This window comes from Citrus clementina, unplaced genomic scaffold (genome assembly GCF_000493195.1).
Source record: "Citrus clementina cultivar Clemenules unplaced genomic scaffold, Citrus_clementina_v1.0 scaffold_8, whole genome shotgun sequence".
Classification (NCBI taxonomy): Eukaryota; Viridiplantae; Streptophyta; class Magnoliopsida; order Sapindales; family Rutaceae; genus Citrus; species Citrus x clementina.
Window position 1 is genome coordinate 2,706,979 of NW_006262022.1, and position 71,112 is coordinate 2,778,090.

Genomic DNA, 71,112 nt, shown 5'->3' on the forward strand with positions numbered 1-71,112 from the left:
AACATTATTGAAAGTTGGGATTATAACATTAACATTTTTGGTGATTTTTCTCTTCTTTTTTTTTTATTTTCGGTCAAAAAGAACCATTGATTGCATATGCCCATTGCCCAAGCGCTAAAGATGGCAGAAACCATAAAAGTAAATATTGTATGTTTAACTAGTGAGAGTCCTATGAATGTTGTCACCATTTTCTCAAAATAAAACAAACACTTAGCTGCAGGCAGGCTATAGAGAGTATAGAAGGAGCCCCACCACACCACCTCATTCGGTCCTCTCTTCTTTTGTTTTTGTCTTTAAAACTTTACAGCTGTGAAGCAAGAAAAAGAGCAGAAGAAATTACAGAGAGACTTTTTTCCTTTTTTTTTTTTGGGGGGGGGGGGGGGGGTGGGGTTCCAAATTCCTGTAATTTAATAATGGAAAAAATGAAAAGACCAGGTCAAAAGAAAGTGTTTTTTTAGATCAACAAGCAAAGGCCAACCCCTCAAGCCGTGATCATATTATTCTACAATTATTGGTGTGGGGACAGACTAAAATTAAAACCCCTTCATTTATTTTCCCTTAATCTTTTTGGCCTTTTGGTCCTTGGGAGCAAGCTGTTTCCCTTTGAAAAACAACTACAAAATCTCCCTCTCCCTCTCTCTCATGAATCATAATCATTCATCATGAGCATTATAAGCATGCATCTGGTTACCAACTCTGTAAGTAGAGAGATTAAAAAAATAAAATAGAGGACCCGATTGAGACAACTCTCACAATATCAAAGATTTTGTCTCCCAAATTCAAATTCCACTTTTTCTTGTTTAGCTTTATAGATTGAGTGATTGCCCATCAAACTACAACCATAAGCCAACTACAAATTTCTCATTTTCCTAATTAAGTGCAATTTTCTATTGTTTGATTATTTCCCATTTCTTATAATTGGTGTTTTCGATACTTACTGTTTTATATAGATTGCCCAAAAAAAAATGTAATTTTAGATTTTTTCTCTCTTCTACCTATTAAACAAATCTTTGATTTAGTGCGGAATAATGTGTGCCTATAATTTTTTTTTCTTTTTAAAGGTAGGAGGTGTATAAAGTTCAATTAATTTTTTAACCCCTACTTCTTCATAATTCAAACTCAGACAGTTATCCAAATAAAATTATTCAAAAACATTGAAGTGGAATTTGAATTTGAGACATAAAATTTGCTTAAAATAAAACTTCGAATAAAGTAAAAAATTAAAATTTCAAATAAATCTAATTGAAAATCACTTGATGGAGCAACTATATATCAAGCATTCAAGATAAATCTCAAATATGCACATGAAGGATAAAAGTGTTTGCTTATTCAATTAATAATGAATATAGAGGTTTGAATTATACCTTATTGCACTTTGTAATTGAGATTCCTTCTTATTTTACAAATAGATCTTTATGAATCTGACTAGAGCGTATCGGTGAAGGCACTCCAACGCACTTATCAGTGTTTGTTTGAACTTTTGATAAATCTCGAATTGGTTTTTCTCTTAGCAAGTGAGAAAATAGCCAAAGATACTTTCTTAATCATTTTGACTTTTTTTTATAGACCGAAAATTGCGGACTTGACAAGAAATTCAATTTTAAATCTAAATTTCCACGGTCTATACTTTTGTTTCATTTTTAGCAACCAAATTCATAACTAATTTTGTCTATTTGAGCTTTTGACACGTGATTTTTTTAATGATCATGTACCGCTTATTGTTCTCTCTGAATTAGAACAACAACCTTTTTCCAACCTTATATAAGTTACCATGTGATCCTTTACATTACCGCATGCTGAATTCATTATAGTCCAAATTTAAAATAATGTTATTTATTTTGATATGTATTTTGTACGATTTTCTGAACACATGGTGTCATGTAAATGGCTATATATTTTGGCACTTACAGTACAATTGCATCCTCCATTGGTCAAAACCCTAAGGGCGTATAAAAATTGGAAAATAATGGAGTTGTTTTGAGCAGGCATTATTGAAGGGCAATTATTTCTCCAATAAAGGTCGCAATAGAGCATGCACTTTGAAGATTCAACGACTTGAAATATATATATGTACAACACGTGAAAAAAGCATGAAAAATACTATACCCAAAAATGGGGAAAAAATTTCGAAAGAGGAGAGGCATGCTTTACTATTATAATTAAAAATCTCACTGAGGATTTTAGTAAAAAAAAAGAAAAGTGTGAGCTATTAGCATACGTACTTAAAACCTTTACATTGCAAAGGCAAATGGGTATCACCATTCCCTACTTTAGATTAAAAAGATTAAAGGGTTGTTAATCAGAGTTAGTCTAATCCAACTAGTTTTCGTGAAAGGAGATATTTGATCAATTTAATTATGTATAAAGCTAGTAGAAACATTCCAATTGTTAAAGTTTGGGTAATAAAGCAATTGAGAATTCTTTTGGGTGTCGTGGTGCTGTTGCTGCTATAAAATTAGAGAGTACAAGGGAATGGAGGCGCGTGTGCTACAATGGAAGAAGATGCATGGGAGCGAAGCATCTGATTTGGATAAGCAGAGGAAGAAGATGCATGGGAGCAAACCATTGGATTTGGATAAGCAGATTGTACAAATGTAAATACAATCTCTCTATATATTAATTTTCATGTACATTTTTTTTGGCATTAATTGATAGTGATTTTTATACTTACATGCGATTGAAGATTTCAGATCACATCAATTTAGACACAATAGGATGAATGATAGTATGGTTTCGGGGTTTATTGAATCATAATTAAGAATTATGTGCTAATAAAGGTGAGATATATCATACAATAATAGCATAATTATGGGATTTACTAGAATAATATATTAAAAAAAAACTGCTAAATAAAGGCAAGAATCACTCTTTCTTATTTTTATTTTTGAGTTACATTCTTCTAATGACGATTACATTGATGGTGATATTCTCTTCTCCCCAACATTCAGTATTAAATCATCAATTTAATGATGGAGTATTCAAGAATAAGAAGATGGAAAAATAAACACGTCCAAGTTTAAATCCTCTTTTAAAACCTCGAGTTCTAATCAATTACACTAATAAGTTATACAACTTTTCACTTCCCCATCAGCAGGTAAACCCTTCAAATTTTCAAAACCAAGACCGCGAGAAGAAGTCAAGAATAAGACATGGCCCTACGGCCCTACCCTACACAAATCCATGCGACTGCATTCAGTTGCTTTTGTCCACACTCCTGGTCGGGCGAGTGAAATAGAAAATCTCAAAGTAGGGCCAAAAGAAAAGGGCCAATCGGGTGAAAGTTGGAAAATCTAAGAGCAATAGATAGTGTCTGTTTAGGTGGGATTTAGGTTAATATATAATATATTAAGATAATCACTTAATTACAACCAACAATATACACTGCCCCGCAACAAAGGGAACTGAAGCTAAGCTAGGGTAGCAACTATAGGCTCCACCATCGAGGTCAAAGCTCTTCTTCATCTTATTCTCTTCCCCAATCAAAAACATATACCAAACCCCATAAAGCCAGAGAGCTACTGGCCGACAAAATGTTTCTCTCTCCCTTCACATGCAAACAAAAGCCTCTTACAAAATTTAATTTTATCAATGGTTAATGAATAATTTGCATTTTCGGCTCATTCTAGCTCTACCATTATGGTAATGACCAATGGGAAGTGAACCAATCCATTCATAAGATATCTTACTATTATAAATAAACCAAAATTTTTTTTATTATAATTTTTTTTTATATAATAAAATATGTCTATGCTCTTAAAGATGATACTTGTAGAAGTAAATAAAAAGATGCCTCCATACATTCTTTTGTCCCCCTCTGTCTTCTTGTAAATGCCACCAATCTCCGCAAACTCTTCTGGTTTTGCCCGGTAGTGGGGCTTTATTGGAAATATTTGTAGAGATTGAAGACAATTTAACTCGAATCAAAAGAGACCTTGACAAAGAATGAGAAAAGAGTTTAATTCAACTTGGACTGCCCACAATGACCCTATTGAGATTGAGAGATGGCATTGGCAAAGTCATTTGTGGGTCTTGGACTCTGCTCTTTTTGAAGAGAGGCTCTGGTGACGCTGGTGATGATAGGACTGATGATGATGCCACTGACCATGAATCGTTTGAGCTTTCATCACAGCTAAACACAGTAGCATCAATCACGCCACCAGGGCTTCCAGGGATTGCTTCAAACTTGCGCTTGTGAGGATTACTATTGGCATTGGTTTTTGCATTAGCCAGCTCAAGAATCAACTTGTAACAGTCACTTACTTTTTCCTGTTACAATAAAATTAAAAATGTGACATTATTGCCATGTCCATGTGCAAATAATTGTGTATTAATGACAATGGTGAACTTAATTAATTAGATCTGAGATAATATAAGCAATCAAATTACCTTGCTTATTTTAAGCACACCTAGAAGCTGGTTTTGATAATCAACGGGATTCACAGGCTCAACTTGGTCTATTATGTGCATCATTGTGGCAGTGGCCAACACTGAAGGAAGGTAACTTACAGATCTTGAATCTAATAGGAAAAAAACAAAAGAAACAAATCATCAACAAAACAAAACAAAAAAAACTTGAAAAAAATGATTACCAGCTAGCTCTAATGAAACAAAACAAAAGGGTATCTTTTTTATTATTTATTAATATATTTCTTACCAGAGACCAAAGTGAGAAGCAGACGCTCACATCTCTTGAGAAACTCCCAGTGAAGAGATGTCTTCAATCCAAGCCTTCTTATGATGTGGTCAAGAAATGAAATTGGAGTCACTGGATGCATCTTCCATTCAAGTGTTGAGAGCACCAAAAGCTCCATTCTTTGTATGGCTTTGGTCTCAAAAACATATTTTGCCCCCTCAACCTGAAAACAAAAACATATTTTGAGTGTTAGAATCAATAACGGAACGCGTAAAAGGTACAAGAATATGGACGTGATAAGGTTCTGTTTTATCATACTTGGAGGTCTAAGAGAAGGGGCACTTGGGTTTCTTCAACTTTAGCAGCCAGGGAGAGACAAGTGACAGCCAAAAGCTGAATCATCCAAGGCTTATCTATTTGAAAATGGAAGCTACGGAGGAACCTATCCAGATAGTTAATAGCCAGTATTGCAGTGAGAGTAGAGAACCCATAATGAGCATTAACTTTGAGCACCCACTCAACAGCCTCACTCCTAGCAACAACAAGAACATCGGAATCTTTATAATGGGTTTGTGTTTCTTGCTTTAAAAGCTGTTGCTCTTCTTTGGAGAAGAGAGACAAGAGCTCTTCATCTTCCCAGAACAAGTCTTGTTCTAACAAAAGAAGTGAAAACAAACAAGCTGGGTTTTTGTTTTGGCTACATTCATCGTCTTCTTGGTCAATAACCTCATCTTCTAACTCTTCTTCTTCACAATAGAGTGCATCAAGCAAGAATGAAGAAGGGTATTGTTCATCTCCAAATGCCATCTTCTTGTTCTTCTTCTTCAATGAAGAAATAATTTCTTTTTCTTTTTTTTTTTTGGGTGGGGGTTTCAATGCCGCATTACACAAAAGAAAAGCTCATATTCTCATTTCTCTTTCTCTTTCTTTGTGTGAGTGTGCAGGGCTTTGGAAGAAGAGAAGGAGAAATGAGAAGAGAGAAAAAGGAGGCGATTGATTTTATCAGAGTGAGGAGGATTCACGCTGGTACTTTTGTTTGTGCGTAATTTATTTATATATATATATATTATTTGGTGGGGGGTTTCGAAAAGAAAGAAAAATCTTTGTGCTTTCGGTGAGTTGTGTTCCGTTGGCGGGCAGAAAATTGTAAATGGCACACACACCAAGCCGGACCCATGAAAACAACCACCCTCAAATAAAAATAAATTTTACCAAAGCTGTATACAGTGAGAGAATAATAAGAGGAGAAAAATTAGGTAGCCGGAGATAATTGGAAATTTCCTTCCCAAGCGCATTGGGTTTCAAAGAATTTATTTTGTTATTGAATTAATAGATGATGTTGCTCATGCGGACCGTTTAGTTAATTCACAAGTTCAACGTCATTCATAATATGTCATGAAATTTTGTCACATGTAGAATCTTTCGATAAATTCAAATGAGTTATTTACAAAAATTTGTATGTTTTGTGTTGCCAAACAATTAAGGTTTCTTCAATTATGTTGATAGATAGACCATCAATTCATTCGAATTCGTCATCCATTTCTAGAATGACATCATTTTTCTTAACTCTAATGATAACTAAATCTTCTCTCCACTCATGTGAAAATATTCAAACCCCCTATTATTTTCATTCAAAGAGATTTTACAAACTCATCTAATAAGGGAGGGTACAAATCCCTATATGGGAACTCATATCATCCCTTGTATTATATATGTAAGTGTAGGGTGGAAATTAATGTTATTTCATTCTTTCATATATTAATGCAATTATTTGGTGTATATTTTCAAGCTATGCACGGGTTAGAATAGATACAATCTATCTTGGCATGGATTTTAAGGTTTTGATGGAGGTTATTTATAATTACATAGACTTGAACTCTCCAATTTCAATCTCTTAATATGAAAGTGATCGTTCAACTTCTTTATTAGTCTAACTTTTATATTGAGGCTGATCCACATCCTTATATTTTAATGAAATTAAAAAAAGTAGATAATAACTATATATTAATTGATTACAAAAATATTTGATAAATCCTAAGTTCGGGTTTGAAATTTGAATGTCATATATATACATATAAATAATAAAAAAATTCCATAGAAAGCATAATTAATTTTATGGTTAATAAATTAAATTATGGTATTTACCAACCGGACCCATAAAGATCTCAACGAGATAAAACGGGCAAAAAGACAATCCACTCACTCCGTAAGAGAAAACAAGACACACGCAAAAAAGGCAGATATCGTCCACGCGACGTTGCTTTTGACGCGCACCCACTACACACTCCGCGCCAAAACGGGGCGTTCGGACTTTAGACAGCGATAATTCGTGGAGCGTGTGGTTAATTGACGTGGATTGAAGGTGGGATAGGGATTGAAAAGACGAAGCTGACTCTTCGAGTCTTTTGTTTACTGGAATCGAAAAAGTCAAAGAAATGATGCCGTTTTGTCTGCGGCAAGGACTGCCTCAGCACCCAACTCTAATAAGCCGTAGTCGTACGCTGTCCTATCCTTTCCTTTCCTTTCCCTCGCTTGCTTTTTTTTTTTTTTTTTTAATTTTTTTACATCCATTTCATTTGTAATATTTTTCAACTCCCTCGAGTCAATCGTTAACCTTTATTTTTATCTTATAATATGGTAAAAAAAATTATTTTTATTTTTTTTACTGATAATACAATCAACCTACTGATATTATATCACATATTAAACTATAATTACTTACAACTGCTGTTTCAACAGACAATTACATATTAGACTATAATCACTATTTCAATAGATAATTACATACTAAGACTACAACTTTACATATATTAAATTTTACGAAACATTTGTCTAGATTGTATATTCTTACGAAGACAGCAACTGACTCCACTCGTTATGTTTAATTAAAAGAGAAATGAGTCCGTAAATACTTAAACCGCTACTTTCACAAACGGTCCACCACTCGGCCATAAGGGCAAGTTATAATTTTCATCCTTAACTGACTTTAATTTAGTTTTCTTCATTTAACAGATAAATGATAATCTCTTTAACTTTATCTCTTACTTATTTTTCAACGTTGAGTTTGAGATTTTAGCAAAGCCAGCTTAAAACAAATTCATCGGAGGTCGAATCCGAAACTCTATTATACACAGAGATTAACTCTATTAATTACAAACTTGATGATTTCTTCATGAATTTCAAAGAGAGTAATTTTTGTTGCTAACATACATGCATTGGACTATATTATTTCATTGGGCTAGCTGGTCTACATGCATGATTAGTGGGGATTGTGCTGCACACAAAATTACAAATTAGCAAAATAAGAATTATAAAATTTTAACACATTGAGGGTAACAGTCAAGGGTGGACTTCAATTATTTATTATTTTATCAAAATAAAATATTGTTTACCTTTTACCTTATAAACCAAAAAAAAAAAAAAACACACACACAAACAACCCTATAACCACTTACACTTGAGACTTCGATGCACCACTAGCTGGCAATGGAATTGACCACCGTTTACATCATTAGAAATTTAAAGTAAACTCATTTCTTTCATATGCTGTGAATTCTTATCAATGATGAGAGTTTAAAATTTTAATTTTATTTATCACGACTTATTTGTTCAATATCATGGTTTATGTATATATATATATATATTTGAAACGCTAGCTAGTGTTGACAATAATACAATATATAACATAACTCTTGAGATCAAAAGATTACTGTGCGATTTAAATCGATCACCATTTCAACATATGAATTCAATTAATTGATCAGTGCTTTTCGAAACCAGTGCTTCTTCGTGCAGTCGGAACTCTAGTCTAATTAACTCGATGCATGTTTCATCCCCGTACAATTTTCTTGGTTCAAATGTTCAATCATTGTTACGCGATCATGATTATTGCCAGAATTCTAATGCTGGTGGGTAAGAACAGATTGTTAGATTAATCTCATGATCATGTTCCATTAATGCTAATCAACTTCGATATCTCTATCAATGACATCTCCAACTACCCAACTTTTGTTTGCCGATCTGCGTTCAACAGAAGCAACTTTCATGCAAAAAAAAAAAAATGCAACTGCAGTTGCAATTTGCAATCAGTCACTGTAACAGGAATCGATTTCAACTTCATCAATTATAATACCTCCACATGGGTTTGACCTAATTTAAGAAAAAGAATTGCCCATCATAACTCGTATATAAAGTAATAAACACAGCCGAGCTTGACTAGACATTTTTGACTCATGCACAAAAACTTGCCTCAACCACTAAGAAAAAAAGAAGAGATTGTAAGTGGAGCTAGCATTTAATCCATTATGGCTCCCACCTAAAAGTAAAATTGTAAAAAAAAAAAAAAAAGAAAATCAATAGCAAAATCTGAATGCAACCCTCGTTTTTCTTTTTTCCCCCCTAAAATGTTCATCAAATTTATGTTATGATCGTGTTGTTAACATACACATATCACATATGTCTTAATTTTCTCATGCAAAAAAAAAAAAAAAGAAAAATCGGTTCAGGCTTTGTGTTGGGCCTAAGTGAGGCCTGTCTTGGAAGCCGTAGTCAGGTCCACTTTGAACGATAAAGTATTATAAAAAAATTTGGTTAGGGCAACGAATAAAAAGATCATTCTATTTCGGTGGTAATTAGTAATTACCCAATACCTCTGTATCCGAATAGTTTTGCACGAGGAGAAGGAAAAATAAAAAAAAAAAAAATTCATGAACCATTAAAATCCTCCAGCTTTGTTGATACAAGTTTAAAGCGTCTCAGCTAATTAACTTGGCATGCTTTTACTTTCGGCCCATAACAAGTACCGAATTAGAGTTTCATCTTCATCTTGATCATCTTATTCATCAAGCTGGTGGCTGCGGATGGCACCCTGTTAAAAAATTAACATCATTCAAACACCTGTTACATTTTTTTTTTTTACACAAAACTAGTCAGGTAGTTTGTATATATTAGATGGAAATTAATTAAAAGTGAGTGTTTACCAATTATTTAAGCTGTTTGTGCCTTCAAAATTAAACAGAGACGAAACAGTTACCAACATATACACAGTAGCTAGAAGCAAAAAAGAATAATGCAAACTAATTATAACGCAAAATATAATCACTACCATGCCCATGTTGAGGTGCCCCATAGCCATAAGACGGTGGACCGGGTGGTGCCCCATATGGATGTGCTCCGGGCGGTGGCCCGTAAGGATGTTGATTTGGTGGTGCCCCATAAGGATATGGACCGGGGGCAGGGTGTGGTGCCCCATAAGGTTGCGGACCTGGGGGAGGAGCATAAGCTGAAGGTTGTGGATACCCAGATGGCGGAGGCTGCGGTGGATAACCACCATAACCGGCCGGTGGATGATAGGGAGGTGGGTCAGAAGACGGATAGGACACCGCCGGCCCGTGTTCGTATGCCGGGGAAGTCATTCCCGTGTTCTTTAAAACATAATGATAAGAAAATAAATAGCTTCCGTTAAATTTGGTACTCTATGTAGAAGTTATACAAGGATGAAAGAAGATAGATAAAGAACCAAAATGTTCCATACGTTGGCACAACGCAGTATGATATTCACTTCTCCTGCATGTCTGCATTGGTTAAAAAAAAAAAAAAAGATTATATTTTAGAATTGGCACATGTCTTATCTATGGATAAAGATTCTCTCAAAATGTTTTTTTTTCCCTATTCTCTCTTAGTAAAATAAATGGCTAATATTAAATTTTAAATTTTGATATGGACAATTAAACCAGCTTTATTTATCTTATTTATAATGAAATTAATTTGGCTAATATTAAATTTTAAATTTTAATGTTGACAATTAATTAAGCTTTATTTATCTTATTTATAATGAAACTAATTTTTTTCAATAAATTTGAAAGACTAGAAGAGAATTCTAATAAGTATCTATCAACTATGTACTCAAAGCTAAACATCAATTTTAAGTGCACTAATTAACAAAATGTGAAGGATAAATTATTTATATTAGGACACTAAAATCAAATATATATACGCATCTATATCAATACTCGAAAAGAAAATAATATATATATTGTAAGTTCTACTTACTTTCCCGATCGGGTCCAAAGTGGCCAAGGGTTATCATCATAACCTTGTGTAATAGCCTTAGTCAATCGAACCCTACACAAAGCAAAATAAAATGCGGACATCAACATTTTAAAAATAATAATTTAAAAAAATTCAAAAGGGTTATCAAACTAAATTTTGACAAATAACAAAAAAATGAAAAGACCATCAAATTTGTTCAGGCGCTAAAACATACCTAGCCTTATCAATTATCATGAAGAAGAAAAGTCCCCATTTCGGGAACTTAATGCCTCTCTTATAAACATTATTTATAAATGTAGTATAAGTTTCGAATTTATTAGACATAAATCTACGAGTTATGTTTAATTTACTCACGCACTATACTATAAATCTATGAATTTCTATAGAGATGATAACATAAAAACAGAAGTGAAGTAAAGGATAATTAATCACTTTCCACTGCCGATGAAATCGTCTCCGGTGATGGTATTGCTATTCCAAACAACAAGATTCATCTCATTAACCCCATGAATTAAAGGGAACATAAACTTTTCTTGAAAAGTTGGGTTCTTGCCACCATCTAAACCGAAGGAGGAAAAAAAAAAAAAAACAAATAGAATCAATATAAGCTTTCTCACTACATCCAACTTTGGAACTATAAATTTACAGAAGCATTTAATCCCTCACCTGTACAAGTTCTGGTACGGTATTTGGTGCTACCATACTCAATACAAACGTAGGGATCTTGTTTTGAGAGCCATTCTGTGTCTTTCAATCCCTTGCATGCGATGACTACATATAAAAAAGTATATATTAAAAAAAATCAAATGGGTCAATTTATTTATGCATCACAATTATTATAAAAGAAAAGAAAAATTGATCCCTTTGTTTTTTTTTGGTAATATATCATCATACCAGTGACCTCAAGAGGCTGCCCTTGAACATTAGCTGCCTCCATGGGAGGATGAAATGGATAACGATAGTGATGCATTCAAGTTATGATTTATATAGGAAAATAAAATTTTATAATCCTAAAATAGGAAATGACATGAGCCATTAGAATCGGATGATTCTAATTTAAGAATTGCGTGTTTGGTTCTTACAAGTTAGACAACAATCTTCCTTATATTTATATTAGTCAAACTTTTTTCTCCGGATTTTGATCATTTCATATATGTGTATGTACGCATTTCTTCTGTTTCTCGTCGTTGTATTTGACAAGACAGTAATCCTCTCTGAAAAAAAAAAATATAACGGTTATTTCCACCCTTCCCTAAATATTTTGACATTTTTCAACGTACACCCAAATATTTCGACAATACACCATTTCCGTTAATTTAACAGTTATTTTTAATGAAGTTGTTTGAAATTTAGTTAAATGTTAGAAATGCCCCTTATCTCGAATTGAAAAAGAATTAAATGACATAAAATGCTAATCCAATAATTGATATTTGCATTAAAAAAACTCTTAATTAAAGATAATTGCACAATAATCCCGTCAATTAACTTATCAAATAAATTTAATTTATTATCATCAAATAATATTTAGCGTATGAACTTCTGAATTTGTCCTTTGACCGTTGGAATAAATGATCAAATTAACAGATTTAGGTGCATGGCATAACAAGTCAAAACATTAAGAAGCACAGTGGAAAATATCCAAACATTTGGAGGCATGATGAAATTAACCCAAAAAATAAATATTTTATTCAGATATTTATATTTAGATGCATTCAAATTTTAAATAAAAAAAAATCGACATGAAGTGTTATTATATTTGGGAGAAAATCCCAAATTTGAATGTATGAAGTGCGCTATTATATTTGGGAGAAAATCCCATGTACATTAGAACTGCATGCACACATATGGCGCCTGTTACAGAGTTGTCAGTACACTGACGTGATATATACCTCAAGTCCTCAATGCACGAAAGATTTTACCTGGTTCCATGACTTTCTGACATCGCATCAGGTGGTTAGCAAACCAATAATACGCTGTCGTATATTTTTTCAAGTGAAAAGTTAACCAAACATATTGAAGACTATACAGTGGTTACATTGCAAAGGTGTAGCTGAAACAGATAATGTAAACATGTATGGAAGGTCTCGTTTCATTACAAATAACAGAACAAATTTATAAATTCCAACCACATTTGAGTAAAACAATTATTTCAATTATTTTTCGCCCTCCAGCCAACTTTTGATTTACAGAAACAATAAGCTAGAAACAAGACTTGATGATACAAATTAACGAATAGATTGAGCTTCATAATCGTCCCACGGTGCTCTTATACTTTGTAAGGCGATTTATGTACAGATTCTCTAAATCAAAGCAACCGACTGTTCTGCCTGAGTTCAGTCACTTTCGTAGTCGTCTTCATCTCCGAACGAGAACACAGATGCATCAGCAGCCATTGCCTTGAATTCACTTTCCCTGTTGCTAGTGTCGAGGCCGGAGGTAGGTCCCGCAACAGCACCCCCCTTTGTCTCACCAGCAGCATGTGTAGGTTGGGAGACTGCGTTTCCCAAAGAAACATCTTTGGTCGCACACGCTAAATTTGCAACTTGATCCGACTCGGTCTTTGTTTCTGATCTGGGAGCGGCAGAGACAGTTCCTCCAGCCGCAGAGGCTGCTGGAGCTTTCTTGCTTTTTGATCCAGCTTCTTCGGACTCATTGTCTGAGAACACATCATCTTTATCGTTATTTCCCGAGTCCTTACTTTCTTTTGAAGCATCTAGACCCTGGCCAACTGAGGCTGGAGCAGAACCTGACGTTTCATCTGGCTTCTTGGCAACAGTTTCAGAGTTGGCTGCAGCTCGAACAGGGCCATTATAATCTGCCAATACAACTTCCACCTGGAATCCTGGTGAAGGCAGTTTCCTCTGCACACAAACCATGTCACATGGGTTAGAGGAATAAGGAAGTTACATGCATGTGAAAAGAATCGAGATGGCACAACAATCAGTCTTGATATTATTGTAAGCCATGACATGTTTCACATGTACCTTATCAAATCCATCAAGATCGCCAGTGTTTAGAACTTTTCTGTTCTCCATCATGGTTGTGTTTAACCAGCTGGAAAAGCAGAAGAAAACAAAAAAACTGACATTTTAACTTAAGTTTAACAAATGATTAGTTCAATCATGGGTGAGGGTACAGTACAAACCAGTAGAAATCTCCTTGACGGTCATGAAAATGGATTTTGAAGTCCCCAGCCAACTCTGCCAAACCTGGCTCTCCAGGCAGGGCAAAGACCATAACTCCTTTCTTAGGCGCACTAAACCAAAAGTCTTCTGGCTGTGGCATATTAGCAAAAATACTCAAATAGCCAATCAAAATGTCTAACTAATTTTCATCAAAAGCTACGACAACCTACCGACAAATCCTTGGTTCTAGGATGCTTCTTTGAGGAGAAGAGTACACCTGCACATTAAAAGAGCATTAAAGAAAACCTTTCAGATTTACCACTTCAGTCCAATACCGGACAATACCTGATAATATGGCAAATATGTACATAAATCTGGCTTGAAAATAGTAGTCCACCGAGATCATAATCGGACACTAAATAGTTACAGGCCAACACCAATAATATAATCCCCCTAGGTTTCCTCTTTGCAAGTGTTAAATTTCACTTGGAATAGGACCAATACTTCAACTAGTTGAGATTGCAGAAATATAAATAGGACCATATCTCAGAAGTTTATTAGACTATTAGCTATGAAGATTCATGAATGGCATCCAACCCCTAAAGTGGTCTCATCATTGTCAGTTGACCACAAAAGTAGTATGTTAAAGGAAAATTGGTAAAACCATGCAAATGCCATCAACTTTGGCGGAAAAAAAAATTGACAGGAATGATTGACGATTTTGTAGTTATGACAAGCCTAACAAGAAGCTGTATAGGGAAATAACAGACTCTGGTAATTACGTGGACCGATAAGGGATATCAAAGATTAAGCAATTGCAGGAAAATTAATTAGGCGCAGCAAGAATGTAGTAACACACCATTATGATCAGAGACTGTTATGTGGGGCCTAATCCAGTAAGGACACCTATGAAGCCGGAAACCCCTTAGCATGCACCTGCACACAACAGGTGTTAACAGTTGTCAGCACAAAGCTACAGTTAAATTTTTTTGTTGAAGCAAAATCCATATGAGAAGTATACCGACGCCCGGGCTGATTCTCTCCATTGAAGTATGTTAAGATCCTTTCAAAGTATTTGACATACCTCTGGAACACCAATAAAAAGATAAGCACATGAATAAGTAACTCTCAAAAAATTAGCACCTGTTACACATAGACTCACAATTTGACTTGGCAGGACAAGGCCTTTCCCATCCACACATCTTTTCTGGTTGTAGTAGTCAATAGATTCCTCAGCAGTGGGGAAGAACTGCAAAGAAACCGCAAAATTTTCTATAAAGTTTAAAAACAAAGCAGTGATGGCATATGAAAACTTCAAGGAACTTGTTGAAGCATCTTTCAGTTACATGCTACAAGTGTCTAACCTTCAAGTACAGTAGAAGGCTAGAAATCATTAACCCTGTCCTTGCCATTCCAGCCTTACAGTGCACAACAACAACATTCTCAATATCTTCCTTCAACCACGAATATGCACTATGACAAAATGATGTTATTAGTTGAATTGGGGGGCAGTTGTGATCATCAAAAGGGAAACTAGCCACCTGAAACAAGCAATCAATAAATTAGGTATCAAAAACTGCTAATGAACTTCTCAACAATGAAATCCAAAATATGAACAGCCTGAACAAGTCTCAACTGCGTCAATACCAAATTGAAACAGGATAATCATAAAATTGAAATTCTAATAATTTAATATGTTTTTTACTCTCTGAAGTAATTTACTACAAATCCCTCTTCAGCCGTCATCAGACAATAAGTTGAATATTGACAGTCATACTTCTTGATTGTCATTTAAAATACAAAGTACTTAACATATAGGAGGACCTACTAGAAAATAGAAAACACAACCATTTTCCAAAGCTGAACAACACCCAGGCCACATGTGAGGGCAGCCTACCACAGTTCAGATTTTTGTTACTGATGATGCAAGAAACAGACCTAGTTTATTCTATTTATTTTATTCAAGTAACACACCTTCCCCTCAAATAACGATGCATCATAAAGCCTCTCTGAACAAAGATTGTACACTTTGTACTTGTCCTGCACATAAAAAGTAGTAGAAAATAAGGCATAGAATCCCATATGTAGCAATAAGAGAAAAATAAATACACCAGGTCAATAAAAATGTAGAATGCAAACAAGTAGTGGCAGAATCTCCATATATTTTATTAAAACTCAAAGAAATGTCCTAAAAAAAAAAAATCACCTTGTGATAGGTTTCAAAGAATTTAATCACTTCTTCCATGTGGTTTCGGTAGAATCCCTGCATCACATGTCTAAATCCTATCACTGAAATTTAAGTGAAAAACTCAACTGCAAATGAAGGTTAACTTTCTTACCTCAACATATCCGAAAAACCCTGAGCTCATGTCACCAGCAGGGAATCCCATTGCAATTATATTCTCAGTGATATATGTCATATCCAAATCAAATCCTCCATCCTGAAGAAAATGCACATGGTAACAAAAAGATCATTACAAAATGATTGCGATATCCGCATATGAATGAAGATGTATCTTTATAGTCATGGTGGTTATATTTTAGGCACAAAGACAAATGGTGTTGTTCGCAGAAATGCACCACTGTGTCTAAGTCACATAACATTAATTTTTTATGGCCTAAATCATACACCACGGAAAGTGTAGGACAACATAAAACCTAAAAATATATATTTAAATCACACCAAAAAAAAAAGGGACAGAAAGCAAAAGCATTGTGATTCATGACACTGTTATTTGAATGGAGTAAGAAAAAAAATTGAATAAAATCACAACATCAAGAACCACACCTGGTATCTTCGTTTATTTTGAGAGACAACATGGCGAGCCTTGACCTGTACAGCCTTCACTGCACTCTTAGACGAGTCAACCAAGCCCTTGGTAATTGATCCAATAAAACCAGGTTGTGCAGCTGTTGAAGTCCCCTCAGAACTATCATCTGACTGAGGAGATTTTGGAGATGAGCGCAGTCCTAAGCCACTAGTAAGACGTGCAAAAGTTGATTTTCCAGAATTTCCAGTTGGTGAATCCTCTTGTGAGCCAGAAAATGGCTGAGGAATTTTCAAACTTTTGGCCCATGATGATATCCCAGTAGCAGAAATCTTTGATCGTGCATCACTTGCAGAATTATCTGTTGCAGATTCTGTAGTAGGAGAAGGTTTTACTTCAGAAGCCTTCGTAAGAGGCGAAGCTGATGAATCAGCAGATCCAGAATCCATTCTGGCTCCTTAGAGGTCTCAATGGTGATTGATGATAAAATTCACGAACACTGCACATAAGATGTACTGTAATGTCTCACAATAGTAACTGTAAGCATATAAAAACAAAAAAATTAAAAAAAAAAAGGAAAGATAAGAGCAATCATCTTACATCTGAAGCACTACAAATAAGGAATTTGCTACCATGAACACAAATACATTGATAATAAAAATAAAATTTTATATGTGCCTAATAGTTAGGAGCTGTTATTGGATGAGAATAAAATACGCAACAGGCTGCAAAAGAACCATGTGATTGGTTCATTTCCCATTTCTACTTTAGTAATCTTTTTTCCTTCCTTATTTCTTCTAATCTATACAATATAAAATAAGAAATAAGGGAGACAGCAAAAATAACGCATGTCCAACGCAAAGAGGAAAAGTGAAAAGGAAGCTAAAGATTGCAAATTTTGTATTTCTGAAACATTCAAGCTTTGAATCACCCAAACACCAGCAATGCAGTAACTGACTTAATGAAGTTTCTACCATCTCAAATCAAGCGATACTGACCTCAAACCCAACAACAACTATCACTATTACCTTAGAATTAAAATTGACTTCAAAAGCGAAACTTCATCAAATTTTATAATTATTTCACCGTACATTATAACAACAGCTAATGCAAAAAGCAAGTTTCAATTCAAGCAAACTCATTGTATAAACCTAACCACATAACAATTCTGCAAATAATGGGTCATCAAAAGTCACTACAATTCGTTTACGCCACCCATGATTCACGAAGCTTGAAAATCATACCTTTAGCTGAAACAACGACACAATGCACTCTAAATTAACAAAATTCGCATCTTAAATAGAAAAAACAACCATCACCATCACCGTTACCTTAGTTTCGCTTTGGACACCAATTTAATATTCAATAACAATTCAAATTTAAAGATTCTTGCTTTCACAGTGATTGGTGCAAAAGAAATAATAATAATAATAATAAAATAAAAATAAAATAAAATGAAAACCATATACAAAACTATCAGCTAAAATGTTCAGTTACCATCACAATTTATCAAAAAAATTAACAAAATTATAGCTTTCACACCAACGATACCTCTTTACAAATTTAGAAATGGGAAAGAAATGATACTAAAAGCTGCTAAGTGAACGATTCCAGATCTACGGTGAGGATCTTGTCTTACCGGGATTGGAATTGGAGTCCAGTTGAGATAGTTGCAGAGGATTACACAAAAGATTATGGTGAAGCCAAGCTAGGGCTTGTTTTAGGCAGAGAGAGAGATGACGATGATGAGAGTTTCAATTTTGTGATTTGTGAAGGTTGCGGGGTCACGTGGTCAACGCGTGGGGTGCGTTGATTTTGCAGAAACTCTGTAGTGTGATCAGAGATGATGGGTGATTATCATCGGACGGTGAGTGACAGTTTTTAATTAAATGTTAACGGACCAGATCTCGTAAACAGAATAAAACAGTTCTTAGTAATTATTTTAGGTTTTACTGTCATTTCACCTATTATGAGTTCATTTCATTTTCGAATTTTTATTTATTTTTAAACACAAATAATTATCAGATTTTTCCTTAAATTTTTTTTATTTTAATTAAATAAATTGGAAAACTTGTTCAAAGAAATTTTAGAATACCAATAAATGCGAATGCATGGTTGTGATTACATCAGTCATACCGTAAGGTATGGGTACCACGGTTGAACCTTGAATGAATAATACATATTGGACTTTTGTTTTTAAATTAGCAATTTCATTAAAGTCGCAACATGCTCGAATAGACATACAACACATAAAATTAAGCCTCAATTAAGAGTTAGAACAAATCTATTCAATAAATAAAAGAAAAAACCACCGCTACCACAAAAAGTGGAATTAAATATTTCATAAATTTAGCCACATCAGCACCCTATCCAATAAATAAAGGGGTGGGGATTTAATTTTAAGCCCCTCAACAATATATTCCATAATTTGATGTTTGGATTTGCTTTAGCACAATGAAAGTTGTACTTCTTTGTGGATTTGACAATCCCATTAGTTTACCTTTAATATATGCATCAATCGATAATATTTGTAGTTATCAAGATTGATCACAGTTGATGTACTAGGGCATACCATGTATGTTTTAAATTCTAAGATTTTATAATCTGTATTTTTTAACGCAATTTCTTTTTGGAAATTGCATAATTTTAAGAACATCTCCAAAAGACTCTATTAATTTTAATTTTTAAATATCTATTTTCTTACTTATATGTTAAAAAAAGAGTGAGAAAATATATTATTTTTCAAAAGGCTCTTCAAATATAAATAAGTTAATATTATTTTAATCAAATAAATATTTTATAAAAAAATAAATGGTAATAAAGCACTTCTCTCTCTTTCTCTAATAAAAAATAATAAAATATAAATTGAAATAGATGCCACTGAAGCAAAAAAAGAAATAGTTAATACCATTAAATGAGTCTAAACATTCAATTAGACCTTCAATATATATTTGTGTTTAATTTAAGATTTTTCTTATTAGATTCTGTTTATTTCATTTTTTATTTCATTAGGTTGTTAATTTCGTTCTTTTGGAGGTTTAAATGCTGATGTAACTCTTTAAATAATTAATAAAATTTTATTTAAATTTTTTTTAGAGATACGCCAAGTAACCAATCTTTGATTGTACCCAATAAAAATGAGTTGTGTGAAGGGCACTTATTGATTTTTTAAAACAAACCCATAACCAAGGGAATATGAGAAAAATTAATATAAAATGAAATGGTGACCATATTAAATGAGAACAATTCTTGACATGTATATATACATGATTGAAACTAGGAATTTGTTGCTAGAATTGCAGTTTCTATTGGAGAATTTAGAAAACTTATGTACAATCACTATCAATTAACTTTATCAACTAAATTGTTTTTCAAAAGGGGTCATGCATCAGCTGATGACAGTTCAAGAGTGAGAGATCATGCTTCAATGGAAACCATGCTTAACTTGTTCTTCTTCCATTCCATGACCCAATATGACTTCTTAGCCTTCTTCTCAGTTGCTAGTAATCCCCTTATTGCCAAGAATGTGGTGAGCCCTAACACTTATAGCAGGAATTTGCTTCAATGATTTTACTGCCAATGGGTTATTGGCACTCTGCATATTAAAATAAAAAAAATCGTCAGGAAAAAAAAAACAATTAAACAAGTTGTAGAGCATTAGAACTAATTAATGTTGTGAATTTAATTAAATTACCATTTGGCAAGTTCCAGTTTCAAGGTCACATATGGGGAAGTCATGAGGGCAGCAGCTGTAATGGTCTTCACAGCAAGTAGCAGATTCAATAGGGCAGCAACCCCATCCGAAGCAGAAGTCACCATACTCATACATGCAGCAGCAAGTGCTCCCCGAGGGACAAGTGTAGTAGTCGTCGCAAACGGTGGGGGAGCTCGGAGGAGGGTTCACCGGAGAGGGAGGCGAGGGCCCGGGATTAGGCGGGTTCTGGCCTTTCTTGATCGGATATGACGGCTCAATGGCAATGCCACACTTGCCGGTCTTAGTGTTCACATTACGTTCCATTCTGATGTATCCGCTTTCACCCCAGTCGGGTCCCCATGAGTTTCTCACAATCCAGTAGTCCAAGTGACCATCGGTACCATATCCAACAGCAATAACGCCATGGTCTAGTTCTGTTCCGCAGGTTCCAGTGAATACGCCCTAATGAATCAACCCAAAAAAATATACACCAAGTTTTATGTCACTGTTCATGTAATGTAATGTGACAAAAAGAAAATTGTTGCTTCTTAGGAGTTGAGTTGTTATACCGATTTGTAGAGCTGGAAGGCCATGCCACCGGCTTCAATGGCAACGCTAACTGGTTGGCTTGCGACAGCCTTTTGCAACGATTTCTCATCGTTTTGCGGAACATCTTCGTACCCATCAATGGTTACAACATGTGCATTTTTCTGCATAGGCGAAAAAAGTGATAGAAAATTAATTAGGAGAAATTTTGAAAGCGGATTAATCAAACATTTGATGCATTTATGTATATGCATGAGTGTCTATATGTACCCTGTTGGGATCACAACTTCCATCAGTAGCCTTGTAAGGGTAATCCTCTTCGGTGTCAATGCCGCCATTTTTTATGATGAATTTGAATGCATAGTCCATGAGACCTCCATTGCATCCCTGGTTATATTGCTTGTCACAATCAACCAGCTCCTGCTCCGACAAGGAGATTAGATCCCCTGTTACAATCTGGTTTATTCCCTCCACTGCACCAACTGTAGAGAATGCCCAGCAACTTCCTGTATTCACCAGATTTGTCCAAAATTTAAGGGTTTTTATATGTTATTTCAATCCCAACGATTTGAAGAAAGTTTTTAATTCAATTCAACCTTAACAAATATTAATTTTCCAAATACAAATATTAATTTTTTTATTTGGATAAATATGTATTGGAAAATAGTTTTAAAAATATTATAAGATTGTAACATCTAGTCACGTCCAACAACTATTTCTTAATCAATAAGCCACATCACAAACTTTTTTAATCGAAGTCACATGCAAGAGATTCCACAAAATCAAGCTATTTCAAACACAAGCAATTAGGCAAACTAGTTTTAAAAATATTATAAGATTGTAACATCTAGTCACCTCCAATAACTATTTCTTAATCAATAAGCCCATCACAAACTTTTTTAATCAAAGTCACATGCAAGAGATTCCACAAAATCAAGCTATTTCAAACACAAGCAATTAGGCAAACAAATATAATTGATCCCCACATGAAAAGTCAATCAAGGTGCATAATACGAATCAAATTGCAAATGACCTTAAAATATATCCAAAAACAAAAATCGTGACTTACCACATTGGCCTTGATCCTTGACAGGTCCAACGGCACCCTTAGCTCTCCAATCAACGGACTCCGGCAACGCGTCGCCGTGCTTATACACATACCTGTCGCTGCTCTTGGCGTTGCCATTACCGGCCCTAAGAGCCTTCTTCCTCTCCATCTTGGCACCCAAATACATGTTCCTGAACTCATCGTTAGTCAAATCGGCAAACTTGTTTAAACCCACTTTGTAGGTCCTGGCAACCGCGTTATGTTCGTTAACAAACTTCAAGTTATCCTTGAAAATCTCGAACCGCCTCTCTTTTTCACCCAACGCATTGTAGTTCTTGCCGTGCTTCACCAACCAATGTTCGTACATCATCCTCATGTGGGATTCCGACATGTTTCCCCCGCCGTTGCCATGCATGCGGTTGTAGTCGATGATTGACATGTCTAGGGCAAAAGTTGACGTAAACAAAAAGAAACACAAACACAAGAACGTAGTCACCAAGGTTAAAGAAGAAGAAGCCATTGTGAAAGGGGGAGAGTTTATTGAATATGGTGAGATTTGAAGAAATTATATAGATGGGATTCTGATTAAAGGAGAAGGAAGTTGCGTTGAAATAGGAGTGTTGTGTAACACGCTAGGTCATGGGGGCGCGGTGAATGTTTTTGCCTATATTTGGTTAATTTAACTGCATGTGTGATTGTGATTAATAGTGGTGATAAGATTTTGACCAAAACTATCGTTTTTAGGGAGATTTTGTAATTAATGAATGTTGGGTAGTTATGAGTTCAAAGTTTTGAGTCATCATCCTCCTGGCTAATAAGAGCAGGGCATGCATTGTGTTTATTTATTTTATTTCATGAAAGAATTGGTTTATTATTGAATTAGCCCTTGTGGTTTCGGAAAGTAACATTTGAGTCCATATGTTTGTTACTTATGTCTTATTAAAAAGTTCTTGGTGTTTGTCCACGAGTTTATTATTCATTTTTGTTAGCAAAAATTAAGTAATCAAAATTGCAGCGAAATTTTGAGTGCTCTCATTATTTATACTCTTGTTAATGTTTATTTGTATATTGTGTTCATATTTAATTGGTTGAGAGATACATTTAATAAGAATCTAATGAAAAATAATATATAAACTAAAATTATCTAAAACTTTCTCATAAATTAAAAAAATTCTTTAATTGTTTCTATCTTCATTTTTTTTTTCTTGTTTAACTTTGAGACCAATTTTGTAACACTTTGATTAAATATACAAGGATAAAGATTCGCACGTGAATTTTTGTGACGAAGTGTCCAATATGGATGGTATTTGATAGGGACTAATATGATACAGATGATAAGAATATGGAACTCAATGTTACCTTGTTAAATTATAGGGACTGATTTGATAATTACTTTTTTTTTTTTTTTGGCTAAAAAGTTTCTTTATTGGTTTGGATTTAATTAACGGATTTCGTGCCCATCAAAACTTGTAAGGTGACTTGTTTGAATAGAATTGGTTAGCTAAACTAACCTTGTATTGTTTTATTTTTTTTACTTGTTGACTATGATTATTGAGTTTTATTCGAAAGTGGACATGTGAAATTGAATCTGCGTAAACATAAAAATAATGTACGCATATCTTTTGTATTTAGTAATTTAATATTTTTAATCTTTAAATTGTTGGGTTCACTATTGTCTAAAATATTTTAGAGATAAGGGTTATGACACGATTTGTCTTCTTCATCAAACTATTTGCTGTCCCATGTGATCTTGATCTACTTCAGAGTGGGTGGGAGATGGGTAGGAGATTTCCATGGATTTTCTTGACTAGATAATGTAAGAATGCATTGTATTACTTTTATTATTCTTCAAATTTGACATCCCAAGAATTAGGATTATGAAGTGTGATAATAGTTGACAAATATTATTAAAGTCTCACTTCAATTATAAGTAACATTGAAATGTATCCAACTTGTGATAGAAAAATATATGGAAGTTTTTTTTTTTAGCCTAATCATATGGTTCGAATTAGATAGCACCCACTTGTATACAGGAGTACATAAAAAAAAAATATATAACTAATAATTGTCTTTAATCTCAATTTTCATTTCTTTGAAACTAATAACATAACAAACTTTTGAATACAATCACACAAAGAAAGCATGCAAATCAATGTACAACTACAACATTTTTTATCGTTAAAAATAAATAAACATAGAAATTTGTGTCGAAATTTAAGTCATATTTTTCCGAGTCACTAAATAAATCTTCTAATATAAAAGGGGATAAAACTATAGTGCAACTGTGGTATCATATTATAGCTGTACTTAATCATTGGATCTAATCCACAGTTGTCATTATAGTTAGATTCAGTGATTAGATGCAGCTGTGGTATGATACCACAGTTACACCATAACTGAACCCTATAAAAGAGCTGTTGATTTCTTGGGAGGAGAAAAAAAAAAAAAAGAGATGTGAAGTAAATCACAAGACTTTCGATTGTTTACACTTTAGAGGATTGCTAAGTTTTTGGTAATATCAACACGTAACTCTCTATTCCATAAACAATTGGATTAATATAATTAACAATTTTTAAGTAAAAAATTTTCGAGTCACGAAATAAATCATCCAATATACAACGGTTATTGATTTCTTGGGGGCCGAAAAAAAAAACACAAAACCACGAGACTTTCAATTGTTTAAACTTAAGAAGATTGCTAAGATTTTGGTAATATCAACAAGTAACTCTATGTCTCTATCCATAAATAATTGGATTAAGATAGTTTTTTTTTTTTGAAAATTTAAAATTACTTAGAGAGTTACAATATTTCACAATCTACGCATAATATTTTATATGATGAACAAAGAAGATAAATCTTTTATTGGTATGTTTTGAGAGAAATTTACACGAGATAAATTTACCACACCCCGGCATGACAATTTACCACATAACTCGAACAATTACCCATCATAAATTCTACTGGTTCTTTAAATATAAAATTTTGTTATCACACAATAAGATCTATCAATAATGTCACTTCAAGATTTATTACTTTATAATAAAGTAGACTTCGGTGACAAACCTATCGGTGACAAACCAATCTGATGCAAGTTTTTCTCGTATCTTTGCTAATCTACTTGGCAATGGCAATCATTGCACATTGGCTGCAGCTCTTCGACTAGCGTTGAGCCCAATAACCTGGCCCATAAATAACCCTTATTATTTAGCCCTTGTTTACATGGTTCATTGCATGTTTTAATGGATTGATGTATGACCCAATTCAGCATCGTTCATTGATAGATATTTTGAAAAAAAAAAAATTATGTTACAAATAATTATTGATTTATTTCCAAAAAATAAAATAAAATCTACCGAAATCTAACTAATCAATTATATGATGAGGTAGCTTGGATATCTTATTTTTAATAGACCATATCTATCTTTAAATATTTAAAAATATAAAAAATCTATCTCCACAAATATATACATGAACAACTTAAAACACTTTTTGATAGAAGTGATAAAAAGTCATTTATCACTGGGGTTTGGATGATTCCCATTCATATGAATAGAGATTAGTGGCAACCTTACACTAAAAGAAGAAGATAATAATCAATATTTTTATACTTACGAAATTGAATTACAAAACTTGTGTAGCAAACACCATATAATATGACATGACGTCATTATAAATTGTCATGTCTTATATGGTTACTTACTTTATCATTTTACTTTCATGTGATGATATATAATAAAAGGGTTATGACATAGGATGGTTGTGTACATTTCAAAGGCATAATTTGAACTACAAGCGTCTGTTTTTGGCATAAAATATACTATTTTGAAGTTTGTGACAAGACAAATAAAAAATTTCACTTCTTTCCTAATTGTTTTTCAGTTTTAAGATATTTTCTTATTTTTTCTAGGATTTTTATCTTTTTTTTAGAATTCAGATTTGAACATTGTTTGTTTTCCTTTTCTTATTTTGATTAGGAACATTTTATTATAAAATAATATTTTCAGTTTTCCTATTTTGATAAATTCATAATATTTAGAGTTATTATATAAAGAACTTAAAATCCTAACTTTGTCAATTTTATAACTATTCAATAAACTTTATTATTCAGAATCTTTGTTTCAACTATTTTCGAACTTTTACATTTATGTTTCATCAGGTTATGTGATGTCACATCAATTGATATCCAAATTCCATATCCTTACTTTACAAGAATATTCAATAAAAATTTAATCCTGGCCAAAATCAAGCTGCTGTCTGAAAGCTTTCTTAATTGATTCTAATCAATGAACAATCTAGTTAATATTAGCTTTTATGCCTTTGCCCTGTTACCTGATTTTGGTTTCTCATTTTTCATGGACTGCTTCTATATATCAACTAACCAAATAGTTTTACTTCCCCAGATACCTAGTGAGACTTAATAAGTACAGGGGGCCATTTTTTCACAAGAAAAGGAAAAGAAAATCCCTATCCAAGTGCATGTGTCATTGCTTTGTGTTGGATTTTTCATGCGGTCTTGTCTATTTTTCTTGATTGCCAAATGCCAAAGAAGGGAATGGAAAATTCTCAAATACATTCATGATCCAAGAGCATGTGAAAGACAATGTTTAAAATAGATGCTAAAAATATTATTGTTCAAAAACTTGAAAATTGTTGTTAATAAGAACAAGCAGAGGTATAAAGTTATGGATAAAACCTTGGCAATTGGGACTGCAACAACTTGATGATGAATTTTTCAGTTCTGCTATTTACCCCAGGTCAAACCCCAAAAGTAATTGAAGCGACGTCGTTTCCTCTTTTTTTTTTTTTTTGTTCTCCCTAAAACGACGCCGTTTGGTTTAGTTAGCATCAACCCCAATTGCTCTCTCTTCCTCTTCGTTTTAGAACCGATCACAAACACTGTAAAACCCTTTAAGCTAAACCCACATAGATGGACCAACATACTTCTAAAAAGAACGAAACACCCATTCATCTTGAGATTCTTCACTACTTTGACTCTTCTTGAATAATTCCAAAAGGGAAAAAATAAAAAAAGAATTAGGTTTATGTCACATTAGAGAGCAACTTTGTACTATACATTCTTCAAGCCGAGCTGAGGAAACTGAAGTTCAAAGTTATCAGGACAGATTTAGATCCATATACATTTATACACATACATGAATTACCAGCAACGTGTCATTGGATTTTCACATGCACACATGCATGTTATTTTTTGCAAAATGAAAAGTACTTAATTTCTCTAAGCAAAAGCACTTCTTAGTTCGTTCTCATATGCTTAGATTACAAGCTTAATTACTCTTGAATTATACCAAAAAAAAGAAAAAAAAGAAAGGAGAACTTGTTTCTAAATTTTACATTAAGTCTTGTTTCTGCCAGGCGTGATGGTTGTCGGTAGTGGTGGTGACGATGGTGTTAACATATATGTTTTCATAATATTGATTTTGATGATAACAAACAAGATTAAGAATGATTAATCTTTTAAACTCAAATTATTTTTATACATTTTAAATAAATCATTATTTTTACATTATAAAGGTTTTATATTTAATGGAAAAATGATTTTATGAAAATGATTGTTTTTATTCTTTTTAAATAAATCATTATTTTCACATTATAAAGGTTTCATATTTAATGGAAAAATGATGCTATGAAATCAAAGTGTTTTGGACTAAAATGAATGTATTTTAAAACCTTTGATATTGTTTTTGAATTTCGGATTTGGACTTATTTGAAACTATTTAAATATTTTGGGTCATTTTATAATTTCACATAGTTTGGGTGAAATCATAATTTCAGAAAGTTTTGGGATTGACAAAGTTATATTTAGAAATTCTGAAATTGGATCCATTTGTAAAGTTTCATAACATTTTAGGCCATAATACAGTTTTATAAAGTTTTGGGGTCAAACTATAATTTTGGAAAATAGTTCACTGTAGCAAGCGAAAATCCGGACTGTGACAAACGGAAGCCCGGATTTTAGGCAGAATCTATCCGAATTAAAAGCGGAATTCCGGATCCTGACAAACGGAAATCCGGTTGTTGGGCATTAAGCTACTGAGCGTAAGCGGAAATCCGGATGTGACAAAGCGGAAATCCGGATGTTCAGAAATTCAAATTTGTGGCTGTAACAGTAACATTAAGCGGAATTCCGGATGTCCATAACCGGTAATCCGGTTACGACCAAAATGTGCATAACGGCTAGTTTTTGAGCTCAAACTATATAAACTCAAAACCAATTCATTTTTGGTACTCGAAGCAAGCAAGAACAAGTGCACACAACATATATTGAGCTTCAACTTCGTGAATTATCATTCATTAAATCATCTTTATTCTTCAATTTGTATATCCACTCTTAAAGAGAGATTGATTGTTGTATTTTTCATTTCACATCAAATTGTGAGAGTACAAGTGTGAGAAACACTTGGGGTGAAGAGATTGGAGATATAATCTCTTGTTGTAAAGGTTCATTGACACCTTGAAGTCAATTGTAATCGTTTGAAGCCTTGGAAAGGCTTGGATAGTGAAATTCTCAAGCCCGGTGTGCTTGGAGGCGTGGACGTAGGCGGGGATTGCCGAACCACATAAAAATCATTGAGTTTGCTTTCTCTTCCCTTGCTCTTTAATTATTGTACTTTGATTGAACTTATTGCTTTCAATTTTTATTAAGACATTAGATTGCTTGTTGTGTGGATTTGCTAGGATAATTTTTAAAATTTCAATTCACCCCCCTCTTGGGTTGCACACTTATATTTCATTTAGTATCAGAGCGAGGTGCTCTTGTGTAGACTTAACCGTCTAGAGTTAAAGATCCATAGCAACCCAAATTAGTTCAACTTTCATGGAAGGCCAATCCACCACTAGACCTCTATTCTTTGATGGTAATGACTATCCTTATTGGAAAACTAGGATGAGAGTGTTTTTACAAGCCTTAGATTATGAACTATGGGAAATAGTTTGTGATGGTTCATTCATTCATAGGAAGAATGTTTTAAGTGAATTGGATAAAAAAAATATATCTTTAAATTCCAAGGCTATGAATGCTTTATTTTGTGCCTTAGATAAAAAGAAATTTCATAGAGTTTCAAATTATTCTAATGCTTATGAAATTTAGAGAAAATTTGAAATTGTGTATGAGGAGATTGCAAACGAGGAGGGATTTAATGAAATGTCGAATTTGGCACTTATGGCAATTGGAGATGAATCGGATGATGAACTTGATGAGGTAAATGATCTTCCTACTTATGATGAATTACATGATGCTTTTAAAGAATTGCATGATGAGTGGATGAAACTTGGTAAAAAGAATGCATGCCTTAAGAAGAAAATGCTAAAACTTACAAATGAAGAGGATACTATGCAAAAATGCATTGATTCATTGAATGAGAAGATAAAGGAATTAGAATTAGAGAATAAAACATTGCGTGATGAAGTTGCATTATCAAATGAGAAATTTAGCACTTCACACAAGCATCTAGAATCATATGTAGATGACTTGAAAAATGAAAATGATGCTTTACAAAAATGCAATGATTCATTAAATGAAAAGATTAAAGGACTATAGTTAGATAATAAAATGTTGCATGATAGAATTGCATCATTTAAATGCAAACAAAGTACTTCATATGAGCATGAGAAATCACATGTTGATGAATTAATGAAAGAAAATGAAGTGCTTAAGAAGAAGAACAATGAGCTAAATCAAATTGTGTTAAAATTCACAAATGGCCAAAAGATGTTGGATAATTTGCTTAATTCACAAAAATGTGTGTTTGATAAAGGAGGACTTGGGTATAAGCCTTACTTGAAACAAAAATATTATAAGAATTATTTTGTTAAGGCTACCTCCACAAATGATCAAATTGTATGTCATTATTGCAATCAAAATGGTCATATGAAGAATAGATGTCCAATTAAAAGAAATGTGTATTATGGAGTCAAATGTATTTGGGTTCCGAAATGAACTAAATCTAACACTCAAGGACCCAAGAGTATTTGGGTACCAAAGCACACAACTTGAATATTTTTTTGTAGGTACCACAAATAAGGAATGGTGGAGAGTTCCTTGATGAAGCTTGTGAGGATAATCATTTGAGTATGATCTAGGAGAAAAAGATGAGGCATGATGATTTAATTGTTTTGGTAATAATTCTTGCCATATTAATTTTGTTGAATAGATCATGATAAATGGATAATAGCTTGAATTTGTGAAAGTTTACTTGTATGTTTACATGATTGAATTGTGTTTAACATTGAGTGCTATATCATGATGCATGGTTATATATATAAGATGATAGCTTTGTTTGATTTTGATGATTATGTAATGCCTAAGCTTGATAAATGAGTGATATGCTTGAATTATTAATCTTTGAATGCTTATATGTTTCATGATTGTGTAAAATATACACATGATGAATGAATTATATGTGCGAATTCTTGTGCTGTCAATTATGTTATATCGTCATTCATTTATAAAATTGACATCATTGTTTGATACAATTTCATATGTTTGGTCTTGTATGCATATATGTTTCATGCACTAATTGGCTTATTGAAAAGTTAAATGATTTTTAAAATTGATCAATTTCTAAGCCAAAAATAAATTTGTGTTTATAATACAAGTCTAAGAGCTTACAAAATTTCAAAAATATTTTCCAAAGCTTAACTGGTATACCACTTCTAATAAACCGGAAAGCCGTTTTTCATTTTGGAGCTCTCGGGTTGAATTTCGGATAATCGGATTGGCAAAACCGGTAAGCCGTTTGAGAGAGTTTCATTTCTGGACAACAACCGGTTAGCCGGTTATGCTAAACAGTAAGCCGAATTAGCACATTCTAAAACCATTCATCTTCTTCTTCATTTCGGCAAACTGGATCTCATTCTCTCTTTAAAAATGGTTTCTTCCTTCATTCTTTTTCATTCCAAAATCCTTCTTTTTCATTCCAAAATCCATCATTCTCATTCGTTTTCAATCCAAATTGATTCATATAAATTATTCCCCATCCATTCTTGTGTCTAAAATCATTTTAATTGATTCAAACTTACTCATTTTACTCAATATCTTGAAAAATTTGAATTTATGCATTTTGAGTATTTCAAATTACCACTTCCATAGTGTGCTCTCCTTATGGATTTTACCATAGTTTTCTATTATATTATGCACTTACATTTTCATATGCATTGTTGCTTTCATTGTGGATTGATGATGATTATTGTTTGCTATTTGGATGTTTTATATTTGGATAATGTGGAACTAATGTGCTTATCTTGACTTTTTGATGATTAAGAGGGAGATATGAGATGTAAGAGAGAAATACATCTACTTTGAGATTATTAAGCATATGTTGATTTTGGTGATCTATATATTGCTATTATGTACTTATGCTTTACTTAAGTTTTGATGATAAAGAATGTGCTTTGATGATTCCATTGTATTAGATGAAAATTGATCTTATGGAATTTATGATTGGTGAATGGATACATTTTTTTTTTACTTTCTTGACGCATTGTTAAATATGCATTACTTGCTTTAAATGATATCAAAAGGGGGAGACAAAGTAATAAATCATTTTAATGATGTAAATTGGGGGAAATAACAGACATTTTGAGCATTCTTTTAATGGCTGATATATGATTATGGAATTCTCGGATTTAATTGTTACAATTGTTGGGGGAATTCATATTGATTTTGATGATTAATGATTATATGTGCATTGCTTGATGAATTGATAGAGTTATTGGTTTGTTATAATTGTTGAAGCTTATATCTTTTCAACCATGTTGTGTATTTGAGAATTTGTTCATTTTTAAGGGGAGACTTTACCGAAATTTTTGCTCGTACAAAATGGGTAATATCTTCATTGAATTATTTTTGATGATCTTGTTTCGTGCTTCTATCTATCTTTCCTTTTTAGGATAAAGGGGGAGATAAATATGATATGTTTTTGGATAAAATTATTTCGGTTAAAATTTTAAATTGGTCATATATTTAGGGGGAGCATATAATATGATTTTGGATAATATGCATTTTGAATTTTTTTGTTGTCCAAAGGGGGAGACAAAGTAATATATCATTTCAATGTTGTTAAAAGAAGGAGAATAATATGCACTTTGAATATTCTTTTGATGATTTTGATGATATGTGATTATGGTGAGTACTTGATGATTTTGAGATATGATGATAATTTATGAGTAATATTACTAAATTTGTATTTGAGGTGATGCTTGTTGTTAGGGGAGATTTTGTTGAAATTTTTATTCGGACAACATGGGTCACAAATTTGCTACTTTTATTCTTTTCCTTTATGTTTTCTTTTTGATGAAGGGGGAGAAGAATACATGTTTTCAAATTTATAAAAATTTGCTACTTTTGTTTTGCCAATTAAGTTTTTCTTTTTGATGATGAGAGGGAGAAAATTCCATGTATTTAAATATGTTAATTTAGCTAATTGGCAAATTGTAAAAGAAGATTATATTTAGGGGGAGCAATTTGTGGAATCATTCTTTAAATACATGAAATATTTGTCATCATCAAAAAGGGGGAGATTGTTAACATATATGTTTTCATAATATTGATTTTGATGATAACAAACAAGATTAAGAATGATTAATCTTTTAAACTCAAATTATTTTTATACATTTTAAATAAATCATTAATTTTCCATTATAAAGGTTTTATATTTAATGGAAAAATGATTTTATGAAATTGATTGTTTTTATTCTTTTTAAATAAATCATTATTTTCACATTATAAAGGTTTCATATTTAATGGAAAAATGATGCTATGAAATCAAAGTGTTTTGGGCTAAAATGAATGTATTTTAAAACCTTTAATATTGTTTTTGAATTTCGGATTTGGACTTATTTGAAACTATTTAAATATTTTGGGTCATTTTATAATTTCACATAGTTTGGGTGAAATCATAATTTCAGAAAGTTTTGGGATTGACAAAGTTATATTTAGAAATTCTGAAATTGGACCCATTTGCAAAGTTTCATAACATTTTAGGCCATAATACAGTTTTACAAAGTTTTGGGGTCAAACTATAATTTTGGAAAATAGTTCACTGTAGCAAGCGGAAATCCGGATTGTGACAAACGGAAGCCCGGATTTTAGGCAGAATCTATCCGAATTAAAAGCGGAATTCCGGATCCTGACAAACGGAAATCCGGTTGTTGGGCATTAAGCTACTGAGCGTAAGCGGAAATCCGGATGTGACAAAGCGGAAATCCGGATGTTCAGAAATTCAAATTTGTGGCTGTAACAGTAACATTAAGCGGAATTCCGGATGTCCATAACCGGTAATCCGGTTACGACCAAAATGTGCATAACGGCTAGTTTTTGAGCTCAAACTATATAAACTCAAAACCAATTCATTTTTGGTACTCTAAGCAAGCAAGAACAAGTGCACACAACATATATTGAGCTTCAACTTCGTGAATTATCATTCATTAAATCATCTTTATTCTTCAATTTGTATATCCACTCTTAAAGAGAGATTGATTGTTGTATTTTTCATTTCACATCAAATTGTGAGAGTACAAGTGTGAGAAACACTTGGGGTGAAGAGATTGGAGATATAATCTCTTGTTGTAAAGGTTCATTGACACCTTGAAGTCAATTGTAATCGTTTGAAGCCTTGGAAAGGCTTGGATAGTGAAATTCTCAAGCCCGGTGTGCTTGGAGGCGTGGACGTAGGCGGGGATTGCCGAACCACATAAAAATCATTGAGTTTGCTTTCTCTTCCCTTGCTCTTTAATTATTGTACTTTGATATAACTTATTGCTTTCAATTTTTATTAAGACATTAGATTGCTTGTTGCGTGGATTTGCTAGGATAATTTTTAAAATTCCAATTCACCCCCCTCTTGGGTTGCACACTTATATTTCAGATGGCTGGGTATGCGTGATGGTGGCTGTCAAGCGTGATGGCTATTGGTGTTGGTGGTGTCGATGGTTGGGTTTGTGTGATGGAACCCTACGTGATGGTGGCTGCCAGGCTGATGGCTGTCGGTGGTGGTGGTGACGATGGCTGGGTATGCGTGATGGTAGCTGGCAAGCGTGATGGCTGTCGGTGTTGGTGGTGTCGATGGTTGGGTTTGTGTGATAGAACCCTACGTGATGGTGGCTGCCATGCTGATGGCTGTCGGTGGTGGTGGGTGCCGATGGTTGGGTATGCGTGGTGGTGGGTGTCGATGGTTGTGGATCACGAATGGCTGTGAAATGAAGAGCAGTGGTTTTACAGAGAAAGCAATTTGGGGTTGTCGTGGTTTTGCCTTAACCAAGCTAAAACGACATCATTTAAGGGAAAATGAAAGGAAAAAAAAGGAACTAAAATGATGTCGTTTATTAGTTTCGAGGTTTGACGTGGGGTTTGACATGGGGTAAATAGCATTAGCCTTAATTTTTTTTTATCTTACTTCCAATTTTGACACTAGTTTGACATCTTCATAAGCAACCAATAGAACACTAATGACATTGAGTTCAGTTCAGAAGTTCATTTCGGGAACAAATTGATATCAGATCTTCTAATAGAGCATTCAAATCAGAAAAAGATGATCCACCTTCTTCAACAGCTTTCCTTGCCATCTTTCCTGGCCCCTTAGTTTTGTTTCTCATGTTATTTGCACTTTTGCTAACCATTAACTCAGTTAGTGCCTTTGTAATATCATCTTTCTCTTACGATAAATCTTTTCTCATCCATCCATCTAGCCCATATTCCAGAGCACCAACTCCAACTCCTATTCTTAGCGCATCAGTGACCAGCTTTTTATTAAGAAACTGCTCTTCATACAGCGGCCATGTCGCCATTGGCACCCCGGCAGCAACACTCTCCAAAATTGAGCTCCATTCATAGTTAGTCATAATTTTCACCATTAATATAAATCCAAAAGAAGTCTTGTATGTAGGCTTCAAGGCCCTCAGAAATCTGAAGTAGTTGAGTAGCTGAAAACCGTTACACACTTGCAAAACATACATAAAGATCAGAGTTGGGTTTCTTTGAGTCTAGCTATCTTAGGCACTCTTTACTCGCGGCTGTGTTTGTTTTTTGTGTTTTGTCCTTGGCATACCTGTTGGAGAGTGAAACTGGACCAAAATGCCATACCTTTCCTCCCATGACCTTTCTGTAATGTTCAGAATAAGTTGACTCTAGCCCATGGAAACTATTTACAATGACTCCATAGCTTTTCAGCTCCACTTGAAGAGCCCGATCCAGAATGTTTGCAATTTCATTTCCTTGTCTTTGGTAGTTGCAGTTTTGTCATCGTTATCTAGTCCGGAAGGCGACGTATGATGAATTGAATGGCTCTAAATCTGATCATGCAACATTTCTATGATGTACAGACATCTTAAGCTATCAAATGCACAAAAACGAAAAGAAACTGCTTTCATAAAACACTAGCCATGGAATTCCAAGCTTGCTTGCAATATCTGTAGACCAAGGAAACATCTGTCTTGACACACAAGAAACTTCTTGATAATGATGTAATGAATCATCTAGTAGATCTTGAAATTTTTGAACAAACTGCCATTTAGCAGTTCAACTAAATTTGTCCACCTCAAAATTGGTTATGTCAGAGAAGATAGATAAATATACTATATATAGAAATGATTTATTTAGTAACTTTGTCTATCGTATAGTGAGCATTTAATTTTGTGAACAAAGTTATAGTTGTGGATTAACCAAATAATTTTATTTCTCAGTATCTTTTATAATATCATTACTCGGTAGCACTTAGCAAGCCGACAATCAATCGTATATTAATTAAGCAGATAATTAATTAAGAGAATCAATCGTGTATTGATTAAAAAGACAATTAATCATGTATATGTTGAATTTTATTTATTTCCATATTTGTTTTGACTTTTTAAAAAGGGACCAAATGGCCATTGGGGCTTAGGGGCCAGGTTGTGGTGGTCTTTGTCTGGACATGGCTGTGGCAGTGGTGAAGCTGGCGGAGGAGCGCACGTGTTGATATTGAGCATGTGGAGGTTCACAGTCACCTCCAACTCCCCCTCCATCGATCTATGAATATTTCAGTTTCTCGCCTTCTTGTTTCAGCCACAAGGTCACCAGCTGCTACTTCATAATGCAAGCATGAGTGCAAAATGAAAGTGAACATTAAAAATGAAGCACAGAGGATATTAACATTGGTACCCATTTTGGCTTTCTTCTTCATCCACAAGATAATAAAAGAATTTCATTTATAGAAAGAGAGGAGATTAGTGAGTCACGGACTCATCTGTATACAAATATTAAAAAATACAAATAAAATTGTTCTTTTTTTTTTTTGTTTCTTTTGGTAGTTGCCCTATCATTTGGCATCATCTTGTTTTAAAAAACAAAAGGTACGTCTCACATGAAGGGACCGAATGACCAAATTATTCAACTTAGCAGCCATGAAAGGATACAAAAGCAAGTTCCAATTTTCACAAGAATAATAATAATCTGTGATGAAAGTGGGGTGACAATATGGGTAAGATTCGTTAATTCAATTTGATTTCATATGAATTATATAGGTTTGAGTTTGAAAAATTAATTCATTTAATAAATGAGTAAATTCGATCTAATTCGCTAAATAAACTAATAGAATCCATATTTAAGTACATTAATTTTTTTATTTAATAAATAAGTCAAAAATAAATCGAATGCGAATTATTTGTTTAAAAATTTATTAATTATCATTTAATTGAATTATCTTTTTATCCTTGCCGATGCCTTACCAGCGTTATTAAATCATAGCATTCAATCATAAGTGATGCTTCTTCTCTTTTGCCCTCTGTTATGTGATTTTAACTTTTTAATCCTTACTGTTGTGAAAGTCATCTTTTGATCTGTTTAATTTTTACTGTGTTGAAAGTTAAGAAACTTCTTGATGGTTGATAATGATGTAATGAATCTTGTACGCATGCATGCTTGAGGGATTCATTAGTTTTAGATCCTCCATGTAAATTGATGAATTTTTTTTTTGGTATGAACCACGAGATGGTTCTGAGTGGACCCCAACTGTGGGAGGCACCTTTAAGTCCGTACCACAATTCAGACTAATATCCGTTCGCACCGGGTCTGTCCATAAGGAATAAAGTACTGGCCAAAGTGAATTGATAAATTTCTTTTAGCAAATTGAGGATTCATTAGTTTCCGGAAAGTTAGGAGGTCCCATCATGTAAATATCCAAAAAATGAACGTTAAGAATTTCAAACATCATATGGCAAGCAATTGAACACGTAGTGTGATTCATTGAATTATTGCAAATAGTGTTAATATTGTGACAACATTAAATTGTCACATAAATAATATCGCCCACTAATGAAGAAATACATAGTTTTCAATTCTCTGTCTCCTCTTAAATATGATTGTAAACATAATAACAATTAAGACAAAATTTTACATTAAAATGATTTTGATGTCTAACTTCTGCCCTCTCAATAATCGACCTAGAATCAAGCCAAAAGTCTTGCTTTTTGTTTTTATGCAATCAAGTTGCTTCAACTACGGGTTCAATCAACTAGCAAATACGCTGACAGCTCGCAACGCGGTTCGAAGGTTTGTATTCGTTATCTGTTCCCAAAATTCAAAATTTCAACTAAAATTTTCTCCGTATGATTGATTCTCTTTCAATTGCCCACCACTTCACGTGGAGTGTAGACCACGGTTAACAAACAAACCCTTAATTCCATTTAAAGTGATGGGGAACATCGTATTGGAAACTTTAATGATGGGAAAGTCAGTCCTCTACGCCTCTGTTTTGTACAACTTTTCAAGTAAAATTTTTTTAAGTAAAATTTTTATTTAAAAAAATTAATTGTTTAGTTATTAATAAGAGTTTTTATTAAAAATTTATAAAATTATTTTAATAGACAAACGCTTTAAAATTATGTTATGAAAAGAATAAAATAAGATTGTTAAATAAATAGAGAATATTTTAAATATTTTAACATTTAAAATATCTTTTCAACCTCTATTTCCAAAAGCTCAAAATTTGAGCTTTTGCTAATAGAAGCAAAATAGCGTATTTAAGCTTCAAAAGCTCTATTAGAAAAATAACCAAACAATAACGAAAATTATGATTAGAACTTATAAGATTAAATAAGTACTTATAACAATTAAATAAGTCATATCAAATAAGCACTTCAATGAGATAATATAATTAAGCCCACACAATGTGACCTTCAATTAGAGTGATATTTGGTGACCAAAGACTGAATTAAGATTAACCAAATATCAAATTATTAGTGTGTAAGATCTAACATGCATTGACCAGTTAACATGAACCATATATTCAATGCTCCTTGTAGTTATAGCAAATGGAGTAGATTAATTTCTCCCAATATTAAGAGTAAACATAGCAAATTTATGCTACAAACTAATTCGCATGCCTAATGGAAAAAAAAAATTTGAGACATCGAACACTAAACTAAAAATATTAGTTATAATTCCTTTTTTTTTTCTTTTTTCAATCAGAATTTAACTATTCTTCACATAATCTTGAGCTATAAAATTTCATGACCTTCTATCAAGAATCGATGTGTATGCATGATTGTGGAATTGATTGAAATGGTTGTGGAAAGTAGAATTGAATTGTGTTTGAAATAGTTGAGAAATTACCGAATTAATTGAAATGGTAGTGGGTGGGACATGAGAATTGAATTGTGGATGGGAAATGGTTTCGGTAGGTCCGACCTGATGTTGGCCCGATTCGGGTTGGATCCGACCCGACCCTAACTATAAAAATGTAAGACTTTTTTAAGGTTGGACTTTAATTCTTTATTGATCGGGTCGAGTCGGATTTGGCCAAGCCCGAACCCGACCGGACGTTTTACCATCCCTAATCTTATATCAAGAATTGATGTGTATGCATGCTTCATTGCTTCTTGTGATATATACATCTCTGCGCTTAGTTTTCAAGTCTTTAATTGACTGTGACTTGACCCGCTACTACTTTTAAACCTACTTGATTATTAGCCACCACATACGGGAGGGTAAAAGCTTGTTTAGTCCCTATATTATGAGGTTAGTGTCCATTTAGTCCTTGTATTTTTAAAAACACCTCAAAACGTCCCTGCTACTAAATATTGACACTTATGCCATTATTTTTTATTATTTTTAACTTGTTTTTACAATATTACATTTTTACAATAATGTTTCTTTTTTGGATATTAATAAAAAATTAAATTATCAAATTAAACTCAAAAATAAAATAAAAACAAAAAAGGTATATATTAATTTTTTGTGGAAGCTCACGTATGTCTAAAAAATTAATATCGTAAAAAATTACATTATCAATTTTTTTAGAAAAATTAATATTTTAACTCAAGAGTGTGTTCCACAAAAATTAATATTATTTTATTTTATTTTATTTTTTGGTGTTAAACTGGTAATTTATTTTTTTCTTTTTAATAATGTCTAAAAAAATTATTATAATAGGGTTATTTTTTTCTTTTTAATAATGTCTAAAAAATTATTATAATAGGGCAATATTATAAAAATAAGTTAAAAGGAACAAAAGATAATGGCAAAAGTGTTAATAATTTAATGGTAGGGATGATTTGAGGTATTTTTAAAAATATAGGGACTAAACGGACACTAACTTCAAAATATATGGACTAAACGAGCTTTTACCACATACGGGAAATATCACAAAATTTTATGTACCAAATATTGCAACACATTTTACGTAACATTGAGGAGAAATTTACTCCTACTTTATATATTAATTATGAAAATGCGAACAAGAAAAATCCTGTGAAAACTCGAACTAATAGCTCAACGTAGCCAATGATACATACACCACACCTTTTACAATTCAAAAGTTGCATTATTGTTGTGAGTTGTGACACATGGCATTATGCATGTGAGGTGAACTTGGCAGGATTGATACTGAGCGCTCTTTGGGTTCTTATTTACTTTTAAATATTAATAATGGATTTGTTTGTGTCACTGCTGGTCCATTTAACAATTTTGGCACCGACAGTTTAAAAGCTTCAAGTTCTTGCCAAGGAAGTACGTATTTCATCGAATTGTTTCCTGGGAAAAATTGAAACTTGCATTTGTCCTTCCATGGCCACTAGACTGAATAATTGGTAAGTTGGACCCTTCGTGTGAGGCGCGCCCATATTTTTAAATCAAGAAGACCTGCATGTTTCAATCGTTGTCCTGTCTTCATGCAGAAAGTTCTTCTGTTGTTTTTTGGCTTCAGCAATAAAGTTGCAGCTAGCTAGCTTGGATTAATTTTGTAAGTGCTTCCCTTTGAACCTTAAAATTTTTAATTCCGTTTTTAATATGCATATAATAGTACATAAACGCTTCACGTTCTTCTTTCTTTCTTTTTTTAGATGTTTAGTCTAAAAATGAAGTTGAATATTTTTGCCTTCAGATATTTGAAAGAAATATTTATAAATCACATATGAGGGGACTTAAATCTATATTCTTACTTGAAAAGATGAGTGATTATCATCTAACTAATGGATGGTTACAACTCAAACTCCAAAAACTTAAGTTTTTATCAAATTTTTGATATAGAATCAGGAGGTTACGTAAAGTAAGTGGAGCCGAAGTCAGGAAGCCAAACCATTAATTTTTGGACCTACCAAAAAGTTTGAGCAAGCAAACATACAATCAAGGGATTCCAGTGACAAACAGTACTAGCCAGTAAATATGCGTTTCTCTTGCTGAAAATGATAGGCAAACTACCCCTTGATACACGTAATAACAGTGCACATCAGTATCTCTCTGTATGCATGTGAGTCCTTGACTGATGACAAGTCTCCGTTTTAGTCTCCGCTCTTTCTCTTCTTTATAATTATATATCACATTCTATTTTAATTTATCCCTGTAGACGATGAAGAAGAAAGCAAAAATGGGCACCAATATTATTGTCTATTTTCTCTGTGCTTTCACTCTTATTCTTCACTCAAGCTTGCATTATGAAGTAGCTGCTGGTGATGTTGTGGCTGAAACTAGAAGACAAGAACTTGAAATCATCATTGGTGGAGGTGGCTATGGTCCTGCTCCTGCTCCTGAATATTGCCCTCCTCCTCCTCCCCCTCCTGAACCCATATGTCCGCCTCCTCCGCCTCCTGAACCCATATGTCCAACTCCTCCGCCTCCGCCGCCTCCGCCGCCTCCTCCGCCTCCGCCGCCTCCTCCGCCTCCTCCGCCTCCTCCGCCTCCTCCGCCTCCTCCACCTCCTCCGCTTCCGCCTCCGCCAAAACCCCCTAGCCCATCTGTTCCCTTTGCCAGCGATCGAATCCAACTTGCATTCAAAGTAATTCAAAGATTCAAAAAGAGAATCACTTATGATCCACAAGGAATAGCAAAGACATGGGTGGGTCCTGATGTTTGCAACAAATACAAGGGCTTTGTATGTGACGTACGTCCTGACATAAAGAAGAAAGCGGTCGCCGGAGTAGACTTCAATGGCTACCGCTTCAACGGACCAGACTTTAGCCTCTCAGATTTCCTGGAAAAGCTTGAAGACTTGGCCATTTTCCATGCCAATTCCAACAACTTCACCAAATCAATCCCAAAGATGACATCAAAGCTGAAGTACTTATACGAGCTTGATGTGAGTAACAACAAGCTATTCGGCGGTTTTCCACTGGAAGCAGTTAATATCAAGAATTTAACTTTCTTGGACCTCAGGTTCAACTCATTCTCAGGGCCAGTCCCTGCCGAGATTTTCTACCTGGACCTGGATGTTCTCTTCCTCAACAACAACAAATTCTCTCAAAATCTTCCGGAAAATATCGGCTCCACAGGAGCCCTTTATGTCACTTTTGCCAACAACGAGTTCACAGGTCCCATTCCAAGCAGCATTGGCAGAGCTAAATACCTGTTAGAAGTGCTTTTCCTGAACAACTTCTTTACAGGTTGCTTGCCATATGAGATAGGCTTTCTGAGCAACTCTACAGTTTTTGATGTGGGCAACAACCGCTTGACTGGCCCGATACCGCACTCATTCGGATGCTTGTCCAGCATGCAATACCTGAACTTGGCTATGAACCAATTTTACGGGCCAGTGCCGGAGATTGTGTGCCAGCTGCCGAAGCTTGTCAACCTGTCTCTGTCTTACAATTATTTTACACAGGTTGGTCCTGAATGCAGGAAATTGATAAAGAGAAAGGTTCTTGATGTGAGAATGAACTGCATTTTGGATCTTCCGAATCAGAGATCGCGGGAGGAGTGCGGGAAATTCTTCTCCGAGTCAAAGAAGTGTCCGAACGAGAGGTCGTTGACTTTGGTTCCTTGTGCGAGGAATCGTTATACATTGAATTTAACCGAGACGTTTGATAAAAAATTAATGGCTCCAGCTCCATCACCTAGGACTTATGATGCTCTCAAAAAGCATTTCTGATGATACCTATCATCATATGTAGTGCAACCAAATCTGCATTCATCCAAGATGATTGATTGTTGCTATTTGTACGTAATTCTCCTACGTTTCTAAGTGATTTATATGTTCTCCGTAGAAGCCATGTAAACTAGTTATTTCCTATCCAATAAATCAATTTTTATTTAATTAGTCCTCCTTAATTTGAACAATATTGAAAGTACGTACTTTGATAGAATTAAAAACACCAGAGAATAACTATCGTACAATATTTTGTTGCCTAATTTTAATTTATGAGTTTTTCGTTGTTGATTCCTTAGAATTTTTGCTCTTATCACAGAACTTGGCATGTTATTAACCAAAAAAAAAACCGTAGGGTGTAACGAAAATAGGCCGTCCTCAACGAAGAGGCCTCAACGTTGCAGCAAATAGCACTGCATCTAAATTTCAATTTAATTGGTGTTGAATTATTCATACAACCCAAAAATCAAGTACTTTCCCCTTTTACAGAGGAGATTGAACGAATTAATGCATGAGGCCGTAAATAACGGTGTCCTGTTTCTTCGATAGTAGATTGAAGGGACCAAAGACTGACTCGCGACCATTATAATTTATTTTGGGTAATTTTTAAAAACCCCCCCTTAAGTTTGGGCTTGTTGCAAGTAGATGGTGAGAATTTGTTTATTTGTAAAAAATCCTCTACCGTCAGTTAACTTTAACATTGACCGTTAGTTGACTGTGCAAAGACAATATTACCCTTAGTAATAGTTTGTAGACGGAAATAACTAAAAAAAAATTAAAATTGTTGGCTATTTTACCCTCTTTAAATTATTGATATTTTCTTAAAGTTCCTACAAAAAAAATAAAATTAAAAATTTGAAAAATCCTCTTTAAATTATTGATATTTTCTTAAAGTTCATACAAAAAAGATAAAATTAAAAACTTGAAAATGAAATAGTACTAATCTTTACCTATGATATTATAAATCTTTGAAATTAACAAAGATAAAATTGTCAAAAAATAGGGTTTGTGCTTTTTGCGCCAACAATTTTAATTTTTTTTTTAGTTATTTCTGTCTACAAACTGTTGTTAAGGGTAATATTGTCTTTGCACAATCAACTAACGGTCAATGTTAAAGTTAACTGATGGTAGGAAATTTTTTACAAATAAATAAATTCTCGCCATCTACTTACAACAAGCCTGAACCTCAGAAATTTTTTTTTTAAAATTACCCTTTATTTTGCTGCTTTTCAAAAGTAGAAAGAGAAGTTAAGGAAATTAGGACCCTGCATGGGTCCTAATTTCCATTTATTTTGCTGACAGGAGCTATAAGTATCTTTATTTTTCTATGCCTGATATGGACAAGAAATCATTAGCTGGCCTTAGGAAATGTAAACATAAGGGACGTTCTCATTGGTGATGGCGCACTCAACAATATCCTTTTAACCTTTGATCATTGGTTTCCGAATTAATATCTTCTCACAACTTTAGAGTGAGAGAATAATAATTCTTTTTTTTTTTTTCCCGAAACGTTGCATGCAATATCCTTTTATTGTAATTAAGCAAATTACATTTTACTTTCCGAAAACTTACTATAATGTGTTCCTCCAACTTATGAAGAATGACTATACATAGTATGTTATGTTGTTTGGTGCGACACTGCTCCCTTGGTATTAAGTTTCAAGTTTTATATATTTTACCAAAGTCCAACAGCTAGTATAAATATTCAAACAAAGCCAAACCATTAAAATATAAAAAATCAAAATAAATATCTACAGTCACAGGAGAAACTCAAACTCTCAACTTTAAAATTAAGCGGAAAAGTTGCCGGTTAACCCGACTTAAAAGATTGTGATTATTTAATTATTTAATTATTAAATCCTCTAAATTTCAGTTTAAGCTTTGCGATATGTACCCAATCTGATTTTTTGTGTTGTGATTATTTTTGGATCACATAATTTGATTATTTTAATTCTTTAAAATTGTCAAAAACGCTGAAGTTTGGAGTTCTAATGGCTTTAGTCTTTACAATGGTGGGCTTTCAAACCGTTGTAAACTCACGTGGTTTCTGTAGTTTCTGTACTTACATTTTCGGTTGAAATATCATTATCAAGTAATTTTACGGAGGATTAACCAATTAATGCATTAGGCCATGAATAAGGGGTCATGTTTCTTGTAGCTGGAGCTGTGGAGCGAGTGGCCAAAACCCACCTAGTTCAGTCAATGAATAAGAAGAGTGGGGACCAATATTTTCCTGCTTTAACAAAAGCAGAAAGAAAAGTGAAAGAAATTGTGACTCTGCAGGGTTATAAGTGCCTTTGTTTTTATTTCTATGCCTCGACATGGACAAGAAATAGTTAGCTGGCATAGAGAAGCCTCCAAAATGTTATACTATTCCTTATTTATTGTTCACCATGCAAAGCACAGAAGAAGAAAAGGTAATGAGAACTTGTCTAATTTCCTCAATTGGGCTTGAGCCCACGAAGGCACATTTTCATGGGCTAATAGCCTAATAGAGAGTTACATGGGCCTTCATGGATCTTACTTGGAGGCCCAAAAGTGGACATCATTGACTTTCTCATGATTACGCAAGTGTTTCCCTCCACAGTTCCAATTTTCCCACAACTTTCTTATTCGTGCCTTAGTGAGCGCACTGAGAAAGTGAAAATCCTTTTTAACATTTGATCACTGCTTTTGGAAATGGCTTCTCAACTATGATCTAAGACAATAATTCAATATTGGACTTCATATAATCGAATGATTCAATGTATGAAATTGAATTTCACCAACTCATCGATTTTCTCTTTCAAAAATTTGAGGGAACGAATGAGTATAAATCTCATAGGACTCCACAAGTGACCATCATTTGTTGTGGCTGGTAATACATATAAGAAGTCTTATCATATATCTAGAAGATTAGCCAATTAAGATACCCACCCACCCACCACTACAGGCGCAAAATTAGCAGATTTTCTAAATTGATTATGACATCCATGATGAACTAACCAATCCACAAACATTACATTGAAAAATCTACAAATGAGACCATCAACAATACCTATACTTCTCATATATAAAATTCATATCAAAGTCATTTAATACCCATCTTAATTCTTTCCGCTTGTCTCCGATCTATATAGAAGCTTAAACACATAATGCCAATGGGAGTATAATTAATACATCATCTTCAAACAAAGAATATAAGCTACGAAAGTTTCAACATCTTCTATCTTCTTTAAATTGGATGGTACTGAAATTAAATAAAATCACCTAGAAGATTTCTAAAACTTTGCAAGCACATAAACAAAGGCAATTAACCCATATCCCAATAATTCAAACCTTCAAGAACACAATCACATCAGATCCCTTCAACATCACAAGCACATGGATTGGTTCAGATATATGCAAATACAAAGGCTTCTACTGCGGTCACCCTCCTGACAATCTCACAGCCATCGCCCTCGCCTCAATAGATTTCAACGGATTTGAGCTTGCTGCCCCGACCCTTGACGGCTTCATCGATCAACTCCCTGATCTTTCCCTCTTTCATGCAAACTCCAACAAATTTTCAGGCACCATCTCTCCCAGGCTTGCGCAACTTCCATATCTATACGAGCTAGACATAAGTAACAACAAATTTTCGGGTACTTTCCCCGTGGCGATTCTTGGAAAAAATGACCTATCGTTTCTAGACATCCGATTTAATTTCTTTACAGGATCAGTCCCTCCTCAAGTTTTCATGCAAACCCTAGACGTACTCTTTCTTAACAACAACAATTTCATGCAGAAACTCCCTCAAAATCTCGGTTCCACACCAGCGCTATATCTCACTTTCGCCAACAATAAATTCACCGGTTCAATCCCGAGAAGCATTGGCAAACTTTCCTCCACATTAATCGAAGTCTTGTTCTTGAATAATTTGCTCACAGGCTGTCTCCCTTATGAGCTGGGGTTTCTGCGAGAAGCTAGGGTTTTTGATGCAAGTAACAACCGGTTGACAGGCCCACTGCCGTGCTCGTTAGGGTGCTTGGAAAAGATCGAACGGCTGAACCTCTCTGGAAACTTACTGTACGGACAGGTACCGGAAGTGTTATGCGCGTTGGATAATTTGGTGAATTTATCATTGTCGAATAATTATTTCACTGGAGTAGGGCCTTTGTGTAGGAAGCTGATCAAGAATGGGGTTCTTGATGTCAATAGAAATTGCATCCATTATCTTCCTGACCAGAGATCGACGCATGAGTGCGCTCTATTCTTCTTGCAGCCTCGGTTTTGCTTCTATCCTTCATGGTATAATTTTATTCCTTGCAGTAAGGTCTCTCCATGGAGCCATCTTCATGCTCCATCAAGGACAAATTCTTCATCAGTTGCTTACAATGCTCTTGTGAGAAATCGATCGTTGTGAGGAATATTCTTGTTGGATTGTTAGATAAAAGAAACTGATCGAAAAATTATTTGTGAATGATATCATTATATTATACGGTTGACTCTTTTCCTCGCCTGAACACTCACGTAACTGTGAGTTAAATTATCAATGATTGATGGAAGGATTTTCTAACGACTGATTCCATTTTTAACATCATATACTTTTATTCTTTTAAGGTAAAACTGTTAATTTCACCTAAATTGTTTAGATGAATTTATTGACTTAATTTATGCAGGTTATAAGCGACAAGTTTATATTTTTCCTTGGCTTTGAAAGATCACGTGTATATTAATTGTTATTCTACAAATAATCAAATCTTTTTTATTATCTTTTATTTTATTAATAAATTCCTAGGACAAGAGAGAATCTTAGTTCGTAAGAAGCTTGATAAATTTATTTCGATATGGAGCTTCTTTCTTCTTTTTATATCCTCAACCTAATAAGTGATAGATTAGTTGATGATCGAGTGGCAAGTGAAGATTGGAAATAATACTCGAAAAATAAGCCATCTTGAATTTGTTTCTCCTTTTGCTTAATGCATGGAACTGGTGGTTGATCATGAACCAGAATCAAGCTTTCTTTGAAGGTTGATTTTGATTGCCTCGCCACTTAAAACGACCTGGTGGAAAACTGGCGAGTAGGAATAGGCGAGCAGGCGGTTGAAATTGGGGACAAACTCGATCATAACAACTTTTCCACCTATCCGAAAATCTAGGGATTTATTTTTATCCACAAAACCTATAACCACATGATCCCAGGGAGTAAGGGAAGTGGAATCCTATAAAAAAAAAGCCATAATCCTAGAATTTAGTGTTGGAAAATTGATGGGTGAAACAGACGTACAACTAAAGTGAAATTGAGAAATAATGAGACAACAGAATCACAGTGGAAAACTAAATTTTATGTGATTCGGCTTTTAGTCTACATCCATGAGGAAAGACAGAAGAAAAATATTTAACTAGTTATATAAAGATTACAAGAATTATAATATTTTGGCTCGCTACCCAGAACCTCAATATACCCAATCTCTCATTCACTAATTCTACTCTCAAAATGGATCTGAAGAAGAAGAAAAGAATAGGATACTGAGGAGGGAAATGAAGCCCTCTATTTATAGCTTAATTTCCTCTCCCTTTTTCAATTAAAATAAAAATATTATTATTATTTTATTATTTTTTCTTTTCCCTTTTCGGTGTGTCACTACTTTTTTTTTCTTTTGTTCCAGTCAAAGAAGGAAGTAGCACCTCCTTCTTCAAAATGGGCGGGCTCGCCTTCTAGAAGGGTGGTGCGCTCATGCCATTTTTATCATTCTGGTGCCCTCATGCCATTTTTATCATTCTCCTACTTGGAAATTAGATTGTGAACCAATTAATCTCCACATCATCCTTTCTGTTTCGTCATTGTCATATTGCTTACATTTCTACAAGGCCACAAGAGGATTTACTCCATACAAACTTATCAACATTGATCAGCTTAGTCAAAATATCTGTTAGATTCTCCTTGGTATAAATTTTCTACAAATCCACACTTCCATCTTCCATTACTTCACGAACGAAGTGATGCTGTACCCCTATGTGTTTTGCCCTAGAATGAAATGTTGGATTCCTTGCAATATGCAATGCACTCTGACTGTCACAAAACACTATAACCTTTGCATCCAAATAACTTCCTTGCAAACTTGTGTATCTGCCATGTATTCTGCTTCTATTGTAAATAGAGCCACAACGGTCTGCAATTTTAAAACCTGGTTTACAGCTCCTCCTGCAAGTGTAAACATATAGCCAGTAATGGATTTCATTTTATCAAGTTCTCTTGTAAAATTTGAATCCACATAACCCCTGACAGTAAATTCTAATCCTCTATAATATAACGCAATATCTGAGGTTCCTTTGATGTATCTCATAATCCTCTTCAAAAATTTTCAATGTTCTCCATCAGGATTCGTCATGTATCGACTGACTTCTCCCACTGCTTGTGTAATGTCTGGTCTAGTACATATCATAACGAACATTAAACTTCCCACTGCTGATGCAAACGGTACTCAAGACATCTTATTCCTCTCTGTTTCATTGTTAGTACACATATTTGAGGATAACTTGAAATTAACAGAAAGTGGTGCAGAAATTGGTTTACAATCTTGCATATTGTAGCAACGCAAGATTTTCTTCAAGCAGCTTTTCTGAGAAAACCAAATCTTCATGTTATCTTTGCCTCTGTAAATTTACATCCCTAGAATCTTGTTTCCTAGTCCTAAGTCCTTCATTTCAAACTCCTTAGTCAATTGTGCCTTCAGTTCTTGGACTCACTCTTTGTTGATACCTGTTACCAACACGTCATCCACGTACAAAAAAAAAATGATGAAATCATTATCTTCAAACTTCTTGTAATATGCATAATGGTCTGAACTGAGTCTGCTGTATCCAAGGCTCATGATAAAGGAATCAAATCTCTTATACCAACACCTTGGTGTCTGTTTGAGACTGTATAGAGATTTGTTCAACCTGCAAACCAAGTTCTCTTTACCCTTTTTAGCAAAACTTTCTGGTTGGAGCATATACATTTCTTATTCAAGTTCTCCATGAAGAAACACAGTTTTCATATCTAACTGCTCTAGATGTAGGTCAAATGTAGCATACATTACCAAGACTGCTCTGACTGTTGAAGTCGAACCACCAGAAAAAAATATCTCATTGAAGTCAATGCATTTTTTTAGAGCATATCTTTTCACCACCAATTTTGCACGATACCGCTATACTTGGTAATTACCATCACGCTTGATCTCGTAGACCAATTTATTTCCAATGACTTTTCTTCCACATGGTAATTGTATAAGTTCTTATATCTTATTCTTGTGTAGAGCTTTAATTTCTTTCTTCATTGCTGTCATCCACAAAGCAACATCTAGACTGTTTAAAGCTTCATAGAAAGTTGATGGCTCTCAATCCTTTATTAGAAGACAGTATGCAACATTGATCTCTGTGACATGATCCGAGTGCCACACTGGTGGTCGTCTCTCACAAGTTGACCGTTGAACTTCTGGGACCTTAGACTCGACTGGTTCTTATTCCTCGTGCTTTGGTACTGTTTTAGAAGAATTTAAATCTTTTGAATTATTTTCCACATATACCGGTACAGTCTCTAAATTTTCATTCAGAGTGTTATCACCTTCATCTTTTCTTTGTAATTGATATTCTACAAAGATAACATCTTCTCTGATGACGCTCTTGTAGACAGTGGGGTCCCACAAATGATACCCTTTTACTCAATCAGCATACCCCAAGAAGATACACATTCTAAATTTTGGATCTAACTTTGATCTTTCCTAGGTATTGTACATCACATAAACCTTAAACGATAGTGCTTTTGATCTCCCTCTCCTCACCGATAGTGCTTTTGATTGGTGCGAACTTGCTTGTATGTCTTCTTTATTTTTATGTCCACTTTTCTCATTTAATATGGAGGCTGCAACATCGTCGAAGACTAGTCTGTCCACTTGATTGTTGTTCGTCAAATTAATGATGAGATGATCATACGAATCAGGTAGACTCTGAAATAGAAGCTCTGCATGTTCATTTTCCTCTATTTGATGACCCAACGTTGTGAGTTGCGAAAATAGAGTCTTCAAAGTGTTGATATGGTCAGTCACCAATATAGATTCCGCCATTCGAAGAGTATAGAGTCTCCTTTTCAAGAAGATCTTGTTGTGTAGTGACTTGGCCTCATCCAACTTTGTGTGAGTATACTATATTTCCTTTGTTGTTTTTTTCTACCACACTGGATAATATCCCATCTGTAAATGCCAAGTATGGATCAACAATGGCATTGCCGTCCATCTCATTCCACTTGTCATCATCAGTTATCTCCATGGGCCTTTCTTCAATTACTGCCAAGCAATTTTTTTTCCTCAAGATAACATTCATCTTCATTTTCCACAACGAGGAATTATTCCTGTTGAACTTCTCAATTTCACACTTTACCATCATTTTGTTGATAAATACCTCACGCAAACTAGTGTACCACCTTAAATAGTTGCGAGTATGTGTGAAAATGCATGCCAAAAAAGTTTTCAGGAAAGACTGGAGGGATCACAACGGTCCCACTTAAAACCCAGACTCCTTAGGATCTTATCGTCTTTGTGACAGAACTTTCCTAGACATTTACAAAACCACGTTGTTATTCCACTCACACTACTATTCCCTGCTTTGCACCGTAAAATTCTTGGATCGCACCCACTGTTTCTTCTGAACAGTAATGTATATGTGAATAGTACTGCATACGTGAACAATGTCGGTTACGTGAACAGTACCTGACTAAAAAAAATACAACAAATTTCTCGGATACCACTGTTATGAAATTGATTGGTGAAGTAAGCACGCAACTAAAGTGAAATTGAGAAATAATGAGACAATAGAATCACACAGGGACACCAAATTTTACGTGGTTCGGGTTTTATCCTACATTTACGGGTGAAGACAGAAGAAAAATATTTCACTAATAATATAAGGATTACAAGTATTGTAATATTTTGGCTCACTACCCAGAACCCCAATACACTCAATCTCTCACTCACTAATTCTCCTCTCAAAATGGATATGAAGAATAAGAGAAGAATTGGATACTGAGGAGGGAAATGAAGCCTTTTATTTATAGCTTCATTTCTTTTTTTTTCAATTAAAATAATAATAATATTTTATTATTTTTTCTTTTCCCTTTTCAGTGCGGCACCACTCTTTATCTTTTTTTCTTCTTTGTTCCAGTCAAAGAAGGAAGTAGCGCCTCCTTCTTTAAAATGGGCGGGCCCGTTTTCTAGAAGGGTGGTGCCAAATTTGTCATTTAGGGGGATGAAGAGGAGACTCTATCCAAAAATGCCACTATACCATAATCTATAGGGAGAGATTTGGTCCTTATAAAAATCATAAGAATGCCAACAATTGGGGATTTTTTTTTAAAAAAAAAGCTCTATCTTATATCATTCTCTATGTATCTCAATGGATTTACTTTTTGAACTGATTCTTCATCCTCACTCATCTCTATCCTTCATTATCTTGTCTTTACTTCTTCCTCTTATTTTAAGGGAGAACTTCTTCTTATGTTTTTCTTTTTGGTTTATTTTTATTCATTCTTACACAAAATTTATACACTTGCGTTATTTCACGAAAATCCTTGATACTGACTTGAGTGTCGGAGGATTAACGTCGGAAAAACTTCCGACACCCCTGACTATTTTTCTGGTTGCAGTACTTGCCAGGATAGAATTGTGCTCGCCATTTCCAGCTTCCTGGGGTTGGATTCCTGGTCGTCGACTTTTACTCAGGTTGTTAAATCAAAGCTAGAAATCGTCTCTCTACACAACCAAATTCAAATGCTGGCATTGAAATTTGGTAAGTAGCCCACACATCGACATGATTAGATTTTGGCATCAACAAGAACCACATAAACAAAAACTTTTACTAGCTAGCTTTTGAAGAACACTGATATTTAAAACGCCAAAAAGACACCATCAACATAAAAATAAGATTACTGTTCATGTTACAATACCATTGAGCACACAAAAATAAAATGGCACTATTCATGCCAGTGTTGTCGAATCATCTTGTTGACTCAACATCATTTTTCTTTCTTCAACAATCTCAATATATAGAAACAAGGCTTTGTGCCATCTGCCTAGTTTTCACGTGGGCTTTTGATTTGTCTTAGCCTCTAGAAAAATTTTAGAGTACATTAGAGATAATACACTCAATTAATGCATATATGCTATGTATAATTCATTTAAATATAACTACTAATTGTATAATGATTTTTTTAAAACAAATATATCTATGACATATATGCATTAGTTGAGTGTGGCACATTTTATGTACTCTATAATATCTCTAGTCTCTAATGTACATATAATCCTAATGGTAATAGTGGCTATGTAGTATGATAAAAATGAAAGTATATTTGGTCAAATATATTCAACGTTAAATTTGAATGTTATGCGTTTGGACATCCTTATAATCAAAATATATTGTCTACCCCATTCATTCCAAATTTCTTCTGTTTAAATTAATCAAATTTATGTAACCGTAACCGACGTCTTGTTCTTAAGCTGAAGTGTTTCCATTACAATATATCATGATATTTCTACTTCGGTACAATTTGTTAAATAAAATTGATTTTCTTTTAGCACACTCTTTTGAATCTATTCTCAACCCACAAGTTACTAGTCATGAAAAAGATTGAATAGATCCGTATAATTGTAAATATTCAAATTTAATAATATTTTGGCGCATATGTATATAAACAACGATACTCCCAAAAAAGAATTTTAAAAAAAGTCAACTGTAATATGCCACATAACGGAAAAAAATAGTTGAAATTAATCAATCAATATTTGATTTAGGGGTTGAGAGCTATTGACTCCATCCTATAGGTTAAAATTCAGAGTATTTTCATGTGTAATTTGAGAGTAGAATTTTCTTTATTTGACAATAGACTTTTCTTTTTTAAGAACCTATTTTTTAGCTAGATCTCAAATGAGCTACATCAAAATAAGTCCTGATAGAGACTATGTACTTGAAAAAAAAAAGTTATTACAATAATGTGTAGAGAAAAGAACAAGAAGTATTTTTAAGAAAATAATTATAAAACTTCAAAACCGGAACTTTTTTTTTAATGCCTCAATCGGATGTTTTAAAATCTATTTCGTTAATATAAGTAAAGATTGGATACACGTACGCCATGAATGTGTCTTCACGACGTTCATTTTTTTCTAAAAAAAGAAAAAGAAAAAGTGACAATAGATTGGGCACTCTAGTTAGGCAAGCATGCATGTGACTTTAAATCTTTATGATGACATTTTTCACGCATAGATAGATTGAGTCCATAACCGTTGACCGATCTTAAACGAATTACAAAACTTTTTAGTGTGGAATTTTTTTTTAATAAGTTGTAGAGTGGATTTATTTTACTCAAAATGTAAAATATCCCAATCTTAATTTATATATGCGAGCATGACTTATGAGTGATGGATGATTAATTGCATGTTGATGTGGATGTTGCACCAAAAGGTAAGCAGCTATACATAAATTTCTATGTATTAGTAGTTTTTTTTATCCGAAATCTTAAACTTAAAAAAAATCGGAAAAATTTTAAAACTATGAGTTTAATAGTATTATAAAATTAAGAGAAATTTTTAACCTACCCCTAACTTAATTGACATTTTGCACCGCACACAAAAAAAAAATGAAGTGTTGCACCGTGCTCCAATTCCGTTAATTTTTCAGTTAAGTTTAACGGTGGAGGGGTAAAATTGGAAGTTTATTACTTAAATTAATTTTAATGGGAATTCTCTTTATTGCAATTGAAATAAAAATCTTTAAAAAATTAAAGGAAAAATAATAGTGGTGACAATGTACATGTAATAAGAATTTTTTTTATTGCAATTGAAATAAAAATCTTTAAAAAATTAAAGGAAAAATAATAGTGGTGACAAATGTACATGTAACAAGAAATTTTTTTTATTGCAATTGAAATAAAAATCTTTAAAAAAATTAAAGGAAAAATAATAGTGGTGACAATGTACATGTAACAAGAAATTTTTTTTATTGCAATTAAAAAAACCTTAAAAATTAAATGAGCTAAAATTTTTGTTTTTTTTTTCATATAGAGGGGTATTCTTTAAAACTGTAAATTTAAAACTGCACAATTTTAAATATTTCTTTAATTTTCTCGTACTTAAAAATACTGAATTAAAAAAATTATATATATATATATATATATATAACAATTTAGAGAAACATTGATTCAAAGACAGAAGTTCATTCCAATTAACAAAGTCCTATACAAGGACAATAATTAAATAACGTGTTACAATATTGTTTCACTTGGGATTTTGTCCGATCTCAATCCAGTCCGAACCTCCAAAAAAGATCATTATTTTGTGACAAAAATTTACATTGATTACCATTCTTTTCTCCCTACAAAATGGAAGAAAACCATTCATTCAAAGTAGTTGCCCAATCACAATCTCATATCTAGAAAAAACACCATGGACACGGGCGTGTCTTGTTTCCATAAATTACAAGACCCCCAGTCACAGAAGTCCAGCCTGTTTCATTAAAACCCGAGGACCAGGAAACTCATCAACATCCCATGTAAACAAACACAAAACTAACTAAACTGCAAATTTTATTGCACCGACAGAAAAGACCCATTGCCCCTGTCACGCTCTCGATTCCTGCCCGTAACTTCCGCTTTACCCACGTGATTCACGTGATCAAATATTTAAGGCTGGAGGTAAAATGTATAAATTCAAGATTTGAAATAATAACATCCGGATCCCTATCTATTTAGACTTTCCAAAGAAGAATATACGTTTTAACATTTGTATCAAATAGTACCCTAATCTTTTGAATTACATACCCTTTCGTTTTAAGTTTGTGTACCCTTACTTGGGTTAAAAGTTAAAGGGAAATTATCATTTGTATACCTTTAGTTTACTCTATTATCAAAAATACTAACGGTTTGGTGGTCGACTGATACATTTTGTCAATTAAGGGTGGACGATTGATACACCCTCAAAGTGTTGTAGTATTTTTTATAACATAGCAAATATAAGATATATGAATGATAATTTTCTAAAATTAAAATAAAATAAAATATAGAACGCTTAAATCTATAAGATTTATTACACATAATCTTTTTAAGTTTGAACTACCGTGCTTTCATTAAATTTATTTTCATTATCACATAGATTTCTAAAAATAACATTTAGCAACGTATTTAATTTCTTGAAATAAGTTCTAATTAAAAAAAGAAGATTTATATTTTATTCTATAATATTGGAGATTTATCTATGGACTGTTAGGCCAAAGGTCGAGGGTTAGACTTCTCGTTTTGTTAGTTAAAAAGATTTATATTTTTCAACGAACTTGTTGATTTTTGAAACGAATGAACAAATTATGTATGTATTAGGGGGAAAAAAAATATAAACATATAGGGACAAGAATGTTATTACTTAATTTTATGTCGCCAATCGCATGAACCGGAAGTTCTGCGGATCATTCTTTATCTGCAAAGGCGCGTGAATCATCGTTAGACATGGAGGCGCGTGCAGAAGAACACAACAGGCCAGAAACAGTTCCCAAGATTCGAAATCTGAAGAGTGAAGACATTTTTGAATAAATACTGCTGGAATTACTACTGCTCGTTCCACTTTTGGCTTCGCCAAAAGGTAACAACTATCACCACCGACACCTCGCCGTCAATTCCTTTTATCTTGTTTGTTTCCAGAGAAAATGGAACGATAATTGATCCTCTTTGTTTACGGTTGTTGGGTTCATTTTTTTAAAAAATAAAAAATAAAAATTGACCGGAACTCTTAGGTGTCAAATTTTGATTTTTCTTTCTCACCTTCTTTTCAGAAAAAGCAAAAGAAGCATACGGAAACCTTATCTAATTTCTAATTTCAAAACTTTTCCACATTTTAAACCTGTAAAGTTACACTTCTTAATATTGTAAAAAAAAAAGAGAAGGAAAAACTAAAGTATGGTACAATTATAATCACAGACGGTATGGTACTCCATCTCTCAATCACGCATCATCATCACCATGATGCCCGTCTTCAATCAAAGAATGATAATCATCATCATCAGAAGATGAAGGAGATGACAATGATGAAGATGGTGATGAACTTTTGCAAAACTTAAAGCTCTGCTCCTCGTTCCCCTCAATTGGCGCCATTGGCTCCACCACAAAATGCGCTAACTTGTCCACAACCTCAACCAAATTCTCTTCACACAAAAACTCCTCACTACAAACCCTTTCAACTTCCCTATTAAAATCATGCACAAAGACGTGCGTCTTCTTCCGTCCAGCTTTCTTGCTCCTCGCCAACACGCTCGCCGTAAAAATCGGCGCCATCCTCCCCGGAGCCCTCGGGAAGTAGCCGCTCGGACCGTCGACCAAGACGACATCCCAATCCATGTCGTACACGTGATTGGGCATGTCGTTGATGGCGAGCTTGCAGTCCGAGAACAGGAGGTTCTGCATGGGCCTGCAATCGTCTTTGAACTGCTTCCTTACAGCACGCAGCGTCGGGTTCATTTCCTCGACTTTGGTCGTGTACTGGACGTCGTAAATCTCGAAGTCCGGGTGGTTCTTCTCGAAGGACTGGACCAGGAACTCGCTCTCGTCGACAAAAATGGTGTGGCCCTGGAAGTTCAAGGATTTCCAGAGGAGGGTCTCGTGGGTGAGGCCGAAGACGAGGAAGTTACAGGAAGGGGAGCAGCGGGAGAGGGCGTCGGCGACTGCGGTGAGCTCAGCTGAGGTCATGGTGGAGTTGGAAGTGAGAGTGTAGTGGAGCAAGGCGGCAGTTATGATGGAGGAGGAGGAGGAAGAAGAGGAAGGGAGAGATTTGGCGGTAGAGGCGACGGAGGAGGCGGGATTGATTGCGGTAGTGAAGAAAGTGAGGGTGAAAGCTAAGGTGAAGAAAGTGAGGAAGAAGAGGAGATAAAAGCGATGCGTTGTTATGGTGGTGGTGGTGGTGGTGGGCTTGTGGATTGTTGAAGGGCGTAGAAGAATTAGCTTTGTGTTTATGTTGTTCTTCATTTTCTATTGAGTATGGTTATGGTGAGAGACACAGAAAAGAAAAAGTGATGGGTTTTGCAAGTTTGTTTGGGATCTTGAATTCTCTCTATTTTATGGTAATTTTATTTTTTGGGTTGTGAAGAAAGAGAGGAATCACGGAGGGAATTGAGAGAGAGGAAATCATACGGAGATCGAGAAAGTGACTGGAGGTGGTATGGTGTTAAAAAAATGGACAGGTTGGGGGGGCCCTCGGGATTTTTGCATTTATGTTTTGAAGAGATTATGCCTCTTTTATGAAAAGAAAATATATCCCCCCTCCGTAAATTACTAAATTGAATGGCAAAATTTTGAATTTGGTTGTTGACTTGTTGCCATGATTGTGTTTTTCTCTTTTTTCCTCCCTCAGATTAATATTTTAAAATTGAATGTATATATGTTTGTCAAAATTTTATTAGATAAATGCATGAATGGTGCGGTGTGCTCATAGAATGGATATCTTATTGATTTTTTTTTAAAATAATTGGTTATCATCAACATAGAAATTAAACTTAATTTCTTTCTTTCTTTTCTTTAAATATCATCTTTAATCCCTTGACGTTTATACGAAATTTGTGAAGATTACTTTAATTTGTCCAACAGTGATGGAATGAGATTAGCTCAAAAGTTTACTCAAACTAGAAAGAATATAAAACTCGAGAGTAACAACTCGAGGAAGTAAGGATGTTGATTTTTCTCCCTAAGATTTCGTATCTTTCCTTCAAATCTTTGCATTTACTATAGTTTAAATATCGGTATATTATTTTATTTATATAAATATAAAAAATATAATTAGATTTGAATTTAAAGTATATTTTTACAATCATCAAATGGTTGTGGCTCAGTTGTCAGCGCATGCTGAGTTTGTGGGAAGAGCTCTCGAGTTCGATCCCCACTAAACACGCTATTTAAGAAGAGTAAAGAGTCTTAACTTGTCACAAAACAGTTATGATCAAAGGCGGACACAATACGATTGTCGCATACTAAATGACTTACACAAAAAAAAAAAAAAAAAACACCTTTACATTGCTATGATACAATCCAAAAATTGTCAAATTCACCAAATATACAGTTAATACCTTTTTTCTTTTTTTGAATTTCTTTTATAGACAAAAACTTAATATATATAATTATTACATTAGATTCGGATGCTAATATGTTGTTATAGAAGTAAAATGTCAAAAGTTCAATGCCATCATCTCATCTTATAAATGAGATGTCGAGAATTCAATTTTAAGGATATGATAACTGACACACAAATTAATGAGAGGGAATCTGCTTAATAAATATTTGTTATAAGTTCTAAAAAGAAAAAAAAAATGCAAATAACCTGAAGCGCTATTGCAATTTTGAATTGTTTTTAACCCAAAGTTGTCCACCCATTACCATTAGCAGCAGCAACAAACTTTTTCAAATGTTAGTGTTTACCAACCAGTGACCCCAAAATTATTTCTCTTAATTTTAAGACAACTTTTCCCAAACACTATGTGCTTTATTCTTAATCCATTTTTAACAAATGATTAAAATTTTGAATCAAACGGACCAATTCCATGATTTCATGTTAATGATTATTTCCACATGCTCTCTATCTTTTTAAAATAAAAGAAAAAATATTTTACTGTTAAGTGTTGTTCTAGGACAGTACATATTTTGTTTTGTTTATCTGTATAAAGATATGGTAATATATTCCAAACTGAAGGTTTCAAAATTTGGTTAAGAAGAATCAGTCATTAAACTTATATTTTGACTTAATAAGCTATTAGTGAAAAATAATTATCTACCTATTTTTTTAAGTTGTTGTTAAAATTAAAAAAAAAATTGAAATAAATAATTTTTACAAAATTTACTAAGTACTGTTTTTGTCTCAAACTATGATAAATTGGTTATTTTGTTTTAAACTTAATTCCAAAAGAGACCTAAAATTATAGTAATTGAATGCGTGTCTGAACAGCATAGATTAACTAAGTTAAAAATCTTCTTATAATAATATTCCTTTTGCTGTCTTTAACTTGCGGTGTCTTTTTCAAGAAGTCATAGTCTCTATTTATGGTTAAAAGGCCACCTGCCATTTGAATTCAATTGGTGCATATGCTTTGTTCTGATATTCTATTTTCTTCCATCCTCTCCTCAGTTCTGCTCTTCTAGTTTGCTCTAGTCTTCTCTTATTATTTAATTTACTTAAATAGACATATTTTTATCACTACATGACCAATTTAATGAAAAGATTGTTTGATGTCCTTGCTGATATCTTTGGATGCAGAGTTACAAGCCTTTTTAATTCTGGAAATTGAAGGTGGAGAACCGCTTTGATTTTCCTCTGTTACAAAAACAAAGAATGCAATGGCGATTAAGAACTAAATTTCGCTAAAGATCAATCAAATTGAGATAACGGGGTCCCGTATTATAGATTATGTACTAGTTGAAGAGCTGTCTGGTAAAGCAAGAGATTCAAGAACCCTCAGAAACAGAATGGATCCCTTGTCATTTGGAGGAGAAAAGTGATTCTCTGCTTTTTCTTCTTCTTCTTGCTGTTGTTCCTTGATTCTGACTCTTGGCCGTGGGTACACTTCAAAGTCCAAAAAATAACACATATCCAAGTAAGAAAATTGCATGAATTTGAACAAAGATAAGAAAGAAAGACTTTTTTTCGCATGATGTATAAATGCTAATATTATATGGGATATGCGTAATATGCAGTAAACATACTTTTTTTTTTTTCTTGGGTTCTGTCTTGTGCTTCTCTAATCTCCAGAGTAATCAAATTGTAGGATGAGAGCTAAGATCAAATAAACAAATCCCAGAAGAGAAAAATGAAAGAAACAAAAAAAGCATAAGAGCTGTAGACTCAGTATAGGACTTAAGCTAATTCAAATGGCTTTGGCTCTTCCTCTAGTGAAGAATACGGAATCAGGAACCTTCATAGCATATTCAAAGCAAAAGGCAATGAATGTGGCAAATCAAAAAGCAACGGTCTCCGATGACTCTGAAAAAGATGGTACTCTGCGTTTCATTTCTTGACTTGGAAACCAAGAAGCAAATTCATACTGCTTAGCTAACACGTGGCAGCAATGGATCCCCATAACATTATGTGAGCGGCGGGGGCTGACAGACGTGTCTGTGAAATCTGAATCGTGGTCGCTTTGCTGGGCGAAAAGTGGAAACATGATAGCACTCGCTCTCGCAATAACTCAATCAATTATAATTTCCCATTGTGCCACAATATTTATCTTTTCTTCAAAGCTATTGACACCCAAGTATCAATCAAAGTTGTTACAAATTATAACAAGTTAATAATAAGACCGGACAATACATAATGCATTATAAGTTATAGCAATCAAATAATTCACACAAAATTTATTGAAACCCTAAAAAGGACAAGGACATTTGGTATTATTTTTGACAGAACAAAAATCCATTTAAATGATCTTTAAACAACAATAATAATAAAAATTAAAAGAACGGAATTTATTAAAGTTATTTTTGTTAATAATAAAGATGCTTAAACAATCTACATTGTATTTAAATTATTTTAATTGAGTAAATAAAGATAAGGATTTCAAAAGATTTTTTTGAGGAGTATCAAGAGCCAAACTCCAAATATTATTTTGGGCAAAACATAGAGTTTCAAAAAGTAATTTAAAAAAATTAAAACATTTTCCGCTGCCGGGATTCGAACCCGGAATTCTGATGTCGAATTTGCCAATGTGCTACAGCGGAAATTTGTTCGAATGATACCTAGAAATTTTGTTTTTCGATTATAATTGCGGATTAACATATGGCTAATTAACATATCACCTCAATTTTGGGCTTTTGCCATTTGGACGACTTTGCTTTGGGCTTTTTAGGTTTCTGACGGCCCGACTTCGGTTTTAAAAGATAAAAGTGTTCTGAATTTGATTTTGGAATTAAAATAATTAAAATTTGACGATGTGCAACAACATATTTAGCGTCTATTTTGATAACAATTGTATTTTTGAATAATAATTTGGGGTTATTTACATTCATCAAATTTTTCTCTACACTTATTTTAAAAAATAAATTTATTATTAAAAATTAAAAATTAAAAATTAAAAAATCTTAAAATTACCTTTCACTAATCACTTTCTCTCTTTAAGTTACAATTATATACTCTTTTTTAGCTTTCACATTTTCCAAAATAAACACTTTATTTCACTCTTTCTTTAATTTATTTTTTTCACCTTTCTTATTACATCATGATTTATATTTCTTTTTTTTTGGGACATGCGTAATATGTAAACATTTTTTTTTTCTTGGGTCTGTCTTGTGCTTCTAATCTCCAGAATAATACTTCCCTCCTCCGAAACCACTTTCAATTGTACGCAGAAGAAAAAAAAATCTCTCAAATTACAGTGGCGCTCAAACCCTCAAATCATTCCATTTTCATGGCTGTTAGAATAAAAGCAACAGCTTATAGATGTAATTTTGTGGTGTTCATTCCGTCACCCTCCAAAGCCCACAACTACAAATTCCAAAAATGACCTCTCATCTCCAACGACGAAATTCCCTCGTCATTTCAGGGATGGAAGCTCTCTTTCAAAAATTCCTGAAAGATAGTTGTAGTCTTACAGATCAGGTGATGTCACATCAAATGAAACTCTCTATTTTTTTGATTGCACGATCAAAATGAAGTCCATTCCTCTTATGCCTCCTTTACTCTGTTGTTAAGCGTGCTCGCTAAGAATAAGCGATGACTTGATGCTGAAAAATGACCTCAATAGTTGATACGAACCAAGCTCGAGTGTTGATTTGAACTTCAAATTTCCAACCTGAAATGGATCAGGGCTCACCAACGAAACAATTTCGTGTTTTGAGAAATGGCAAAAGTAAACTTAGCATTGAAACTTAAAATTGCCTCATTGATGCACTATGTAAAATGGGCAAACTCGAAACTGCCTGGCAACTTTTTCATTCATCGCTGCATGCAGGCCCGACACCAAGTGCTGTAACATATGCCATCATGATCCATGGATTGTGTAAAGAATGGCAAATGGGGAAGGCAACTGATCTATTGCTTGATAAGGAAGTAAAAAGGTTCGGAGCCCAATATATTTGCATTTAAAACGCTTATGCATGGCTTCATCCAAAATAATGAGACATCAAAAAGTGATTGAACGCCTTCGCAAAATGGAAAAGAAAAATGTAACTCCAGATGCATCTATAGTTTCTATGGCAATAAACTTAGTTGCAAAGGGTAAATTCAGTTTCGACTCGCTTCCTTCATTCCCTGCGTGAAAGTGCATGAAATGTAAGCTAATGCGTTGAATTTTTTAGCAGTGGCATGTGTTTTTACCATACAAACCAGATGCGGAGAACTCCATTCAATATTACAGGATGCGTTGAATTTCTAGGTGTGTTGCCAAATCATTGCACTATTCGCTGGTGTTATTCGTGGAGTCTTTCTCATTGAATCCACTCAGACCATAGGAATAGTCTCTTTTAATACAAAAACTTTAGCCTGCCAACTTACTTTGTAAACTCATAATGACAGCTTAAGTTTCTTGTGTGAATGGTTTATTTGAAAGTTTCGGTTTGGATTTATTTTCTTTGATATGTTGTACTTCCATTTGATAATTTAGGCAAACCATGAGTAATATGATGACATGAAATAGTGGCATCAATTAAAACGAATTTAATAACACGAATATTAAATGCTTTCTCTGTCCTTTTAAGTTTGGTTCCAAATGATCATTCTTTAGACTCTTTTTAGTGTATGACCTGTTTCCTTTCTCTTATTTAATTATATTCGCAGTTTGTGTTTCTTTCTTGCTAGAAAGGTTTATTTTTAAACCGGCTATTGGATTTACTAATATGTGATACTTCTATTTGATGAAATTGAGCATCAATTGATATTTTTCTTATTGCTGACTTTGAATTTTTAAAATTTCTGGATTCCTCAGCCAAATTGTTCAAGGAACCGGCAATTCCACAAAAAGTTATTATATAGATCTTCCTAGAGCAGATTTTAATTTACGTAGCATTTTCTAAAAGCTGAACAAGGATTTTTTTTTTTTTTTTTTTTTTATGAAGGTTGATATTTTACAACAATGAAAAAGTAACAAGAACAAACTTCCACAAACGTACGTGACATATGATTTCTGGCGTCTTGTAGAAGTTCTTCTAATAAATGGCTACGCAAGCTCAATTCTTCGATCAAAGAGTTCAAATTTGAGAAAGACGAACCTCCATTTTCAACAGCTCTCTGTGCCATCTCCCCAAAAGCTTTGGCTCTGCTCCTCATCTGTTCTGCCTTATCACCCACCATTATTTCTTTCACTTACTTTTCAATCCTTTCCCTCCTCACAAATTCACTCTTGGTTGTAGACGATTTCTCAACTCCAACAGCAACACCAATCTTAAGAACCTGAGTCACTAACTTTTCATTGTAAAACTGATCCGCGAAGTGCGGCCATGTCACCAGAGGCGCCCCAGCAACCACTCCTTCGAGAGTTGAATTCCATCCACAATGTGTTACAAATCCTCCGACAGCTTCGTGATCAAGTATCAAAACTTGGGGTGCCCATCCTCTTATGATTAGTCCTTTGCCTTCCATTCTCTTCTCAAATCCTAGAGGCAACCAGTCTTCGTTTTCTTCTTCACCACCACTATTCTTGTTTTTCCTCACAATCCAAATGAAATTTTGCTCCAAAGCTTGAAGCCCCATTGCAATCTCCGTTAGCTGAGCAGAAGTGAAGTTGGCCAGGCTTCCAAAGCATAGGTAAATAAGAGAATTGGGTTGCTTTGATTTCAGCCAGTTTAAGCACTCCTGTGTATATCAGTTGAATCTTGCTTTGCCCTCGAAGCTTTATAATTATATGTCCTGTTGCATAGTGAAACAGGACCAATATGCCATGCCCTCCTTCCCAAAACCTTCCTGTAATGAACAGCATAGGCGGGTTCAAGCTCGTAAAAGCTGTTGACAACAACACCGTAGCTCTTTAACTCAGATTCTACAGCTGTTTTGAACAACCTGGATGTTTGGGTTGGATTTTTCTAGTAGTATCTCAAAATATAGTCGATCTTAATCTACTCAGAACTTATTGTTGTTGAGCTGGCCTCATAAGTACAACCTGAAGCCTATGTTGACGACCTGGTTTACAAGTACGACCTAAGATCTATGTGAATGATCTAGTTTAAGAATACAACCTCAACGCTATATGAGCGACTGAGAAATTCATCTGTCTGATATGAAAATGAAGTAATCCGACCTTGAAATTCTCTTGTCCGACCTGAGAATTAGTTTGACATAAAAAATTGCTAGTTAAGAGAACGTGGCCTAATTTATAGGGAAGTTGTGTGCCACGATCTATTTAAACCACCTCCAACTGACAACCACTTGCAACTGCTGAAGAAAGCGGGCTGAAGTTAAGGAGGTAACCGTACACGACGAAAAGTCTATTTAAACTGAAGAGCGCATCAGGTGAAAGGGTTAGAAAAAATCAACCAAAAACTCTAGAAGTGACCTATCTAAGAGCCTTAACAGAGCTTACCAGATTTTGAGTTCTTAGATCGGAAAATTCCTTTCTTTTGAACCCATTCACAATTCTTCCCTCTCATTTTCATCTCTTTATACAAAATTTCTGACTTAAGCATCGGAGGGTCTGCGCCGGAACCCCACCGGCGTATCCTAACCGTGTTTTCTGGTTGACAGGTACAGAAAATTGTGGTCATATTGGCGTTTGAGCTTGGATTCGTACTGTAATTCCCCTAAAGAAACAAATTCAGCTGTTGAGATCGTTTTTCGGCATCAACATCTTGGCGCCGTCTGTGGGGAACGGTGCGAAAAGCCATACATTTGACAATTTAGAAGGAAGAGGCTATCAGATTAAGATATAACGATGGATGACAACGACGGAGATAGGCAGACCTTGCGCCAATTGGCGGAAGAAATGAATGCCACAACAGATAAGAGATGGAGAGAAGGGATCGAGAGGCAAATGGCAAAATTTGAAGAGATGATTAGGGGGCTGGTTGATGCCCAAGTCAGAGGAACTCAAGTTCGAGCTAGTGACCCAGAGAGTAGTGGAGCGCGAGAGAGAGAAGAGCTTGGTGGTGAACAGCAGAACGGAATGGGACTACCACAAGTTGGGGTACGACAAGAGAATAGAAGTGCAGGAGAACAAGTGAATGAGTTGAGAGGGAGAATCAGTGACTTAAATCAAGAAAGGGAGAGGGAAGAGCTGAGAGACCCCCACCGGGCAAATGAGCTTGAGCAGCGAATGATGCAATTTTAAAAAACTTTAGAGGCATTAAAGGCAAAAACAGAGGGCAAGAAAGTGGTAGGAAGGTTGTTACTTGATAACGAGTCCCCCTTGGTACGTGAAGTGATGGTGGTAACTTTGCCACCCAAGTATGTGGTTCCAGCCTTGGTGTATGAAGGCAAAACTGACCCGAATCATCACGTGGAGAAGTTTAATGAGATGACCGGGATCCAAGGCTTGAATGATTTTCAAAGGTGCCGTGTTTTTCCTTTAACATTAGAAGGACAAGCACGGGAGTGGTACCGGAGATTAAAGAAGGGAAGCATAGGAAATTTCAAGGAGTTATGTGAGCTTTTCACTGTGCATTTTAGGGGTTCATGCATACCAGAGCAAGATACGAGCAGATTGAAAAAAATTGGTCCAAGAAGAATTTGAAAGTTTGAGGAGTTTTGTGACCAGGTATCATAAGGAGGTTACTGATCTAGGGGCCTTTGATCATCCAGATGCTCTGGAGGGATTAAAGAAGGGGTTGAGAATTAATCGATTGTGGAATAGCTTATATAGTAAGGGGATAACAACATATGCTGAGGCATATGACCAGGCAAAATTGGACATGAAAACTGAAGATGCAGAGGAAGAAAAGAGAAGAATGAAAATGCAGACAGGGGGTCCGATGAGAAAGGGAGACCTGAGAATGAGAGGAGATAGCTTTGGGTATAGCTCGAGGATGAACACGGGTGATAGGCATCATTACGACAAAGGGTTGTTCAATTATAGACAACCAGAAAGGCCGGGTCGAAATTGGGAAGGAAATCGTGAAAGAAGAGAAATCTCATTAGTAGGAAGGGGCCGAGAAGGAGGAAATAATTATGGGAGGAACCAACGGGAGAACCGAGTAAGAGATTACAATAGGTTGCCACAACCTGTAGACCGGAGAGGACCAAGATCTAACAATGGGGTGAATTTATTAGAACAGAGTGGAAGATACACACCACTGAACACGAGCAGAGCATAAATATATGCTGCAATAAAAGACAAGGGGTTACTAACACCGCCAAAGCAGATTGTAGGGGGATTGGGCGGAAGTGCTCACCACAAGTATTGCGAGTTTCACAAGGTGACCGGACATGGAACTGTGGATTGCATTGACTTGAAAGAACAGATTGAATGGCTAGTGCAAAATCAATATCTAAAGGAGTATGTGGATGACCAAGGAAGAGGTGGGAGAAGAGGAGACATCATAGATAATGTAGCGATGATGATTATGGGAGGGCGGACCTTAGCAGGAGACTCAAACCGCTCAAGGAGAAATTATAGCAGATATTCATTAAAAAGTTTTGAGGTAAATTTTAATGTTCCGACACCAAAGAAGCAGCGGGTTCAAAGGGTACCGATCATGTTCACAGACGAGGACGAGGAAGCAGTCGCACATCCACATGAGGATGCGCTTGTAGTGAAGGTTGTCTTGGCAGGGCAGGAATTGAACCGAGCTTTTGTAGATGGGGGAAGCTCAGTCGACATTTTATTTAAGCAAACTCTGGACGATCTACAAATAGGAGACCTCAGGCTTGATCCGGTCAGAACGTCACTAAAGGGGTTCGGTGGAGCTGAGCTGATTCCCCTTGGGTTGATTGACTTGCCACTGACAATAGGGTCCAGCCCACTACAGAAGACAATGATGGTGACATGGTTGGTAGTTGATGAGCCAAGCCCTTATCAAGTTATTTTGGGCAGACCATTCAATAGGATAGCAGGAGCAGTGAGCTCAACCCATATGCAATGTGTGAAGTTTAGAGTTCAAGGTGGAGTTGGAGTGATGAGGGGCCAGCAACAAGTGGCTCGAAGCTGTTACGCTACAGCTGCGAGAGAATCCATGCAGATCATAAGTATCGATCCACGAGCTGAAAATAGGTTGTGCCAACAGCGACCTAATGAAAAAATGAAACAAGTGCCGGTAAGTGAGGTTGATCCGAGCAGAGTGGTAAGAGTGGGAACAAAAATGATAGATGACATCTCCAATGAGCTTAAGATTTATTGATGGAGTTCTAGGGCCGAGCTGGGAAGGACCATATAAAGTGCTACACTCATTTGGTAATGGGGCATATAAGTTAGGTTATCAGGATGGCAGGGTCGTTGGCAAGACATGGAATGCAGAGCACCTGCGAAAATACTATCAGCTAAGATATATCTTATTTATGATGTTCTTATTTGTTTGTTTTCTTTAAATATGCTAAGAAAGTTTGGTTCTTTGTTGTTTTAATTTGTTATGTGTTCAATTCTGTAACTTTTGCTATATTAATATCAATGAGGTTATTTAGAAGTGCAACTTTATTTCTTATCTACTTTTGACCGGTCTTATTGAGATTGAGATCGACATTGCGGCCTTGTTGATGTCCTACCTGAAAAATTTATCCAATCTTATTGAGATTGATATCGACATTGCGACCTTGTTGAGGTCCAACGTGAAAACGTTATCCAATCTTATTGAGATTGAGATTGACATGGCGGCCTTATTGAGGTTTAACGTGAAAAAATTCATCCAATCTTATTAAGATTGAGATCGACATTTTGGACCGTATTGAGGTCCAACGTGAAAAGATTTATCCAATCTTATTGAGTTTGATATCGACATTGCGACCTTGTTGAGGTCCAACGTGAAAACGTTATCCAATCTTATTGAGATTGAGATCGACATGGTGGCCTTATTGAGGTCCAACGTGAAAAAATCCATCCAATCTTATTGAGATCGAGATCGACATTGCGGCCTTATTGAGGTCCAACATGAAAAAATTTATCCAATCTTATAGAGATTAAGATCGACATTGCGGCCTTATTGAGGCCCTACCTAAAAAATTTTATCTAATCTTATTGAGATTAAGATCGACATTGCGGTCTTGTTGAGGTCCTACCTAAAAATTTATCCAATCTTATTGAGATTGAGATCAACATTGCGGCCTTGTTGAGGCCCTACCTAAAAAATTTTATCTAATCTTATTGAGATTAAGATCGACATTGCGGTCTTGTTGAGGTCCTACCTAAAAATTTATCCAATCTTATTGAGATTGAGATCAACATTGCGGCCTTGTTGAGGCCCTACCTAAAAAATTTTATCTAATCTTATTGAGATTAAGATCGACATTGCGGTCTTGTTGAGGTCCTACCTAAAAATTTATCAAATCTTATTGAGATTGAGGTTGTCATTTTGACCTTGTTGAGGTCTAATTGTAATTCGACCATGTTGAGATTGAAGACGGCTATTACCTTGTGGTTAGACAACTTTAACTTTTATCTTGTTGAGATCTACATTTTTCAATTTTATCGAAATTGGCTTTTATCTTATTTAGGTCGACCATTTCCTTATTGAGGTTGGCCATAAGCTAAGTTCTACAATTTTCTATTTATTGAGGTTGGCCATTGCCCGTGGAGTTTGACCATAGCCTATTTTGTTGAGGTCGGCCATTGCCTTATTGAGGTCAGCCATAAGATAAGTTCTACAATTTTCTATTTATTGAGGTTGGCCATTGCCTCGTGGAGTTTAGCCATAGCCTTAACATTTACGTTCTACAATGTTTTATTTTGTTGAGGTCAATCATAAGCTTAACATTTAAGTTCTTTAATTTTCAACCTTATTGAGGTCGACAATCTATCTTGTTAAGGTTGACATTTTCGTGAGGTCAACATTTTCCTTATCGTGAGGTCGGCGTTTTAGCTCTACACTTAACCTTGTTGAGGTCGACAATCTATCTTGTTAAGGTTGACATTTTCGTGAGGTCGACAATCTATCTTGTTAAGGTTGACATTTTCGTGAGGTCGACAATCTATCTTGTTAAGGTTGACATTTTCCTTATCCTAAGGTCGGCGTTTAAGCTCTACACTTAACCTTGTTGAGGTCGACAATCTATCTTGTTAAGATTGACATTTTTATGAGGTCAACATTTTCCTTGTCGTGAGGTCGGCATTTTAGCTCTACACTTAACCTTGTTGAGGTCGACAATCTATCTTGTTAAGATTGACATTTTCGTGAGGTCAACATTTTCCTTATCCTGAGGTCGGCGTTTAAGCTCTACACTTAACCTTGTTGAGGTCGATAATCTATTTTGTTAAGGTTGACATTTTCGTGAGGTGAACATTTTCCTTATCCTGAGGTCGGCGTTTAAGCTCTACACTTAACCTTGTTGAGGTCGACAATCTATTTTGTTAAGGTTGACATTTTCGTGAGGTCAATATTTTCCTTGTCGTGAGATCGTGAGGTCGGCCATTGCCTTGTTGAGGTCGATCATAAGCTTAACATTTAAGTTCTATAATTTTCAACATTGTTGAGGTCGACAATCTATCTTGTTAAGGTTGACATTTTCGTGAGGTCAACATTTTCCTTATCGTGAGGTCGGCGTTTTAGCTCTACACTTAACTTTGTTGAGGTCGACAATCTATCTTGTTAAGGTTGACATTTTATGAGGTCAACATTTTCCTTGTTGTGAGGTCGGCGTTTTAGCTCTACACTTAACCTTGTTGAGGTCGACAATCTATTTTGTTAAGGTTGACACTTTCGTGAGGTCAACATTCTCTTTGTTGTGAGATCGTGAGGTCGGCGTTTTAGCTTTATACTTAACCTTGTTGAGGTCAACAATCTATTTTGTTAAGGTCGACACTTTCGTGAGGTCAACATTCTCCTTGTTGTGAGATCGTGAGGTCGGCGTTTTAGCTTTACACTTAACCTTGTTGAGGTCGACAATTTATTTTTGATAAGGTTGACATTTTTGTGAGGTCAACATTTTCCTTATCGAGATTGACATCGAAATGATAGAATCTTGGTGAATTCAAGGTCATTGCTTGGTGTTATTGTTACCAAAGTTGACCATATCTATTTGTTTGACCTCAACAAAGTCTTAAATGGGCTTAGCCTACGGAACGCAAGTCATAACCAACCCCAATAAATAAAGAGCAAAAAAGGCAAGGTCAGCATAATAATTATCCGACTACAAAGGCAAAATAAAGTTTAGTAGCATACGGTCTACACAAGTTCATATTGCAAAAAAGGGCAAGCATTTTAATACTTAAATTTAGGAAGTTCTATCTTGGTCTTCAACAACCCTACTAGTTAGGGAGACCTCACCCTCAACCCTGACCCTATCACCTCGAGGCAATTGGTCATGGTTAGTTTCTTGGTCCACACCTGAAGGTTTCTTCTTACCCTTCTCTTTGCTCATTGTTTCGCTCTACGCCGTCTTTCTTTTGCTTGCGGCCATATTGCTCTTTCTTAATTATTTTAGTTTCCAATACCGTTCATATCTTCTCAGTATTGAAAACTGGGGGACTGGTGTTGGGTTTTGAGAAAATTTTTCTATTAGTTTCCAACACCAGCAATGACTTTCTGGTATTGAAAACTAGGGGACTGGTGTTTGGGTTGGATTTTTCTAGTAGTATCTCAAAATATAGTCGATCTTAATCTACTCAGAACTTATTGTTGTTGAGCTGGCCTCATAAGTACAACCTGAAACCTATGTTGACCACCTGGTTTACAAGTACGACCTAAGATCTATGTGAATGATCTAGTTTAAGAATACAACCTCAACGCTATATGAGCGATTGAGAAATTCATCTGTCTGATCTGAAAATGAAGTAATCCGACCTTGAAATTCTCTTGTCCGACCTGAGAATTAGTTTGAC

General features: G+C 34.5%; 7 protein-coding genes and 1 pseudogene across 10 annotated transcripts; 2 read left to right on the top strand and 6 right to left on the bottom strand.

The window, feature by feature from the left end:
- Positions 1–3,751: 3,751 nt before the first annotated feature.
- Positions 3,752–5,675, bottom strand: LOC18034456 (cyclin-D3-1). The gene is made up of 4 exons (XM_006422893.2): positions 4,952–5,675; positions 4,655–4,856; positions 4,387–4,517; positions 3,752–4,266 (listed from the first exon to the last, which is right to left on the bottom strand). Exons 1-4 carry the CDS (start codon positions 5,438–5,440, stop codon positions 3,961–3,963), a joined length of 1,128 nt encoding a protein of 375 aa, XP_006422956.1. The 5' UTR covers positions 5,441–5,675; the 3' UTR covers positions 3,752–3,960.
- A 3,510-nt stretch (positions 5,676–9,185) lies between these two features.
- LOC18035466 (protein SRC2 homolog) lies at positions 9,186–11,621 on the bottom strand. 2 transcript variants are annotated; one of them, XM_024179472.1, is made up of 8 exons: positions 11,579–11,621; positions 11,351–11,455; positions 11,117–11,243; positions 10,685–10,756; positions 10,167–10,206; positions 9,738–10,056; positions 9,613–9,634; positions 9,186–9,500 (listed from the first exon to the last, which is right to left on the bottom strand). In XM_024179472.1, the coding sequence occupies exons 1-8, from the start codon at positions 11,619–11,621 to the stop codon at positions 9,440–9,442; spliced, it is 789 nt and encodes a 262-aa protein (XP_024035240.1). In that variant the 3' UTR covers positions 9,186–9,439. The 2 variants fall into 2 exon arrangements, with proteins under 2 accessions (XP_024035240.1, XP_006422957.2); XM_006422894.2 differs by lacking the exon at positions 9,613–9,634 and having other exon boundaries at positions 9,449–9,500.
- A 1,128-nt stretch (positions 11,622–12,749) lies between these two features.
- LOC18035456 (phosphatidylinositol 3,4,5-trisphosphate 3-phosphatase and protein-tyrosine-phosphatase PTEN2A) lies at positions 12,750–18,411 on the bottom strand. 3 transcript variants are annotated; one of them, XM_006422896.2, is made up of 13 exons: positions 18,217–18,411; positions 16,598–17,076; positions 16,149–16,250; positions 16,016–16,072; positions 15,784–15,849; positions 15,174–15,350; positions 14,972–15,058; positions 14,831–14,895; positions 14,669–14,745; positions 14,040–14,086; positions 13,830–13,960; positions 13,669–13,738; positions 12,750–13,545 (listed from the first exon to the last, which is right to left on the bottom strand). In XM_006422896.2, the coding sequence occupies exons 2-13, from the start codon at positions 17,024–17,026 to the stop codon at positions 13,018–13,020; spliced, it is 1,836 nt and encodes a 611-aa protein (XP_006422959.1). In that variant the 5' UTR covers positions 17,027–17,076; positions 18,217–18,411; the 3' UTR covers positions 12,750–13,017. The 3 variants fall into 3 exon arrangements, with proteins under 3 accessions (XP_006422959.1, XP_006422958.1, XP_024034763.1); XM_006422895.2 differs by having other exon boundaries at positions 16,598–17,114; XM_024178995.1 differs by lacking the exon at positions 18,217–18,411 and adding an exon at positions 18,129–18,201.
- A 1,395-nt stretch (positions 18,412–19,806) lies between these two features.
- Positions 19,807–22,579, bottom strand: LOC18035516 (cysteine proteinase RD21A). Its single transcript, XM_006422897.2, has 5 exons — positions 21,887–22,579; positions 21,088–21,323; positions 20,841–20,981; positions 20,272–20,733; positions 19,807–20,172 (listed from the first exon to the last, which is right to left on the bottom strand). Exons 1-5 carry the CDS (start codon positions 22,383–22,385, stop codon positions 20,071–20,073), a joined length of 1,440 nt encoding a protein of 479 aa, XP_006422960.1. The 5' UTR covers positions 22,386–22,579; the 3' UTR covers positions 19,807–20,070.
- Positions 22,580–40,383: 17,804 nt separating this feature from the next.
- On the top strand, positions 40,384–42,381 carry LOC18034097 (uncharacterized protein At4g06744). Its single transcript, XM_006422898.2, has one exon. It carries the CDS (start codon positions 40,702–40,704, stop codon positions 42,214–42,216), a length of 1,515 nt encoding a protein of 504 aa, XP_006422961.1. The 5' UTR covers positions 40,384–40,701; the 3' UTR covers positions 42,217–42,381.
- Positions 42,382–45,353: 2,972 nt separating this feature from the next.
- Positions 45,354–46,597, top strand: LOC18035635 (uncharacterized protein At4g06744). The gene is made up of 2 exons (XM_024179065.1): positions 45,354–45,359; positions 45,467–46,597. The coding sequence occupies exons 1-2, from the start codon at positions 45,354–45,356 to the stop codon at positions 46,595–46,597; spliced, it is 1,137 nt and encodes a 378-aa protein (XP_024034833.1).
- A 9,472-nt stretch (positions 46,598–56,069) lies between these two features.
- Positions 56,070–57,531, bottom strand: LOC18033703 (protein IRX15-LIKE). Its single transcript, XM_006422900.2, has one exon. It carries the CDS (start codon positions 57,209–57,211, stop codon positions 56,195–56,197), a length of 1,017 nt encoding a protein of 338 aa, XP_006422963.2. The 5' UTR covers positions 57,212–57,531; the 3' UTR covers positions 56,070–56,194.
- A 4,812-nt stretch (positions 57,532–62,343) lies between these two features.
- The window catches only part of LOC18034245, a 9,967-nt pseudogene continuing 1,198 nt past the window's right edge, over positions 62,344–71,112 (bottom strand).

What these genes read in the sequence shown, in the direction of transcription:
- LOC18034456 (XM_006422893.2), bottom strand. Translation starts at nt 5,440, where the DNA reads ATGGCATTTGGAGATGAACAATACCCTTCTTCATTCTTGCTTGATGCA. An exon ending in GCTTCTCACTTTGGTCTCTG is followed by an intron (nt 4,518 to 4,654) that starts GTAAGAAATATA and finishes TTTTCCTATTAG; the next exon opens with ATTCAAGATCTGTAAGTTAC. An exon ending in GTGTGCTTAAAATAAGCAAG is followed by an intron (nt 4,267 to 4,386) that starts GTAATTTGATTG and finishes TTATTGTAACAG; the next exon opens with GAAAAAGTAAGTGACTGTTA.
- LOC18035466 (XM_024179472.1), bottom strand. Translation starts at nt 11,621, where the DNA reads ATGGAGGCAGCTAATGTTCAAGGGCAGCCTCTTGAGGTCACTG. An exon ending in GATTTCATCGGCAGTGGAAA is followed by an intron (nt 10,757 to 11,116) that starts GTGATTAATTAT and finishes TGCTTTGTGTAG; the next exon opens with GGTTCGATTGACTAAGGCTA. An exon ending in ACAAACAGCTTAAATAATTG is followed by an intron (nt 9,501 to 9,612) that starts GTAAACACTCAC and finishes ATTTTTTAACAG; the next exon opens with GGTGCCATCCGCAGCCACCA.
- LOC18034097 (XM_006422898.2), top strand. Translation starts at nt 40,702, where the DNA reads ATGAAGAAGAAAGCAAAAATGGGCACCAATATTATTGTCTATTTTCTC.
- LOC18033703 (XM_006422900.2), bottom strand. Translation starts at nt 57,211, where the DNA reads ATGAAGAACAACATAAACACAAAGCTAATTCTTCTACGCCCTTCAACA.
- LOC18035516 (XM_006422897.2), bottom strand. Translation starts at nt 22,385, where the DNA reads ATGGCTTCTTCTTCTTTAACCTTGGTGACTACGTTCTTGTGTTTGTGT. An exon ending in CCTTCCAGCTCTACAAATCG is followed by an intron (nt 20,734 to 20,840) that starts GTATAACAACTC and finishes TTGATTCATTAG; the next exon opens with GGCGTATTCACTGGAACCTG. An exon ending in AAACTGGAACTTGCCAAATG is followed by an intron (nt 20,173 to 20,271) that starts GTAATTTAATTA and finishes TTTAATATGCAG; the next exon opens with AGTGCCAATAACCCATTGGC.
- LOC18035456 (XM_006422896.2), bottom strand. Translation starts at nt 17,026, where the DNA reads ATGGATTCTGGATCTGCTGATTCATCAGCTTCGCCTCTTACGAAGGCT. An exon ending in GGTTTTTCGGATATGTTGAG is followed by an intron (nt 16,073 to 16,148) that starts GTAAGAAAGTTA and finishes CATGTGATGCAG; the next exon opens with GGATTCTACCGAAACCACAT. An exon ending in GAGAATCAGCCCGGGCGTCG is followed by an intron (nt 14,746 to 14,830) that starts GTATACTTCTCA and finishes TGTTGTGTGCAG; the next exon opens with GTGCATGCTAAGGGGTTTCC.